The sequence below is a fragment of the Lonchura striata genome, chromosome Z, assembly GCF_050655825.1.
Source record: "Lonchura striata isolate lonStrDom1 chromosome Z, ASM5065582v1, whole genome shotgun sequence".
Lineage (NCBI taxonomy): Eukaryota > Metazoa > Chordata > Aves > Passeriformes > Estrildidae > Lonchura > Lonchura striata.
This window is the reverse complement of record NC_140740.1, coordinates 78,751,732-78,816,124: the sequence shown is the minus strand read 5'-3', so window position 1 is coordinate 78,816,124 and position 64,393 is coordinate 78,751,732. Positions and strand designations below refer to the sequence as shown.

At 37.3% G+C, this 64,393-nt stretch overlaps 1 protein-coding gene across 1 annotated transcript; it reads left to right on the top strand.

Moving 5' to 3' along the window:
• Window positions 1-13,718: 13,718 nt before the first annotated feature.
• Window positions 13,719-42,951, top strand: SLC71A2 (solute carrier family 71 member 2). The gene is made up of 12 exons (XM_021541483.4): window positions 13,719-13,913; window positions 24,916-25,011; window positions 27,978-28,040; window positions 30,245-30,372; window positions 31,223-31,337; window positions 32,296-32,514; window positions 33,594-33,707; window positions 34,253-34,324; window positions 36,786-36,898; window positions 37,791-37,888; window positions 39,677-39,834; window positions 41,373-42,951. Exons 1-12 carry the CDS (start codon window positions 13,734-13,736, stop codon window positions 41,574-41,576), a joined length of 1,560 nt encoding a protein of 519 aa, XP_021397158.3. The 5' UTR covers window positions 13,719-13,733; the 3' UTR covers window positions 41,577-42,951.
• The last annotated feature ends 21,442 nt before the right edge of the window (window positions 42,952-64,393 follow it).

Here is a 64,393-nt window from a genome sequence, read left to right as displayed (position 1 = left end):
CTGTATATTCATTATGCTTTTTTTGATTTCATACAGTAAATGACAGTACTCCTGACAGCTACCAAGCTGGAAATCTCTTTTGCTTGAGAAAAGACAGGGTTCAAATATTGAGAGTCAGTGAGACAAAAGTGAAGTTAAAACCCCACGCTTTGTTATTTCTTCTTTTTTCATCCTATAGTCTTCTAATTTGTCGCACCTGTTGTTTACACTCCTATTGTAATGACTACCTAATTATGGATTCAATATAAAATCAGAAATTCCATTCTCAGAATTTGAACTGAAATAAAACTCATAATATGGCTAAGGAAGGGAGATGTTACATCACTTCCAAAAACAGAGTTTTGGTAAGTTTTAGAAAATGCTCCTTACTGGAATTCTCAACATTTGATATTAGCAATAGGTTACTCTTAATTTCCCTGCATTTCTGGCCTGGCCCATTTCCCCCTTTTTTTTTTTTTTTCTTTCCAGTGGTTTTAAAAGTTAAATTTCACTTGTCATGTTTTGTATCAAAAGTCATAGCTAGAAATGATTTAGTACTAATCTAATTCAATTAAATTCATTAGAACCAGGATGACCCTTGATATTCTTATAATCATTCTGAAAGTGTAAAATGCAAGGCATTCCTATAAATATTAATTAAACTGATATAGGAATTAAAGTGTTCTAAGCATAACAACAAATACATGATGCAAGAATATTATTGTAAGTTTTTAAATAATCACAAACCAGACAACATCAAAAATTAATCTTGTCTTTTACTCTCAATTTGTTTTCACTGGATTTTTGTGCATGCATTTTTTTCTTTTGGTTATTACTATATTTGATGAATACTCATTTGAGAAACTTCTTTTAAAATTGAATACTAACAAGGATTTAAGAACAATTATTAGAATAATTATTACTTATATTCAATGTAATTATTTAGTATTGACTTCAGGAGAATTCAAACCCAGTATACCCAGCATCTCTGTGATAACCAGTTTTCTTTCAAAAAAAAAAAATAAACAAACCTCTATTCCAAACACTTCATAGATTATGGCACAAATGGCATTACTAATGCCAAATTAAGATGATTTCTGCTATTTTTTTTTCTTCTGTTACTGCTTTATGGCAGCATATAAAATGGTAATGAAATAGTGCTAAGGACAGAAAAGAGAAATTCCAGCCACTCAAATCTATGAACAGTGGCAACGCTGTCCCAAACACATAAATAATTTCCTCATATAAAGCTACTATAGTTTGTGCTGAGTGTAGAAATGGTCAAAAAAATCTATCCATGAACTGAAAACAAAAAGACTATATATTCTAAATTCCAAGATTATGTTGCCAATTTGAACAATTAAGAAGCAAAAAAATTGCTCCTCCTCAAATGAGATGAGAAAATAGTCCTCCTCTGAAGCTACAACCCCATCTAGTGGGACTTCTTTTTAATAGATGATAGGATTTGATCTTTTCATTACTCTGAGTATTATGTATTAGCAAAGACTATCAAATGAAAGGGGGAGATTCCCAGGTTTTGTCTACTTGAGATTTCTCTTTAAAGGATTCTGTCTTTGCCACTTTTATGATTACCTCATCAATTACAATGGGCTGGCATGGGAAGGAAGCTATCTACTTTATTATCTGGATATGCTCTAAAAAAACTTAGTGCAATACTGGAAAAACATGGTTTATGAGATATTTGATTATAAGTAGAAAAGTACAATGTAGAAATAGTGCTTGTCAATAGTCCTCAGAGTACCTTGCCTTCATGAATTTCCTTCAAAGTTGTCTTCCCTCATTGAAATTAATAAACCACAAGGGGACCCAAGAGCATAAAAGAACACAGTTGTCCTGCAGTGAATGTTGGGGACTAGGATATGATGAATTCAAGCAAAACAGTAATGAATTCTTGCAGCATTCACACCTAAATTATGGTATGAACACTGGTTTTATTCCTTGTCTTTAGCGACACAAAGAAATTGAGGAGTAAGATGGCTTATTGGTTCTAAACTCTTCTCACTTGGAATGATGACGTACAGAGAAGGGAGAGAGTGGAGAGTGTTTCTGGTCCCTGGTACTTATAGTTTATCACATTGCTGTAACATATAGCTCAGACTCAAGGCAGAAACCACGATAAGTGCCTGTACTGCAGAAAAGCTGGTCCACCTCTTGCACACACTATTGTGCCATTGATAGAAGCCCTCCTGTTGTTTTATTGACAGCTCAGTGAGCAAGGCTGTCTTCATCAGCACCCCGCCAAGACAGAGCACTCTCACAAGCTGCAGGGATTGCTTTCACAAACTCTGTTGACCCAAACAACATCATCTTCTGGATTCAAATGATTCTGTAGTCTATGGTATTCATTTGATCAGTAATTATGGTTATCAGCACTGACATACGATTTATCACCAATTTTCAAAAGAGCACATCCAGTGAAACAAATGGGGCAGTTATACTCATTCAGACCAGCCACTGCATATTTGGAAAGTTAGTCAGACAGTGCAATTGTGGTTTCTGTTTCAAAGGCTCTGAGTATGTAAGATTGTCAAAACTTGAAACTTAAAACTGAAGAGCAGATATGTAGAGCTACACCAAACCTCCTCTATCCTTGTTCAGAGACAGCGAGTACTTATGCAAATAGTGAAAAACACAGTCAAAAGCAGAGTGACTCCTGACAAACTCCCCCTCCTTTTTGCAGCCAACAGCTTGGAAAACTCTGTATTGGTTAATAGCTCTTAATAGAATTTTACTCCATCAACTTGTGTATTATATTTTAAATCACTTGTCATTTTTTGACCAAAATATCCTGTAGAAGTGAAATTAATGATTTAGTTACAATTTGACTGAAAAAAACTCTTGTTTTGTTGGTTTTAAGCTTGTTTCTTGATAATCCCATTTAATGCCTCCTTTTCCTGCCTAAGAGAGTATCAAGCAATGACAGCACTTTCTCCATGCCAGTCAGGATTTTATTACTGCTATTGTATCATTACCTTTCCTCTGTTATCTCTCATATACAAAAGACATTCCCTGACTCTTTGTTAATTACTTCCTTTTTGAGATGGGGATACAACAGCAAAAAGACTTCATGGATTCATGACATTGTTTGAAAAATGTCTATTGTTTGAAAAATGTCTATTTTAATTTTCAAACACTTTTTGAGCATTCAGAATCACAGAATCACAGAAGTGTTAGGGTTGGAAGTGACCTTTGGAAGTCATCTAGTCTCTAGACCCTAAGAAAGGGTCACCTAGAGAAGGTTACAGAGGAATAGACAAGTATTCCTTGGATTTGGAATGTTTCCAGAGAGGGAGACTATGGCCTTATGAGCATCTTGTTCCAAGTGCTCTGCCAGCTTCAATGTAAAGAATTTCTTCCTCACGTTGAAGTAACACTTCTTGGGTTTTTGTCTGAGACCATTGATCTGTGTCCTGTCACTGGACACTACTAAAAGTCTGGCATCATCCTCCTGACTCCTGCCTTTGAGATATTTACATGCATTAATGAGATGTCTTCTCAGTCTTCTGTAGTTTAAACAAGCCCAGTTCCTGCAGTCTCTTCTCATAACAGACATGCTCCAGACCCTAAATCATCTTTGTGGCCTCTGCTGGACCTTCTCCAGTAGCTCCATGTCTTTCTTGTATTGAGGAGCCCAGAACTGGACACAGCATTCCAGACGTGTCCTCACCAGGGCTAAATAAAGGGGAGGATCACCTCCCTTGGTCCGAAGTAAAGAAAGAGTTAAAAACATTTGTGGTAAATGCCTTAAGCAAACACTTGGTTGTAAAACTTGTTGCAGAAGATATGAGTGGTCCCTAGGCACAAACAGCAAAAGAAATAGTTTCTGTTCTGTCTTTGCCTAGGCAGGACAGAAATGGATACTTTTCACTGCAATGTTCTACTGCTATATGCCACATAACTGCCAGAGTAGATCTCAATGACCATTAAATTAAAGATTGAGCATGAGTGATAGCCAAAGCTATCCCTCCTTTCCCTCTCATGCTAATAAGGAACTGACAATTACTCCTACTAAAGAGGAACTGAAAGCCTCTCCTATCGTTGCTTCTTGTGCAAATAAGGTACTATATAAAAATTATTCAGGCAATGAGCCAGGGGGTGGGTACCCAACAACAATAGAAGCTCAGGGCACTGAATCACTAATGGGATGATCCACATTCATGGTGGTAACTATCTCCTACTTGCACCATCCCTCTCCTTCTCTCTCTCTCTCTTTTTGTTATACAAGCAATTTTGCAAAATAAAGCCTGTACTGTTGAACTGATCATGTTGTATATTTGATCTCCTTTGCACCTTTATTTGGTCAGAGGACTTCAACATTCATTGAATCATAACACCTGTTGGCAACACTCTTCCCAATGCACCCCAGGATATCCTTGGCCCTCCTGGCCATAAGGACACTGCCAGGTCATAGTCAACCTGCAATCCTCCAAGATTCCCAAGTCCTTTTCTGCACAGCTGCTCCCAAGTCCTTTTCTTGCTGATTGCCTTTTCTGCAGAGCTGTTCTCTTCTGCAGAGCTGCTGGCACTTGGGGTTATTCCTCCTCACGTATAAGACCCTACACTTGCCCTTGTTGAACTTCATCAGGTGTGTCTCCACCTAACTCTCCAATCTTAAGGTCCTGCTGAATGGCAGCATAACTTTGAGTTGTGCCACTTCCCCAGTTTTGTATAATCATCAAACTTGCTTAGTGTACACTCTATCCCCTTCTCCAGGTTGTTGATAAACATGTTGAGTAAGACTGTGTTGTGGTGCATTTATTACGTTTCTTTCTCTCGGAGTTGATCATAATGTGTAATCTTTTTATCCTCCTCTCAGCATTCTAATGGTTCATTCTTAAAGTTGCTCCCTCCTAGTTTACTGTCAATTCCCCTAAAAATCCCACTTATTGTCTGAAGTTCTGTTATTTTCCTCCCCTTAGCTGTTATACCTACCCATTCTTGTTCATAACTTCCTCATACCTACCCATTCTTCTAGAAAGTTTTGTGTCCATATTATGTTCCTCAGTGCCCCATTGGTTTATGTGAGTTATCCCCTCCCCTGTCATCTTGTGTTTTGTCACATTGTGTTTTGTTTACTCCCTCCTTCCTTAATCTCCTCCCCCTCATTAGTTGATACCCTCCCATCTAACCTCCCCAGTTTATAAGTTGCTACAGAGCTGTGTCTGGGGTCTTCTGTCCCTAGATCCTCTAGATATTAAAGATATTTTCTAGAATTCATACAGAAGGCCTCCTTGCCTCTTTGCTCTTAACTGCACCCAAACATCATAGAGCAGCCACTCTAAAGCTGTCTCTAGGAGGAAATTAACTCCTAGGGATACCCACTCGTCATAGTGAGGATTGAACGAGCTATCCACTCCAGCGCTGCAGCAAGACTGGACTCAGCATTGATCCCAGGAGAAAACCACTGACCACAGGCCTCCAACTGGATGGTACCCCACTGATTGTGATCTTCTGAGTTCTGACATTTAGCCAGATCTTAATCCACCTCACTGTCCATTAATCCAGCCTACATTTTCTGATCTTACCTAGGAGGGTATTATGGGATACACTGTAAGAAGCTTTGCTGAAGTCAAGGCAGACTACATCCACTGCTTTCCCCTCATCAATCCATCTTCCATGTCATCACAGAAGACTATCAGATTTGGCCAAACATAATTTCCCCTCAGTGAATCTATGCAGTTCTTAGGTTCCTAATAACACAGCTGTAAATCTGTGTATTTATGACTATTCTGCAATATAAAAAAAAAATAAGAAAAAAAAAAACAACAAAAAACAAACCGTACCTGGAAAATCTAACCCAAGAGCAAACCACACACAGAGACATGTCAGCTTCCAGCCTGCAAGAGTTCACTGACTGTGCCCTTGCTGACAATAAGCTCATCTTACACAGGACACCCCAAATGGCACTAAGAGCCATGCACAGCCTCCTGGAACAGAAGGGATGGGATGGGATGGGATGGGATGGGATGGGATGGGATGGGATGGGATGGGATGGGATGGGATGGGATGGGATGGGATGGGATGGGATGGCATGGGATGGCATGGCATGGCATGGCATGGCATGGCATGGCATGGCATGGCATGGCATGGCATGGGTTGGGATGGATCAGCAGCTCTGAAGCAGCACAGCTCACCCAGCTGCCATAGCACCATTGCCTCACAAGGAGGCAATCCACTGATGCCTAAATCAGCCAGATAGAAACTTTCCAATATAGTTTTGAGTACTAGAAAGCAACAATTCTTTATTACAGCATGTTGTTCACCTCGAGGATCCTTCTTCCATTCCAGTGTTCAATGAGCAGAGATTTTATCATGCATACTGATTACATATTCATTATCTATCCCCACCTCCTGGAATTTATTTCACATAATCACATTGGAAGTTCTTGTATGAGTCTCTGGGATCTGTCTTCAACATCCAGTGGATCTGTCTTCAACATCCTTTTCAGGTGGCTGTTCCTCTGCTGCCTGCTTTTAAGCACAGTATCTTTGTTTTGCATAACTCCTACTTTGTCAGACTTACAGAACTGAGCTGGCTAGCATTTTTCATGAGTTCTGTTTCCCTAAGTTGCATCCTTTATTTCTCCAAAGCTGAGCAGTTTTGTTTGGGGGTCCTTGATAAAAGTAAAGGTTGTACTGTTCTACTATTCTTATTGAGTGAGTAAAATGCTGTTCTAGTGTCCATAGGAGGAAAGAGGTCAATCTGACCCTGTGCTTGTGCTGCCCTTGTTTTATTCTCTCTGTCCCTGCTAGGACATTTCACAGGTGGAAGGCAGCAACTTTACTTTGATCCCTGTATAACACTGTAAGCTCTCCGAAACCAGAAGACTAAGATATTGCAAGCAGTTTCCTGTATAAATGTAAAAACTGAATTGGAAGGGAGATTTGTCTCTCTTTTCTGTATTAAAATAAGAAGAAAGATATGTGACAACAAGCAAGTGTCCAAATACAGGTATTAAACTTCTGTAAACTGTTCCATGAATATTATGCATGACATAACACCAACAAAATTTTAGAAACATGTCATTAAAAAAAAGTAATATTTCTCTTTACATATAAAGCATTGTACTCTAAATGACAGTTACCAATTTCTACCTCCAAAAAATACTACTTTCAAGTTAAGAATATTTGAGCCAAATCTTCTTTTAACCTCACTAAAACAATTGCAGTGAATCCAATCACAGTGCAACTTTATGTCTGCCTACACAGGGACATAACTCTCAATGAATGCAAAAAGAATTGGACATGCTCAGAGACAGGCCATATGCAGCATCTTCAACTTGGCTATGACCACAATTGCACTGTGTACCTCAAACAAGCATAAAAATCTTTGAGAGAGCAAGGCTTCTTTTACATGGGCTCTAATTTCCACTAATCACAGGTAAATCAACTTTCCTTCTTCAAAGAGTGCAAGGTCTCTAGATTTCTATTTCTTGTCTGCTCACTTGTGTGGCTACATATATGTTAATTTTTTTCTGAAACCAAAACCATTAAATGTCTAAAACTAATGTTCTTCATGATTAATATCTGTAAGAATGGAGGATTTCATTACAAAAACGCCAACCTTTTAAAAACATGCTCCAAATAAGGTAGGTAAACCCCCTCCATAAAGTAAGATGGCAGAAGTCAAGATTCCCAGCAGCCAATTTGCACAGCTGTACACCACTGCAAAAGGTTATGTTCACCTTGATTCTCTGTACTTCTAAAAGTGTTGACAGCATGATTTCTTATTCTAGGTGGCATTATCTCCCATACTGTGCAAATGAAGTTCCAGCAAATATGGAACTTTGGTGGTTTTGATAGATTGGGTGCTGTGGCAACTGTTATCAGACACAGTGTCTGGGATTTAGTACCACTGAACACCTGCATTGGGAGTGGCTGCTGGGGTCAGGTGCCAGGGCTCTGCAATGCCCAGAGACCAGTGTGATGCTCAAGGGCCTTTACCTGGCTTGTGAGGGCACTGAAGGAATGCAGAGCCCTTGGATGCTGTCCTAGAGTGACGTTATGATGCTCATATCCCCAGCTGTGTGTTCTGTTTATGCTGGATATTCTATCCTGTGCCTTCAAGACTGGCTCTGAGAGCAAAGGCGGGGAGAAGAAGCACAGAGTTTGTTTTCAGCCTGCACTCACTTCTCCACACTCTGCTGGACACAGAACTCCACTGTGCTCTCTGGGCACGGACAGGGCAGAACACCGCGCTCCTTTGCTGTTTAGCTCGTTCAGTGAGCTGAGGCAGCCCAAGTTTCCCTGGACTGGTTTTCTTTCCCTTTTCTTGGATCCATTGGACCCTGCTCCATTGGACTGTGCCCGGGGAAACACCGAGAGCTCGCACTCTGTGGCCCACCAGGGCCTTCCGTGGGCAGCAGCCTTCCCCAGGGCTGGCGGGACTGATAACAGGGTGACCACGCACTGCAGAGACTTTCTGAATCTGTCAGCTCTTCAGAGTGACAAATGAGTTTTGTCACCTCGTATTGTTCATTTTTGTGTGCTGGGTGAGTGCTTTGCCTGTTAAATAAACAGTTTTTTTTTCCACTTCTCTCTGAGGAAATTTTTCCAAACTGACTGGGGGGAGAGGCCATGTGGGTTGGCTTTCTGGGGGGGCCCTTTCTGGAGGTTTTCTCCCAAATTTGCTCTAATCCAGGACAGATGCCCACTCTCAGGAGAGCAGTTCCTTCAGAAGACAGCACCTTCCCTGGAAGGTCTGTGGCAGCAGATGCCAAAGACATCAATGGAGATCCCTTTGGAGAACTCCAGTTTCCAGCCTCCCAGAAGATTGCGAAGCCTGCAGATGAAGGCTCTGCAGAGGAGCAGCTGGACCTGGCCCAGGCAGAGGGCTCAGTGGAAAAAAGTTATCCTGCAGTGGCCACAGGACACTCTGGAGAAGGAGCTGCTATAAGAGAAAGGTGAGGACAGATTGCCTTCCTGACATGGCCTTGGCCGCTCAGTGACTGACCCAGGCAGGTGAGTGCCAAGGATAAGATGGGATGGCATTGGAAAGGGGAATGAGCCTTTCACTTCCTGAGGCCAGCTGCAGTGCCACAGGGCTGCAGTCCCATCATCTTGTGTCCTAGCAGCCACCACTGACAGGTCCCCAGCAGACATTTATTGGTGGGAGCTAGGCAAACCATACAAATCACAGAATAACAGAATAGTTGGAAATGACATCTGGAGGCCAACTAGTCCAACTACCCAGCAAAGGCAGGGTCACCTAGAGAAAGTTACAGAGGAATGTATACAAGTGGATTTGGAATGCCTCCTGAGAGAAAGACTCTGTGACCTCTCTGGGCAGCCTGTTCCAAGTGCTCTCCCAACCTCCATGTAAAGAACATCAGGAAGAACTCTTCAAGAATTCTTCCCTCTCTTGATTCTCATCTACTGGATGAATTCTTATTTCTCAACCTTAGACAGCTGGAGCTGACAGGCCTGAGAGGGGACAGAGATCATCCAGAGGATGCAGAACGTGCTGGAGCATGTTGAAACCCATGTCTCTAGTGAGCCAGGGAACTTGGCTGCAGAGGAGGATTGGGAATGCAATATTGACAAAGACTTGCCCTATGAGACATCTGAAGAGAACCAAAAATGTCTGGTGCCCTTGAAGAGGTAGAAATACTACAGCAAAAGCCAGGTGTCCAGAGATGTGTTGGAAGACCACAGTGGCCAAGACCTGTTTCAACATGAAGACAATGAGGGCACAGAAGCATTAGGAGAGACTTGAAGTGCTGCAAGGGCAACCCAAACTCTTGTTAGAAGATCCTTTGGGTGAAATGCCATGAATAATTGGTGTTTGTAAATATACACATGTAGGGTTTATTATAGAATGTGAGAAACGATGCTCACTTTTAAAATAGCAAACATTTATTAAACCTTCACAGCACATGACCAGCAGCCACACACACATACAAAATGGATGCTTTCATTTTATAAACTTGGCCCCTCCCAAAGTCTTGTTAGTCAACTCTTTCTCTGCTGTCCATTGGTGGAGATCACTTTCTTACAGCTTGATTGGAATTGTCTCCCTCCCCTAAATGCCCTGACTAGTGACAACAATACAAGGGGGGGAGGAAAAGAGGACCATGGGGAGAACATATACAAACAACATAAATATTCATCTATAAAACTTCTTTTAACATACACATAATATTAATCTCTTAATTGTGAGAATCAACCATTGCATTACCCATTTATAACATAGAGCAATTTGGTTGCAAAGGAAAACAGGTATGTAGCAGTTTTGGTTAGTATTATCTCTAGTTATATAAAAACAAGGAAGCATTGCAATATTAAAATGCAACATCACCCAAGGACATGCACAAAGGAAAAGAAAGAACAAGAGTGTGAAGAAAAAAACAAAACAAAACAAAAAATGGACAGCACAAGAGTGTGAAGCTCTCACCACCCGTAGGCCCTTCACCAAGACTTGGCTGCTGAGCAATCTCAGTCAAAGTGGTGGTTTCAGAATTGATTTTTTGGGTGCTGAGAGAAGTACCAAAAAACTGGTGGGGAAAAATCCCTAGGAAAATCTGCTGAACACAAAATCTATTTGGTTTATAGTCAGGTTCAGGTGGCTATGCCCTAGGTATCAGGTGCCTAGGTAGCTCCTCCAGGGCAGGGAGCTTCATGTAATTTTGTGGATCACTGGACACTTTGGGTACCTTGACACCTTCAGAGAAAAAACAATTGCCCAAGACAACATGGACATCCAAGACAACACAGTTGCCCTGGCAGGGCAGTTGAGTCAATTACAGCCCATCAGCCATATGACCCTCAGGCCATATATGAAGGTCCCTGGTACTTGGGGAGGTGTGGGTTGGGGTGGTGAGACAGGATGGAGGGGAGGGGAAAGTAAGGGGAGAGGCAGGGGAGATGGGGGTTTGGTGGTTTGTGCAAGGGAGGACAGCTTAGCATGGCAAGAGGCCCTATCCTATCTCCACAGGATTATTTCCTATCTCACTTATAGCCTATCAGTCACTCTCTTTTATCACATCAGATGTTAGCTACTACACAGTCAAAAGCTCAACTCTTCCATCTTCAAGCTGGGCTTCAACAAAGCTCCCTGGTCTCCACAAATGGGGAGAATTTTGAGTCATTATCCAGTGGCCTCAGTCCAGTGCAGTCTCCCACAGAGAGGCAGTAGCAACCCTCAGAGCATATCCCTGCTGTGGGTGGTCACAAGGACACAAAGGATGACACAGCCACATCCAAGCGTTGAGCATTGCCCCAGAAAGTGCACTCCTGGCCCAGCTGTCCCACAGAGCAGCATCCAGCTCAGGCCAGCAGCATCACACACACCAATGCTGGCCATACACCACATCTACCACTCCTTGGGAAGAGTCCTCAGTGCCATCCAGCTCCTTGGCATTAAGACCTGTTCAGGTAATTTAATTCCATGAACTACAAAAAATGGATTAAAATACATAAACCTTGCAGGTATCTAAGCTGAGATAAAGTACAATTTTAAGTTTCAGAGAGTATTTTTTATTATCTCTTAGCAGGTGACTAGCTACTGCTAAACATAAGAATTACCTCAGAAAACTACCTATAAAGTTTCTAGTATTTTTTAAAAGTAGAAATAGCTAACTTAGAAGTCTACAAACCCAATGACTAATTAGAATTATTTTCCCCAGGATGACCTATCTTCACTTACCAACACTTTCAGCTGATATATCAAGTCACTCAAGTTCATTGTATTTTTACAACTCTTTATAATTTTGATTAAACTGAATAGCATTCTCCAATAAACTCTATATATTTGCTATTAATGAGCCCTCCAGATAGCTTAAAAATATTGCTAAGAATACTCTAAAAGGCAAAGAGCACAGAACTGGGAGGAACCATACTAGTAAAGTCTCTTCATAAACTGAGTATTTATTTCTTTGCTTTGTTTTCACTTATTCGGATAACCAGCTCCTAATAAGGACTATATATGCAGCTCAGCATGTGAACAAAACTGTTCTAACTTTAAATTCTGTATGCAACAAGGACATAAATTAGTGGTCTGCTGAGCCCAAATCAACAGCCATTACAGTTGATCACTTGATAGTGGTTTGTATATGAAGTGGATTAAATACTTCACCGATATATGCAAATATTTTAATGGTGAAATTTTCAAAATACAATGATAAATTAAAGTAATGCATTTTACACGAACCTCATTTGGTAGACAGGTTTTGGGCTGATACATCAAACTTATAAATTCATATATTTCTGACTGAGGAATCTGTTTGAATTCAAAAAGTTCACATTCCTTGGAAGCCTGTTAATTAAAAAAAGCAAAACAAACCAACAACAAAACCCAACACTGAAAACTGTACAGTATGAAGTCCCTTGCCTTTCAAGTCATTAGAAAAATGGTTAAGTCTTGAAAAAATATGACTATATTTCATGGTGACTATTTTTGAAAAAATGAAACGTTTTGTAAGAGCTTATAGGCTACTAGAACAAAAAAAAAAGTGGAAAGCAAGCATGAAATTCTACATACAATTGGCTTGGACAGGCAAGAAAGTGTAAAGAATATATATTGATTTACTAATCCCTATCTAATAGGATATAATTAATTTAGGAATTAGAATTCCTATTCTAATAGGAATAAATAATTTTGTGCTTCCATTTAGCTCACAATAGCTTGTTACTGGCTGGATGAGCTGGGGGTGTTCAGCCTGGAAGAAAAGGAGGCTCAGTGGTGACCTGATCACTTTCTACAACCACCTGAAAGGAGGGTGTAGCCAGGTGGGGGTCGGCTTTGTTATAAATGAAAATTTGTCCAGCCAAATTAATATGAAAAAATAAAATATTTATTTGCAATCAAATTCTATCTAGCCAGCCACAAGGAAAGAACAGAGCTGAGCCTGGGGTCAGCCCTGGGTGTGCAACAAGGAGTCAGCCTCAGCAGAGGTTTTCCCTATGCCCACACACCTCCATCCTGGCACAAGTGGTTTTTATAGGGAAAATTCCGCCTGAGGCCAAGATTTCAGCAATCAGTGTTTTCTTCCATTCAGACTCCATATGTTAATAAAATTTTCTTTTTTTGGTGATGAAGAAGAACAATTCAGTGTCAGGAGCTGGTGAATCCCTTGATGAAGTTTACGGGAACACTGCATTCACATGTATCTGCCCGAGGATTTTTATGATATCCATCTCAGGTTGTTCATGCGATGATCAGTGCCTGGGGCCCATGTATCTTTCCAGACATGGCCCATCCCTGGCCGAGCCGCATCCTTTTACGTGTACATCGGGTTCTAACATACACCAGGTTTCGCCTGCGAGGGTGGGAGGGACTCCTAATACAAACGTGTGCACTCCAACAAATATTCAGTATCGCATATATCATATTAGAAATGGCGCAAATTAATATCTACTACACATAACAGCCTCTTTTCCAGGCAGCCGGTGACAGGTTAAGAGGACACAGGGAGAGGTTTAGGTTGGACATTAGGAAGAATTCTTCCCAGAAAGGGCGGGTGGACATTGGGATGGGCTGCCCAGGGAAGGGACGGAGTCACGGGCGCTGGAGGGGTTTAAGGGAGGACTCGACACTGGGTGAGGAGGCGGTGTTCGGCCGTGGGCGGGACTGGGCGCCCTCAGAAGCCCTTCCCACCGCAGGGACGGCGGCTCCCGGGGGGAAGCGAGCCCGCCCCGGGGGCGGGCGGGGCCGGCGGCCGGGCGGGCCCGGCGGAGGCGGCGCTGCAGCCGCCGGCCGGCCCGGCCGCTCCGGGCGGGGCCGTGGTGGCAGCGGCATGAGCCCCGAGCCGGAGCCGGAGCCGGAGCCGCCTCCAGCCCGGCGCGGGCCGGCGAAGGAGCAGGACGCGGAGCCGCCGCCGCCGCAGCCGCCGTGGGAGGGCGGCGGCGGCGCCAGGTGTGGCGGCTGGATCATGCTGGGGAAGAGGGGCGGCCTGGCGGCGGGCGGCCGCGGCGCGGTGAGTGCGCGGACCCTGCCGGCCCCGAGCGCGGCCGGGCGCTGCGGGCCGGGCCCCCGGGGCGGCTCCCCCTCGGCTGCCCGCCTCCTGCGGCACCTCTCCGGCGTGCGGCGGGTTCTTCGCCTCGGCCCTGCCCTGCCTCGCCCTGCCCGTCCCTGGCAGCCCCGATCATTCCTCGCGGGCTGGTCCCGGGCGGAGTAACCTCAGTAATGGCAGCTGTGAGCAGGTGGTTGTAAATAAGTTTTCTTTTAAAATATGTGAATGCGAGGTGCCAGGAAGGTAAAACTTAAGTTTTCCTTTGGAGCTCTTGGAGGTGCTCAGTGTTGAACCTAACCCGCGGGATTACCTATGCAGTTCTTACAAGTGGCTGTGCTTTCTGTTTCGTTTCTTCACACCAAGCACTGAGATCTGCAAGGAAAGGAGCTGGAATGCAGTGAGAGTGATCCATGTAAAAGTTGTGTTTGTAAATGTGGTAGCCGTGCCTAAAATTGCTTTCTGAATAAAAAGGCTTAAGCCTTTCTGTCAGTATGTCAGTGTGCTCACAAGGTGCCTTAAAGCCAGATCAGAGATCACATCCCTTGAGCTTTCTGCAGTACATGGCAGGTGACTTGTTTCTGGCAGGATGGTACTGGTTGGGGCTATATAACTCATCCTGTTTTGCTGGAGTTAACCCAGTGGTCATGATGAAGAACCCAGGGGAAGGTGCAAAGGAATAAAACAGGTGATCCTGGCACTAACAGTTTTTAAAGGGGTTTTAACAGTTTTTGCAGGTGCAAAACAAGGCAGTGCCTCTATCATGCCAAATATTTTTCAGCAAGTTGAAATCACAACTTGCAATTGTGATTTTTTTTGTGTGTCTGAATTGCAAGCTGCTAGTGACTTCTCTTGAGGTATGTTTATGTTGATGTGTACCTGAATAATTTAGTGTTAGTTTACTCACAAATTTGGGTGTGCTGAAAGCTTTGCATATGCCAGAAGTTATAAAACAGTGCTAGGTTTGGGTCAGGGAGCCACCATCTCCTTTTTTTGTTGCCTGTCATCCCACAGATAAGTATCTCTTGCTATCAGAGAGAAGATGGTGGGCTGTTTTATGTGAAGGTGAAGAAGTATTTTTAGCTGTTATATTTAGTACATTAACAGCGTAGCAGTAATGTGATATCATGGCTAGAACTGAAGAATATTAAAAAAAAGTCTTGAAACCATCTGTTTGATGCACATAAATTCTTTCTACCTTACTTGTATTTGATGAACATTTCAAGGTACTTTTAGTAGACGATTAATGCAGATAAAATATAGAAAAATGTTGTTCTGTGGAATTCATTAGTAAAATAATTTATTTTATGTAAGTTAATTCCAAAATGACTGCTTCACTCTTCTTATAGTGTATCACTTCTGTATTTGAGTCTTTCAGTTGTCTTTTAGAAATGGCTATACCCTTCAAAAAGCAGGTTGGACTCTTCAAAAAGTGCAGCTGGTGTCTGCTCTATGGTAGAATTGCTGTTCAGATTTGTGTACAGTATCTCTGTTAAAGCGTCGAGTGTATTTGGAATGCAGTAACCCAATCTGAAGTCAGACTACAAAAATATCTCTGAAAGAGTTTTGAAAAGTTAATGTGTTAGTTAAGAAAGAAAATGTTTCTGTTTTATCAGCTCAGAAGATTGGTGAAAGAAACAGACGATTGATCTCACTATATAGAAGAAAAATAGTTGAATTTTTTGATACATGAACAGAGGCTAGGAAATGAAAGATACAGGTAGGGAAATTTAAAAAGAAATCAAATAACTTATTTCTTTCTCTGATTTTGAAAAGTAAAACTCAAATATAAATTAAATCCATAACTGACAAAAGCATTAGCCCATGTTTTTATTAATGGATGGAATGTCTGATAAAGTTGGATTAAGTGTTAAAAAATGCTTTTCAGTACTTAATATATGCTCTTCTATAAGTTTGAAAATTTAGCTTCAAAATGACATAAATTTTTAATTTTGTAAAATGATCTGAGATTTGTTTTTTTGAGTGTATTTTTTGTCCTTTCCTCTTAGTTGTGCCTTTGGAGGACTTTGTGATCCTCTAAAGCAACTTGTAGAAGACAGACTGCATGGGGCTCTAGCCTTATCTCAGTAGTGCTGTTATATCATGTTCCTGACTGAACAGTCTGTTTTGTAATTGCACTTCCTGCAACTCCCTGTGATTCTCACATGGTTGTCATATTGCTACAAGACTCTCTGCCTAGACTTCATTGAAAGAGCTTATTCACAATAAAATATGAGGGGCTGGATTGTGGTTTAGGTGTAGTTGCAGAGATCTGTTTGATTTCGGTGGGAGTGCATCCCTGGCATTTGGAAGAGGAAGCTTGCTGCTTGGACTGCTGCTGAAGAAATAAATGCAGAAATGAAATTTTTGTGAGCTGCTTCTTTGGTCTCTGAAGAATGTCTTTTCCTTTTTAATTTTTACTCATTCTTCACATCAGTAAGACAGAGTGGAAGAGTATGACCAAGTCTGTCAGGTTGTGCAAGGTTTTCTTCTTTTATCCCTCCAGCTTAGGTGAGAATGCTGAATGCATTGGCTTCACTGAATCAAAGAGCTGAAATACAAATGCTGAACAAATGACTTCATATGAATTGAGTTACTGCCTCAAAATTAATAAGAACAATAATATGTTTAACTAAATTCCAATGGAATGAAATAATTTTTCTTGGCTGTATTGCTGTGATTTCAGTGAGCCTCAGAAATTGAAGTAAATTATGCCATGGGACATTTTGTTAGCTCTTGTGCAATATTGTTACATCTGAATTGGGAATGCTGGTAGTATAAAGCTTAGCATGGCATTCAGAATATTGGCGCTACGCACTTCATTTCTGTGCAACCTATTGTCGGTAAAATGTCACACTAAGGAAACTTTTCAGCAAAAGAGTGTCATACTTCTTAAAATAAAGTGCTTTTGTAGGAGAAGTCCTAAATAGGGTATGAAAAGAAAGTTACACGTATGTACTTCTTTGAGAATTAATCAGATGTTAGTTTCATGTTCTTGGACACTGCAGAATGCCTCAGCTATTATGAAGCCCAAGACCTTTATATATTTTGAAAAGATAATATAAAAATTCTGAACTGTGTATCTCGGAAGCTTGCCAGCCTTTATTATTTAAATTTTATATTGGTTTACACAGTGAAGCACAACTGGTGTGTACCCAAAGAATTACATGTTCTTGCCCTTAATGTTAGCATTTTTCTTTATTATACTCCATAAAAAATACAGCACAGTAAAACTAAGGCAGCATGATTTAATGTTACGAGACTTTACTGAAACAGGTCTGAATTCAGTGAGCTTGTTTCTTAAATTTCTTGCTTATAGAATTTAAATTGTATTGCTGGTGGTTAAAAACATAGTTAATTTGTCAGTTTGGATGTTAAGTCCTTTGTGGAGCACTGTTTTCTCCCACACAGGTTATTTTTACTGTTAAATCTGAATAATTAGAGATGAACATTCTCAAGACTGTTAGTGTCATTCTAAATCTTGCCATCTTGTTAGATTGACATCATGAATTGTTACTAGGAATGTTTAGCTGTTCTATTTAAAAGCAAATCACTCTGTTTTATATTTTTGCTGAGAGGGCACTTCTGCTGTTACAAGTCTACTGTTACTGATGCTTTGGGTTCTATCAGTGTGGATGATGTTGCATTCCAAGAGAAGCACTGTTGGCTAGATCAGTAAAAACTTAAATTATTAAGTCATACTTATGTAATTGGTTATGAAGATCCAAACCTAGCCTGCTGGACAAGGAGTTTGACTAACCATCTGGAGTGTGGAGAAGCATGTGCATTAACTAAGCAGCCAGGGCTTTTTAGAGGAATTTCTCATTGTTGTGCATATTTCTAAGTTTTACAAAGAAAACTTAAGCAGATAAATTGACTTCCAACTTGCTGTAGTGTAATATACTGGTTATATGTTATTTCTGTACGAAGTATTTTATATAAGCAATGAGATACTGTCTAGAATGGAGCTTTCAGAATGTGGCAAGATGTATGGCAATTGTTTACTTGGGTGGTCTTCCTGCATCAGTGGCCTCAGCCATGAAGACTGAACCAGAAATGGTCTTCATGCTTTATGTGCCTTAGAAGATTCTTGCTTCTAAACTTACCCAGTCTAAACTAAAACAGGAGTGTGTTCCCAGCAGGAAATACAGTATGGCAAGACATTTTAGAGCTTAAGAATAGATTGTGTAAAGTTGCAGTTATTTTCTTGTATGTTAGTTATAAGGAGGTAGTGGCAAATTTTTTTAACACCATCTCACTCCCAGTTCAATGAAACCCATTTGTATCATTCTGCAAATATGTTAATTGCAGTTTGGAGGTAGCTGCTTCAGCACTCCTCCATAGCTTTGGTAGTGTTCTTTTTCTTTCTGTGGGTCTCTTGTGCTTCTGTAAAATAGATTATTCAAGAATGAATATTGCTTAAAGCTCCTGAACAAAACAGTCATGAGATAAGAGGAGAATCTTTACATAGAGCTAATAAAAATGGTCAGAACTTCAGAAGAAGAGGATTAGCTAGGCAGGCACATCACATGTTAATGCAATAGTATAGTGATAATCTATTTCCTAACAGGGGAAGTTCTTTTGAATGTGTGTTAGTAAGCCACTGCTGAATGCTAGACTAATTTCTTTAATTGAACTCTTTTTTCCAGGATCACATTCCTATGTTGTAATCATCCTATCTGTGGAATTAAAATTGTTTCTTCTTGTTTGCATTGCTTAAATTAATATGCATTAATTTCAGTCTGCCATTTCATTTGTTATATGTACTCCACAAACTTTTGTTGTTCTTTACCCTTGCCCTATAACTCTTCCAAAGAGAGCTGCATTTTGTTATCAATGAACTTTGTCACTTCACTTTCATCCTTTTTTACAGCTTACTTCTGAATGTGTTGAACAACATAGGTGCTAGGACAGACCATTAGGAGTCATCTGGTAATGCTGCTGTGCTGTATGAACAGATTGCAGTGGGCTTATTTTTTTTCAATTTCTTTTTTTTTGGTATGTTTTGGGATATTTTGTGATTTGGGTTTTTGTTTGTTTGTTTGTTTTCTCTGTGTTTGTGAGAGTTTGTTTGCATGTTTGTTTGCTTTCCTTTTCAATTCCTGTGAAAAGTTTACTTAAGAGCTTTTAATGAGCATCTTTGGGTATGTTTACTGAATTTTCAGAAGGCTTATTGATGTGATTTGCCTTATCTATATATGTGCTTTTGAGAACTCCAGGAGCTTTTTAAGGCACAATTTCTCTTTGCAAAATCTTCACAAGCTTTTCATTTTGAATTAATTGTTGTTCTGATACTCCAGACCTGTGCAATATTATTTTGCCTAGCTTTCTGTTGAGAAAGTGTGTCATGATCTTCCAGTCCAGACACAGATCTGTTGAAGGTGTTTGTTTTGCAACTGAAATACAAGTTTGGAGAATGTATAATCTGAATTAACTATGATTTATTTTGCAGCTCACAAAGCATACCTAAAATGCTGTACTGGATTGGAAAGCACTTTCATTTGTGTTCTATGTATTTTTGCACTGAATTTTTGCCTGCTCCAGCAAACAGAGTATTTGTGGTGAACAGTTGGAATTAAGATGGATCCAAAATGCTTCTATTTGAAAATTAAAGAAAATAGTCACTAGAAAGAGACAAACATACAATATCCCCAGAAAAAATACCTGGGTAATATGTGTGGAAGAAAGAGAATCCATCATGAAGTGAGATGGACTGGGGGCATAATACTTGTGCCAGAATGAGGCAAAATGATTGAATAGTCTTGTAGTGAGACATACCAGGAAAAGTTTGCATTTGAAATGGTTGTACTTTGGGAGAAACTATTGAAATAGTAATGAAGAAAACTGTGTAAAGGGAATGAATTTTAAATTTGTCATGAAATTCAAGCTCTGAATGATTCATACATGAAAGCATGTTTCTTGGAGTGTTTTACTGATTCTGTTATTTCAGTTTTTTTTTTTCCTTGAAAATACCAGAGTTGACATAGGGAACTGCATTGCAGGTTGTAGTATAAAAAATTAATATTTGAATGAGTTAATTTTTGTAGGGGAAATGTAGGGGAAAAGGCACTTACAAAAAAAGTAATTAAACGTATACTAACTCATTTGAATGTTGTTTTACATATTGTAGGACAGTGGGTGCTCTTTGCAAAGGTATGTCTGTACTGCAAGCAGAACAAGCAACTAGCAGACTCTTCTGAGAGACCTTGGTGCCTGGTAGGAAGGAATTTCCCAGAATATGGTGTAGGGGGAAAAAAGCAAGTTCCTGTGGTTTGTCAATTCAGAAGTTCAGTTTGAGTTTGGTTCTTATCTGCCTGAAAGATAATAGGATTCTATGACTGCAAAGGTACTTCAGGGAGATACCTTCCTCTTCAGGACAGGATCAGCTGTGCGGCCTGAGCAGGTTCCCCAAGTCTTTTCCAGGTGGATATTGAAACAAACCCTTCATGTCCAGCTCTGCTGCTTCACCCTTATGGGAGGAAAGAAAGCCTGCTGTATTTATCCAATTGAATATTTCATTTAATTCACCTAGTGGACTGTGTGGCTCTCATCAGAATAGAAAAAAATGAAAATATGCTCAGGAGGACTTAAGGATTTAACAGTAAGAAGTGATTTTATTCTCAAAAAAACATATTTCTTTAGAGAAATAAACAGCTAGACATTCTTGAAATTGATGTTACGGTGCTTTTGCAGGCATTCAAACAATTTTTATTACATTACGGATTTGAATTAACAGATAAATATTATCTAAAAACTGTATGAATAATAAATACTGCCTGTTCTTGGTTTGCTCTGCAGATCTGGACTGGCTATGAGATTGCATTTTGCTGCAGAGTATTTTAGGGTGAATTGTATTAGCTGTTCTTCAGAATGTCTTAGATGAGGTATTGTTACTAATACTAGTAACAATTGTTTCCATCCTCCTTTTCTATGAGAAATTATTACCAGCTGGATTTATCATTTTGAAAAAAAAAAATTGTACTGCCTCCCAGCAGTTATCCCAGTTTCCTTCAAATTAACTTTAGGATTTATTCTGATTCCAAGAAAGGCAGAAGAAAAAAAAAGATTTTTTAGAATTGAGCAGTGAAAGGAGGCATTGAAGGAGCAAAAGTGCAAAACTGGAGAAATAACAGATGTTTTGTTGGAACTTTTAAGACTTCAGATTTTACAATGATGGCCTTAAATTTGTATTGTTAAGTATTTGAGATTAAGTAATGTTTTGCTCATTAGTGATTGTGCAAGTATAAAACCTTGACAAACAGCTGCATTTGAAGGTTGTTAAAATGTTCATACATAGTTTCTCAGCCCACACACAATTCTATGACATTAAGGTAATCCATGTGAGTAGCAAATAAGCCCTTAACAATTTTAAGGCTTTCCTGAGGGCAGTTAAAACACTTCAAATTTTGAGGGCAGTGCATGAGGCAAGCAACTTGTATGTTGACCATATCTGTACTATTTCTGAAATACTTTGAAAAATTTTTTAATCATAAGGAATTCAGCAGGTTATTCCAATATTTCTTATTCCAAATGCCTTAATGTCCTTGTGTTTCAAGGTTTACAACCATTTTTTGCATACTCAAAGTTCTTTGTGTAAATTGCTTGGAGTTTTGTCGCAGAGTATTTTCTCAATGCAGAAATGAACCTTGCCCAATAGTTCTGATACAGCTTTCTGGAAAAGGCACACGTGAAGTATTTTTAGAAAACACTTTGATTTTGAACCAAATAAAGAATTTTAGTTGGTTTTTTTTTTTTTAATCTGTGGACCAGGCTGTGTACATGATCAATCATAAACTGTTTTGGTTTCTTAAAGAAGAAGATGATGCTTGATTAAAAATTGAAAGTTTCTGTGATAGAATTTTTGGGAACTACAGTAAAGATGAACATTCAGAAGTAACTGTCTTCATCAGTTCATTTGATAATGTCAGTAAACTTTCCTGGTTTCATGATCTTAGTTTTCCCAATACAGCCCTTAGCACAAGATTTTTAATTAATCTAGGGATTGGAACACAGTAAAGAAAACTGAAAGAAAATAATCAACTACAGTCAATGTGGATCATAGACTGGTAGTGCTAGTATATTTGATGTAGAATGCTTGTCTTATTTTTAACAGGTACATGTTCCTTTCAAGATCTGAATTTTAGTTTTCCAGGTCATGGCTTGAATCCAAAAGGCTGTGGTGTTTTCTGTTTTTTTAATAGGTCAGTGCAGCTAACTGTAAGCTGCATGATACTGCCAGAAATGATTTGCTGACTGTTTTAATCGTCATTGTCGTCTTTGTGTGTGTACATCATCTTTCTGTTAAACCATATAAATCTCAGATCAAATTTATGTGTATTAAAAATACTATTAAAAAACTCCAAACACTCCAAAACTTCATTTTTCATGGCATTAGAATTGTTTGCTAAATGCAGACCCAGGATATATGAAGCAACAACATACTTAGTGATATAAAGTTGTGAGGGAAGTAAAGTAGAGTCAGAAGAAGGTCTGTCCCTTTCCTACTCTACTGCAAAATTTGCTTTTTTCAGAAGAAACTGCTGTGGAAGGAGTCTTCAGAGTTCAGTGTATTTAGTGTTAAGTGCTAGTGTGACTGTCAGACATCTTGGCAAAAAAGTATTCATAAAATTGTTATCCTATCACCTTATATAGGAATACTTACAGTCATCTTAAATGAGGAGGACTTTTTTTAAACTCCCATAGTCTTTGGAATCTTTGCTATTTAGAAATTAAAAATTGCATGTTAATAATGCTTGAAAGTTATTAGCCTTCCAGAGCTAATCTTTAATCTGTGATATTATATGTTTCCCAGGAGAAAGAGAATTGTTTTCTTCAAATCTTCATGCTTGGAAGCAAGCTGCAATGTAGAAAATAAAATTTTACTAGATAGAATACACTGCTGCTGCAGGTTTTGATAAACTGATCTAAAAATTCATACAGATTTACTGTTCAAACAATAGGAATTTCTTCACAGTTTTTACTATAGATAGGTTAAATGAATCTTGTACTGCAAGCATTTTCAAAACATTGGTGATTTCTACCAATTTGGGCAAAAGTTTTTGAGTTTTTGAGCAGGGGAGAAACACCGAAGGTGTCTGTACTCTACCTTCTTCATAGGTTGTCTTGACTTTTTTTGTGTTCATTAGGAGGTCCTGAGTTTCATGCTCGTTCTGGTGTCCGCTTGCTGAAATGAGTCAGGTTGATATTTATCACTAGATAGTGTCCCTTTGACTGAATTCTGCATTATTAAATTGCACTCATCTGTTGGAGTGAAATGATCTTGGATTGGCTGGAAACACTGAAAAACAGTCTTCTGCAGGACAGTTGCTAGGAGAAAATCAAAGAGTCATTTTGGAACACAAAACCTATGTAAAACAGTTACTATGCCAAGGTGTAGTCAGAAATGAAAACATCACAGAATGCTTTTGCTTGGAAGGAACTTCAAAGATCATCTAATTCAAACCCCTCCACCAGAAGAGAAGATTCTACCCACTAGATAAGTTGCTCAGAGCCCCATCCATCTAGTCTTTAACACTTCCAAGTATGAAATGTCCACAACTTGATGCAGTGCTTTACTATTTGTTGAGTGAAGAATTTCTTCCTAATACCTAATCTAAATTTCTCATTTTTTCATTTAAAACCATCCCCCCTTCTATCATATTCTGCCCAAGTAAAAAGTCACTGTTCCTTTTTTGAGTCACTCTTATTCAAAAGACCCCTTCAAGCAATGAGAGGCCACAGAGGTCTCTCTGGAGCCTCTTCTCTTTCTTTTCTCTTCTCTCTTTCTCTTTCTCTCCTCTCTCTTTCTTTCTCTCCTCTCTCTTTCTCTTTCTCTCCTCTCTCTTTCTCTTTCTCTCCTCTCTCTTTCTCTTTCTCTCTTCTCTCTTTCTCTTTCTCTCTCCTCTCTTTCTCTTTCTCTCCTCTCTTTCTCTTTCTCTCCTCTCTTTCTCTTTCTCTCCTCTCTTTCTCTTTCTCTCCTCTCTTTCTCTTTCTCTCCTCTCTTTCTCTTTCTCTCTTCTCTCTTCTCTTTCTCTTTCTCTTTCTCTCCTCTCTTTCTCTTTCTCTCCTCTCTTTCTCTTTCTCTCCTCTCTTTCTCTTTCTCTCCTCTTTTCTCTTTCTCTTTCCTCTCTTTCTCTTTTCTCTTTCTCTTTCTCTTTCCTCTTTCTCTTTCCTCTTTCTCTCTCTCTCCTCTTTCTCTCTCCTCTCTTTCTCTCCTCTCTTTCTCTTTCTCTCCTCTCTTTCTCTTTCTCTCCTCTCTTTCTCTTTCTCTCCTCTCTTTCTCTTTCTCTCCTCTCTTTCTCTTTCCTCTTTCTCTTTCTCTCCTCTTTCTCTCCTCTCTCTTTCTCTTTCTCTTTCTCTCCTCTTTCTCTTTCTCTCCTCTCTTTGTCTTTCTCTTCTCTTTCTCTCCTCTCTTTCTCTCCCCTCTTTGCCTTTCTCTCCCCTCTTTCTCTTCCTTCCCCCTTCCCCTCCTTGACAAAATCAACTTCTTATTTGCTCATATTATGGCATTTTCATATATAAAAGTTATTCCTCTTCTGATTATGTACATTGTCATGATTTTGTTGAAGCAGTGCTGTGATCTTAATGAAGTGGATGTATCTTGTCACTTATAGAGGAAGCAGGGAGAGGTATACCATTAGTCACCTTGTCATGGAAGGGTTGCAAATAATGCAGGAGTGGGAGGAAGCCTAAAGGCATGTTGGAGCTGAAAGCAGTACAGGAGTACGGCCAATAATTCTTTTCAGTCCACAGGTGTTCAAGGGAACAAACTTGAAGTTCCCGAGGGATTTTTAATTGTTTTGTAATACAGAACAATTTCTCCTCCCTTGTTTGGCTTATTGTTGTTCCCATGGGCTTAGTTAGTAGGTCATGCTGAAAAGTGGTTATGCTCAAAACATGTTTGTAAGAGATATTTGCACATGTAATGAGCTGGATGCGTATAACCACTGCATTTGTTTTTCTTTCTTAGCAACAAGGTATTGGTCGGCCGAGTGTATACCATGCAGTGGTGGTCATATTTTTGGAATTCTTTGCCTGGGGGCTCTTGACAACTCCAATGTTAACGGTAAGTATCACTCATCAGCTGTGTTCTTGGTATTTACAAGTGTTAATTTGCTAATTTCTAAGGATTTGGGATGTAATTTGCTTTACATTAATGCATATCTTGTTTCCTCAATTCAAGAAGTCTAAGCAGCTGAGATCTGGACTGCTGAAAGACTAGAAGATAAAGAACAGGAAATTAATTCTACTGTACTGCTCTTTAACTCTTATATGCCTTTTAACACCAGTTTAGTCTGTTGATTAAATTATCTTTGGAAATTCTGACTTTTTCAAGACTTCATAGTTTAGTTAATCTTCCTGTGGTAACAATTGAGTAAACTATTCAACCCTTCATTAACAGTATACTCCCATGGGCTGACTGTTTTGTCAGCATGTAACTTAAAGTGCAAAGTCATTCATATAGGAAATGGGTTTCGTAAGTATTTAATATGTTCTGGTTATTTTCCAGATGAACAGATAATCTGAGTGTTTGGTAATAGAATATGAAGCATTTCATTTGAAGGCATGGATCTCGTTCATTTTAGTGGGCTCTGCCTGTGAGCAATTGCAGGAGGTCTACAAGTCCAGGTTTTAATTGCCTAATACTTGAAAACACACTTTGAATACATGGCAAGCAAAGTTTTGTGTGATTGAAAGAGTTAATTTTTTTCCTTCTCCAAACTCCAAGTAAGATAATGTACATAACTCTTGGAATGTGTTTGCCTAACTTTTCTAAAGAGAGTTGCTGAACTTCTTAACATAACTTAGTAATAAAAAAGTTTATATAAACAGTTAATGCATTTCCATAAAGCAGCTGTCTCACAAAATGACTGTCCTGTTATCCTGTCTTGCCAGTGTCAAAATACAGGGAAGCTTACTGGGTGGTCTTTCCTATATTTTCTTTATCTTTGCTTTTTTTTCTTAACCAAAGTGTGCAATTTCAACTTGCCCAAGTTTGACACTTCTCATCAAAAGGATAAATGTGCAAATCAATTCTTACAGATCTGTAAACCCCCACCAATTTTAATAAAACTATGTATTAGGTGGATTCTTTAGTAGTTGCCCAGTATACTGCTCCATTTGAAATAGGTCCATAGTTGAGGGTGATCATCTTTATTTGTAATCAGCTCTGTGAACACTGAATGGCTGCTGTGTGGTAAATATAATTTCAAGTAAGTTTGATACTTTGCACCTGTCTTGTGATGTACCTGTGATAGCTTACATTGGCATGCTTATGAGGCAGCAGTACTGATGTCATGTAGAGATATCTTATGAACAGGATTCAGCTTTGAACTGCCAGCTGCCTACTTCTGCTCAATCAGGTTAGTCAGTAAGGAAGGCCAGAAATTGACATGTCTGGCTTGTTTATCAAAGTTCATGGTTACTCATTTTTTGTGGGCTTTTTTCATGATTCTGTAGGTCATTGTCCACTTCAGTCTAATTAAAATGTTGCATACTATGAAAATAAATTGTTTGTATTTTTGATAGCTGAGATTATTTAAATTTTTAATTTTTAAATGGCTTTTTCAGTTCTTATGACATCTGTCAGCAACTTGTAACCAGTGTTAGTAAATTACCATAAGCAATATTAATTACTTAATGTTTTCTCTTATACATATATATATATATATATAATGTATCTATTGTTAGAACCTGAGTAAAGATGTTCCCTCTACCAGTTTGTCAACTTGCATTTCTTTTGTCTATAAAGTTACAAATATAAAAAAACTTGAACTTAATATCAGCATCAGTGGTTGCCTCTCAGGAAAAAATACTAGAAAACAGCTCACAGGTAATTAGATTTGACTCTCTGAGTTTCCTGTTTTATGTTTGTTTTGTTCTTCTTTAACTTAAAAGATATCTACTTTTAGATCTGTAATTTGAATTCTGATCTTCTTTTTCCTCAATTCATAAGATCAGTGTTCTATCAGGTGAAAAATTGTTTTAAATACCTCATCAAAACATGATTCGAGAAGGGAAAAAGTGATGTAAATAAGGAGAATTATCTGACCAGTAATTAGTAAGAGAACCACCACTTTGATTAAACCTATGATTTGAGAATCTCAGTCTTCCTATAAAAAATAATGCTGATACTTTTCAGTGGCACTTTCTCAGTACACATATAAGTAATTTTTGTAATTGGTGGCACTTATCTATAAATATCAGGAGCAAATAAATGTGAGATTTGTTTTAATGTGAATTTTTGTGCATTTGTGCTTTGAACATCGCAGTAAGTTTTTTTAGTCAACATGGTACCACCTGTGAGGCCCCTTAACTCTAGCATATTTATGGTAAATCTGTTTAGCATAGATTAACATTCTTGCCCTTGAATTAGGACTGGTAGTAAAGCACCTTACATGAATTTGTAGCTGTATTTAAACACTCAGAACTCTTGCTGGTATTTGCAAGCATCTACTTACTAATTGGAAGTGTTTCTAACTATTCAGCTATTTAATAGCTGCTGTGTGTTCAGTTGTGAAAACACTGTTTTTTCCTTGTCAATGTAAGTTTGCTGAATCTCATTTTCAGTCTTAAATATTGGCAGTGTTTGAGTCAACCTTTTACGAAATTAACTACATAAAAATTTAGTAATTTGTACTGCATGGTTTTTGCTTACACTGATCTTTTTGAGCAATGTCCCAAACCAACCAGCTCTGCATTACAGTCTTTGCCAACAGGAATTTACGCTGATAACAGATATTAAATCTTGTTTACATTTTCTTGCAATGAGAAAAAAGAAGTAGATGCTACTTTTATTCTGGTTGTTCCAGGGTGGTTTTGTTTTTTTTCCTTTTCTTTGGTTTGATTTGGGTTTTTTTTTCATGTTCTTTTTTTCTTTTTTTTGTTTAGTTTTTATTTTGGGATAGGATCCTTTTTTTTTGTAACAAGTTCTCATAGAGCTATCCTGTTTTACAAATCAAATTTAAACTTGGAATCAACTCTCTCCTGTCTCTCATTATTGAAATAGTGTTTTTTTCTCCTCCTGGTCAGGTCTTACATGAAACATTTCCCCATCATACATTTTTAATGAATGGTCTTATTCAAGGTGTTAAGGTAAGATGTTTTTTGAACCTCTGACCTAAATATTCTGTGTGTTGTCATATTTTGACTTGTCTCAACTACATTTTCCATAAGAACATACAAAAACACTGAGCATGTAGTTAATTCTTAAACCATTTTTTTACTGTAGTGGTTGTTTCTTAGGCTGAATTCAAGTTTTCCTGTGGAAGTGGCAGCATCTTGAGACAAGTGGAATGTTTCTCAGAAATTTAAATTCCTCTCATTTGAATAGGTACCACTTGTAGCTATTTGTAATTTTGATAGGGATCGTTCTGAGAGTACAGCTAGGTTTTTATTGTCTGCTTCCTAATGTTGAATGATTTATATCAGAGGGAAATTAATGCAATCATGATGATACCATTGAGATAGAAAATGAAGCATTTAATCACTGTGATTTTGTCTTAAAATGTGGTATAAGAGCTAATTTTCATCAGGTTTGTTTTATTTCCTGGTCCTGTTTTTTTAATCAGCTCTTGAACATTCTGTGATATTCAAGATATTCAGGGCAATTTATAGCTCACTTAGACCACTGCATTCACACAGTGATTATGTTGGATCTGTGGCCACAAAAAAGCTTCAAAGAGTTTTATATGATAACTAATGTAAAGTCTTTTCTTTGATAACTGTTGTGCTGAGAGGTTGCAAAGCCCTTGCTGAAACTTATGACTAAGATATTTACAGCACTTAGAAATGGTTTTTTATGCTGCGTAACAAATCTAAGGCATTGCTTTCAGCTGTAAGAACATAGGGTCTTTAGGATCAACCTGCTGTCTTGCATGGTGGGCTGGCAGGGCTGGCAGAACACAGTGCACTTGAGATATTGGTTTGTCTCAGACTGAAAGAGGAAGTTATCTTCTCATTGTTCTCACAGAAAAACAAAGTTCATGCTCCTCTTCCTGTTTTAAGTTTTTCTCTCACACTGCAATGTAACTGTGCATTTAAAGTAGTAAATAGAGGGTTCTCCATAGATTTTTTACAGAGCATGTCTGTAGAAAGTGCAGTAATGTAATGATTATTTGGGTTTATCTAACAGGTCTAATAAACTGGGGACCAAAGACTAGAGAGAGCTTGTACTTCCATGTCTTTTTTCTTTAAAATTTTGTTTGTGAAACATTTGAAGTGTTTTTGACAGCAAAATATGTTAGTTCATGTGGTACTGAAATCTGATTCTAAGGAACAGAAACACTTAATTTCAACTGAGTAAGACATCTGACTTTCTGAGGACCTGGTAGTCTGGCTTCGCAGCTTTTGCTCTCAGTCTACTTACTGAAAATGTTGAAAATCAGGATTTGGCAGAACACTTACTTAGTACAGCAGTCTGTATGCATATTAAACTTGTGACTATACTTGAATAAGAGAGCTAAGCTGAAGTTAGCCAGAGTAGGCTTCCCAGGTATTAAGGTGCTTACAGAACCATGCATTTACTAATGTTTGGACTTATGGCACAATTGGATTGATAAATGAAGAATGTAATAATTAGGAGGAACTGTTAACAAACCTGTGAAATACTTATTTTAATTCTCCTGTGTAATAAAATGGATTTATGAAATTCTGGAAAATCTAGTATTTGATCCTTAGCCAGTTTTTACTGTACATGTGACCTTTGCCACAGGAATCTCATTCTAGTGTCCCATCATCTCAAGTTGCTGGGCTTGCTCAAATGATTTTCTTAGTTCTTGCTCTTCCCAGATGTACTGTTCAGGATGAATATGTAGTATAAAGCAGTAAGTGTTTAATTTAATTTAAGCTATTATATTTGTTTCAGAGAGCAGTTATGTTACACAGAGTTCTCTTCTACGACAGTGCAAATTAGAGGGTAACTTGGGTTTGAAATCTAGCACAGAGTCTTTTGATAGAGGCTAAGATAATGTTTTTTGTGGAACTAGACTGTATTTTGGAGATTTTAAAGATTTAGCAGTCTATGTTATTTCTATATTGAATCAAATGGACCTTGAAAAAATGTATGCTGTATCTTTTATTTTTTTTTTTAATTCACTCAGGTTTAATAGATTTGAAACATAAAACATCAGAATCATGGAAAACTACACTATAGAACAAATAGTGTAAATTTTCAGTTATCTACAGATTCTGTATTTAGTTTCAAATCAATTTTCAATTTTATTCTTATATTGTTTTAAAGTGAGCTTTACTTTGGAAATGTTGATGCAGACATACTAATTGTTTTTCTTCTGTCACAGGGTTTTTTGTCATTTCTCAGTGCTCCACTAATAGGTGCTCTCTCAGATGCTTGGGGAAGAAAATATTTTCTTCTTCTTACAGTTTTCTTCACCTGTGTCCCAATTCCACTAATGCGAATAAGCCCATGGTAAGTGGTACAAACTGCAAGCTTGTCAGGAGAGAGGAGATGTTTGGGGAAATGAGAGACAGTAAGACAAGAAGAAAGCAGCTTTCCTTTCAAATCATGATTGTATTATTCAGTAGCTTTTCTGTTCAAGATGTATTCAAATTCTGTATTCTAAAATTGGAAATAATGGAATGTGAACTATATTCATACAAGTAAAGCAGTTATTGTAAGGATTTGATAATCCTGTCTAACTCTGTTTTAAGATCAGCTGATAATTTTTTCCCTTAATGACTGACAGTAATAAACATGCTTTTAAAGCTAAATGAACCTTAGTCTTTATTTGCTAGAGAAAAGTATAATTGTTGCAAGTGATATACTTTACTTCTTTGATTAGGACTTTAAAACCAAGTCAGTACTGCTTAGTTAAGACTTCAATTGCATTTACATTAATTGTGGAACTTGGAAGAATTACAAAAGAATTTTGTATATACTCTGAATACATTCAGAGTTCAGGTTCCATATATTATATATATGATAGTTTATTCCTTAACTGGCTGATGAAATGATTTCTAAGATAGTTTATTTTTCATAACTTGAACTAGAGAGTGTAAATATCTATAGGTACTATGTCCTCAAGGGACCACTTCTTCTTTTAGATTGATGTATAGTAAACAGAAGAATATAAAAGAATTTAAATGCTGTTTTCCAGTATTTAAATGAGATGGTACAGTCATTCATTCATCTCCAGTAGAGTTCTGTGTTAGTTCTCAAGGAGCCCTCGTTCTAGGCTTAAACACAAACTTGCTTATTAGTAGGATAAAAAGCAAGAGATCTTAGTTCAAACTTTCTAATTTTGCTTTTAAATTATTAGGTGGTACTTCGCTATGATTGCAGTATCTGGAATCTTTTCTGTTACCTTTTCTGTAATATTTGCCTATGTAGCTGATGTAACACAAGAACATGAAAGAACTACAGCCTACGGACTGGTAAGATATGCTCAATTTGGGGAAAAAGGTCAGATTTAGACCTTCATATTGAACTTGGGTTTTGTTGTACAGATTGTTTCCAGATTACTGTAGAGAGTTTGATAAAGGAATGTACCATGGCTCAAGACACTGTGTTACAGTTCAGGCATGGAGTACTGTGCATTCATGGGGAACAGAATTAATATTTGACAACTTGCATAGAGGGCATGTGTAAGAAAGAATGTCTTAAGTTTTGCAAACAGAACATTAAATGTTAAAGACAATGCAAGTGATTTAATCTAGCAATAGTTTTCCATCACCTGAAAGTTGCACATCTAGTTCATACAGCTTCTTTTTGGTATAGAAGGGCATTGTCTAATGTCAGAATGGTAAGGAAGGATGAAACCACATGTTTAATTACTTAGATAAGACCTTTCTTAATGATCAAAAGATGAGGAAAATAATTTAGTTAGTACAAGCTAGTCCTTTCAGTGGTAACATAACTCCTGCCTAGTTTGCTTTCCTAATACCTATATTACTTTAAGTTTTAGAGGTCTACTGATAGACATCCGTAGCTTTTAAACTTGTTTTAGGCAGGCATTTAAATTTACTGACAACTTTTGCAGTCAAATCACTTCAAATTCATAATTAGAAAACAAAATCAAGGTTTTAGTCTATTTGAACGTAAGAGCCATTTTCCTTTGAGCTAAACCTGATCTTGGGAGTGCAAATCCTGTTTAGTGTGGTGTGCTGTTGAGAAGGCTGTATAAACTGTATTTAAGACCTATACTTACTGTTGTAAATGGTATGTGGTTTATTTACTTTTTTGTTTGGTTTGGGTTTTTTAGTTGAATTTTTACTGGTGTGTTTTTTAACTCACACTTCTAGGGAGGGGTGGTGGTGGTGAGCAAGTTACTTGCTTTTTCTGTAATGGGAGATTAACCACTTTGCTGACTTTGTAAACTGTTGTTGTGCATAGGTATCTGCCACCTTTGCAGCAAGTTTGGTAATCAGTCCTGCCATTGGAGCATACGTGTCTGCCAACTATGGGGATAGTCTGGTTGTACTGGTGGCCACGTTGGTGGCTGCTGTGGACATCTGCTTCATCCTGCTAGCTGTACCAGAATCTCTGCCAGAAAAAATAAGACCTGCTACATGGGGATCTTCTATATCATGGGCACAGGCAGATCCTTTTGCAGTAAGATGTACTTTAATAAGTAATTTAATAATTTGGTGATTAATAAATAATAATTATTAGTTGCAGTTTGTAAGCTTGAGAAGTCGTCAGCCTTCCTGGTAGCTTGACTATTTGCTATAACATAGTCTCCACTTTCTGCTCTTGCCCGTAAAGATCTAACTACATTTGAAACACAAAATCAAACCAAACTTTGTGGAATAAATAATTCTAAATTTGAAAATAATGTTTGGTGTGATATCCAAAGGGACAATACTTTAATTTTCTAACTTAGGTACTCCATTTTATTGCAAACAGAAATGCTGATTTCTTACGCCTCAGAAGTCATGATTTTAAGGTTTTACATACTTTATGACTGTGCTTTTGGCAGTCTCTCTCCCCACCCTTATATCCACGTTTGGTTATATGTGATTTCTTTCTAATAGAGGATGGATCTATAAAGCCCGGTTTTTTTAATATGCATATATAAGAAGGGCTAAAACATACTGTGCAGCCTGTATAGTAACTTGTTCACTCACTCCCATATACTCAGTTATTTTATGTTTTTGTTACACCTTGGTATCTTAGGAAAGGAAGAAGTGATTTTTCTTCACGGGATCTGTCCTGCTGGGAAGTGGTTGTGAATATTGAGAGATGAATGATATGCTTGAAAGACTGCAGTTACAGAATTTATTTCCAATTTATTTGTTCCTTAAAATAATTAATATAATTGATGAACAAGTGGAAGACTTGTATATTATTTGCTAGTATCTTTCAAAACAAATTATTACTATGGAGGTTCATTAGAAGGTATTAGGTCCATTAGGTATTATACTTATATAATGCTGGTTTTGGGGAGTAGTTTTGACTTGGCACTGAACAGTAGCTTCAAAAATCTTAATGGAAACTTTATTGAAGAATTGGGTTCCCCAAACTGTATATAAAGAGATTGTGACTTAAGGTTCAGCTTAACAGTATTCGTGTGTAATTGTTTTGATGTGTATGCATACACAAGAAAAGGGAATCTATTTTTCTCTTTCCGTATGCTTTCATTAGACTTTGTACAAATGTTTCAGTACCTGCCTTGTTCTTTTGTTTTACAGTCTCTGAAGAAGGTTAGAAAAGATCCTACAGTTCTCCCAATCTGCGTTACAGTGTTGCTCTCCTATCTGCCTGAAGCTGGCCAGTATTCTAGTTTCTTTCTGTACTTGAGGCAGGTAAATGTTGGTGTCTTCACATCTTACTAAGGATGTTTAAATTAGTATTCCCTATGACCCCTTTCTTGTTATATACTTTCCTTAGAGACCTGCTTTTTGACAAAGTAAAGCTTTAAAATTAAAGCCAGGGTGCTTTGCTAAGCCAAGAACTGAGTAACACTTGACTCCTGATGCATAAAGCCTGTAGTGTCTTAAGCATGTGTTTACCTTAAGCATGCCTTTGTTCTCATTCAGTACAGCAGTTTCTGAGTCTGTCTTGAGGTGGGATCTTGCCTTTCAAAGACCTCTTGTGTTTGGAGGAGGGATAGAGAGCTTCAGTTTCCAGGTCCATGAATTCTTCTGTCTCCTTATTTTAAGGCAGTTTTGTTTTCCTGTATACTTTTCTTGGCAAAGAGTCAAGCATTATTCTTGAAAGTAGACACTTCCTCAATGGATCTTGTATAAATCTAGAGGAATGAGTGTTTTCATTGAGAAGATATTCATTGCTACTAATTGCTCTGGATTGTGTTTGGCCTTTGTTTCACACAATTTTTGCTTCTCTACAGATTATAGGCTTTGGATCTGCTAGCATTGCAGCATTTATAGCTGTGGTGGGCATTCTGTCCATAATAGCTCAGGTAAGCTTTGTTTCTTAGTGCTTCATTTAAGCTTATCTAAAAACTTTTTAAAACTTGCATTCACTAAATGTTGTATTCATGATACAGGCCATGTAAATTTCTTGCTTTGTATCAGCTTTCCTTAGAAATACTGGGTCTAGACATCAGAATGATAAAAATTGCTAAACTTGGATCCATAAATTCATTGGAATTCTGAGTTAAAATCATTAAAATTATACAGGAAATTTGTAACTAAATGCAAGACATTCTCAAAGGGAAATGCCTTATTTTAAATAAAAGTCATGCTGCTTGCACCCATTCAGTTGCCTTGTGCTATCAAATTTGCATATAGGCAGTCTTTCCAGGGTGACAGGCTCAGCTTGGAGGCTGAGGAGCTGTGAGGCCTTGGAATCTTCTTAAATGGCAACAGTGAGCTGATTTGTCAACAAATCCTTTATGTCTTTTGTAAATCAGAGTTTTTATGATGTGATTTTTGGTATCTTCATGGATACAGTTTGTCTTCTGTTCTGATAACAAGAGGAGGAATGGCATATAGAGCATGTTGTACCCTTGCTGCCATTCTCAGCAGAATGAAGGTCTTACTGTTTTGATGTAAACAACACATTGATCAATGTTCACCAGTTTTACTGGTGTCAGATGTGGCCTTCATTAGCAATTCAAATAATTTTTAAATCTTTATCCTGTGGTTTATTCTGAGACTATTGTGTGCACTCACATATGCCAGTCATACTTTATGCTGACCAGTATTTTTGCTAAAAATCTCTTAAGTTGGGTTCCCTTCTGGTTTATAATTTTCAGTGTTAAAATGAGGAAAATATTTTGATTTTTGAGCTTTTTGAAGAATACAGCTTACTGAAATAATCTTTGTTTATTGAAATAATCTTTGCTTCATAAATACTGATTTATGATTTTGGATATCTCCAGAAAGAACTGAACACATGAAGGTAGAATTATTGTATTTTTTTCTATGTAGCATTCAAACTAGAAATGAGAAACAAGAAAGCTAGGGTGAGCAGTTGTCATTGGCTAGATGCCAAGTGCCCACCAAACTGCTCCAGCACTCCCCAGCCAGACGGGAGAAAAATTAAGGTAAAAAACAACTCTTAGGTGGAGATAAGGCGGTTTATTAAAGCAAAAGCAAAAGTTTAGGCATGCACAAACAGGGGAAAAAAAAATAGATTTATTTTCTACTTCACATGAGCTAGCAGTGCTGAGCCACTTCCCAGGAAGCAGGAATTCCACATGTGTTGCAGTTGCTCTGGAAGGCAAACGTAAATAACATTCCTCCTCCTTTCCTCAGATTTTAAATCTGAGCTGATACCATATGGGATGTGTTACTCCTTTGGTCAGTTTGGGTCAGCTGGCCAAGTTTTGTCCCCTCCCAGGATCTTAACCCATTCCCAATTTACTCTGGGGGAATGTTCAGAGACAGCGCTGATGCTCTGCCAGTGCTCAGCAGTAGCCAAAGCACTGGTGTGTTAACAACACCTTTCCAACTACCCACAGACCAGTGAGAGCTGCTGTGGGAAAATTAATTCCATCTCAGCCAGACTCAATATAATCCGGAAGAGACAAGGCAAGAGGGGAAGTGTATTCTGCTCTGCAGTTGTGGTTCCTTTTCTCTGTATTTTTACTGAGACATTACTGAGTTTCTCCTGTTAAAGAAAAATGTGTGTTCCATTACATGAGTCAGGTTGTCCATCTGGACTTTGCTTTACTAGGAAGTGTCTGCATCTTGCCCGAGTGTCGTGTTGTATCTGAGTTCAGATCTCCTTCTCCCTCAGCAGTAACACTTCTAACAAATGGAAATACTGATCTTTGGTTAGGATTAGCTTCCATGTGCAAATGAAAAGGTTGTATCAGTGGTGTAAAGAGTCAGTACAAAATGTAATTTATGGTGCCTAGGAATTGGCCAAGTTTCAGTGTATGTGATGAAGGTGAAAAAAGGTCAGGATTTACTTGTAAGTTTAAATGTAAATTGGCAAAATAATTCCTTAGCTGACCTAAGGAGTTTATTTTCTTTTGAGCTAACAGTCTTTTTTTCTCTAGTATTTGTAGATACTGATAAATACAAGTAATGTGCAGCCTGCACTGTTTTTGCTTGGTAACAGCTTTTATTTTGTGGAATGCTCTATTCTGTAATACAGTAGGCTTGTAGAGGTGAAAATGAAAGTCTGCCTGCATTGGAAATAGCCACTGTCATCTAATATACATAGAGAGGGCAATATATATGCTTCTGGATTTCCCAAAGTAGTAACAATTTAAATGTTAAGAATATCTGTACATTAAATGTTGAAATGACTTACTTGTATTTTGGGCTTAATATAGGAGGAGAAAGAGGACAAATGGTGTGAATTCCTCATAATTTGAAAAGTCTTCTGAATTACTTTGCATGGGAGAAATTACTTTAGCAAGTCTGACTTCTAAAAACTTTTTTTGGTTAAACTAATTTCTCTTGCAGACTCTGTTTCTCAGTATCTTGATGAGATCTATAGGGAACAAAAACACGGTTCTCCTTGGTCTTGGCTTTCAGATCTTTCAGTTGGCTTGGTATGGTTTTGGATCTCAGTCTTGGTAAGCATACATTTTGCTATGTACATATTGGTTAAGGAACTGAAAAGTTTTTTTTCCCCCCAAGAAATTCTACTATTAATTCTGTTGTCATGGGTATTTGAGTGCTCTGGGAATTAAATATTCCCATTTTCATTACACTACCAAAATTTGGTCTGCATTTTACATATGTAGGAATGATGGAATTTCCTGTACATACAGCCCTTTTGAAAAGGGAGTCTTTGCAGCATTTTGTTCCACTGCGTATTAAGTCTATGAATGTGGTTAAAACTTTTTCTTAAACTCACAAGCTAATAAGTAGTATGTTCTCTTTAGTAATTCCACTACATCTATTTTACCCATTAGCTATTGGATTTACACTTGTTTTTGTTTTTCTAACATATTCTCTTACTCCAACTATAATCCCTCTTAGAAACTATCTAGAGTTTCTTCTGTTGGAAGAACTGTCTTTTAAGTAGAGACAATTAGAACCATAAGCTACAAAAACTTCTTTACAATGTGTGTCCTACTGAGAGGGATGAGTGCTTTCTTGTTGTTTGTCAGAGTACTTCCTAGTCAGTTGTAGAAGCTAGAGAATTGCATCACTGGGACACCCTGGGAAATTGTTTCTTCATGCAGTGTTTGGAGAGAAAAACCCACTTCACTCCTGTTCCCCTCTTTCTCTGCTAGGATGGAATCAAATTAAATGTGCTTCTGTTGCAACAAGTTCAGAATAATATATGGGAAGGGAACAGGAAGATAACCAGATAATTTCCAGTTCTTTAGGTGTTTTAATAAAAATATTTTGATTGGGAATGAAGCGTTAAATAAGGGTGCCCTTGTGGCTCTTGTGAGAGTGTGGGGAGTAATTATAAGGGCAGTCTCATTTTTAATTCAAATTATGTATTTAACACAGGATGATGTGGGCAGCGGGAACTGTAGCAGCCATGTCAAGCATTACATTCCCAGCAATTAGTGCTCTGGTCTCACGAAATGCAGAGGCAGATCAACAAGGTGAGTGTTGGATAAATTGCTGTTTATGCATTAGACTGCTTTTTTGTGTAGAAAGCAGACGAGTTATCTAGATGTACTTTTCAACTTTGTATGTTTTCACTTGGCAGTAGTTGTGGAAGTCTGCTAGTTTATGAAGAGAGGAAGGAAGTGCACAAATTTATCATATTTGCATTGTAAAATACATAATTGCTGATGAGCTACTTCTTGTCTTTCTTTCTGTAAAAGCACTGCAAAGGCAACAAAAACATTCTCTTTTTTTCTCTTCCTTTTATTATATGTGGTATTCTCTAAGTAGTCAGTGAGGATTAATGTAGCAATACTACCTTTTTAATTACACATTTTACCATACTGAAATAAATGTAGGAAAGAAGTTTCATTTTTTTTGTAGAAAAGTTGTGTCTATATGATAAAACACTTCAGATTTTCAAGGAATAGGAAAGGATGCCAAAGTAATCAGTTAATCTGAGAAAACACAGAATTTACTGGTTTTGATGTGAAAAGCAATGTACAGTAAGAAATTACTCCTCCTTTAAAGCAAAATGAGAAGTCATTACAAATTAAAACACTGGTAAAAAGACTTAGTATTGTTCTTGAATTGAACTTGAATTTAGCATTCTCTAAAAAGTGTGTACGTATAGATTTTAAGTATCATTTATTCTTTACCATTGTATAATACGAAATAAGGTAAATGCAGTTAATCTGAGAAGTACAAGGGAGTTGCTGTTCCAGGAGGTAGATTTCTGTTGAAAGATGCAAAAGAGTATTTTACAAGGGTTTTTTTAATTATTCCCCTCTCCTCCATTTTTTTTTTTTTTTGAGACATTTTAAAGATTTTTAAAGACCAGTTTTCTGTTTACATCAGGAAATGACAGTTTAGTTAAGCTGACAAAAGCCATTGAGCTTTGATTTTATGTGGAGGAAATCTGTGTTAATAGCTAAGGCTTTAAAGACTGAGGTTTTGCCACCTAGTGGCATGAAGATTTTAAACTTCCATTATCATCAACCTATGAAGTAAAAACTCGGACAGCTATCTTTTTTGCATGTTTTCTTTTCCTCCCATTTTATAAGTTATTGTCTTAAGAATGAAACAGATTATTAATATTGGAAAATAGCATTTTTAGACTCTTACTATGTGAAGTTATCATCAAAACACTTTTTGCACAATTATTGTCACAATTTCTTAAGTTGAAACAGAAATACACCTATAGCACTTTGGATTCTTTTTAAAGCTTGATTAATCAATGTAGTAGAGTCAATCAAGTATTGAATTTACTGCTGTATACTTAATTTACTGCACTTGGTAAGTTAGTTGGTATTTAAATAAATACTCTCCACAATTTGTGCATATTTTCCCAATCACAGCTCTTAACACTTAGATACATTACTCTAAATTTCGCTTGAAAATAAATTGAATGGGAACGACATTTAAACTGTGCTATCTTCACTGTCTTTATTGTAGGCTTTGGGTGATAGTGGAAGAACTCTAATATTAAAAATGAAACTTTATTCATCATAAGTTATTAGGATAAATTTCTTTATAATCATAATGAAATATTATCCAATAACAGAAATAATAATTCTTCCAGTAATCTGTAAGTATAGTGACTGAACTATGGTGTGCAGAGGATTATTTTAGTCCAACAAAATTTTTTTCAATATACTTCTTACATCTTAGATTGCAGAAATAATTATTATATGCTCTAGTTTGGCACAATCAGAGCTCTTGGCTCTGAGCATTTCTTCTTCACTTAAAAAAAAAAATCCTACTTTTTTTTTTTTCCTCATTAGGTGTTGTTCAAGGAATAATAACTGGAGTAAGAGGACTGTGCAGTGGCCTGGGACCAGCACTGTATGGCTTTATTTTCTTTCTCTTCCATGTGGAACTCAATGAATTGCTCCCTGATAACACTTCTGAAATAAAAATAAACCAGAATCCCAGTGATAAGGTTAGTTCAAAATTTGGTGTGGAGTTTGCTGTGTAGAACTCATAGGGCCAGAAATCTGTCTTCTTGGTTGACTTAGAATCATCAAACATTAACCTTAAACTACTTAATTCTCACTTTTCAGTTTTATTAAATAATTAAGATAGCTCATAATTTAAATGTAATAGTAAATACTTAAATTTACAGTAGTAGCAGCATTGGTTTCAGTATTATAACAGTACCAGGTAACTTCTTTTGATGTAAATTTACTGGAACTATAGTTTGAGTGAGGTTGCATCATTTTGATTATCCACAGGAAGCCCTTGTAGCAAACAGTGGAGTTGTAGGCTGTGTTGGAGAGTAATAATAACAATTGGCAATGCAATGACAAAGGGCAGCCTTTGAAAGATTTTTACTCCTCTCAGTGAAACCACAATTATATAGTACTCAAAAGCTGCTCAGATGAATGAGCTGTTATACTGCAAATGAGGGTGTATTAATTTATGGAAATTAATTTCTTCTTTTGAGTATTTGTGTGTGTATTACCTGTTGAAGATTTAATATAATAAAAATATATTTTTGATATGTTTACATTCTTTGCACAGATCATCAGCTGAAAAATTAGGCCTCTGGTTGTAACAGGAATTGAGGCAAGGGAAGTACCCGGTTGCTGTATAATTATGTTCAGCTATTTTCCCATTTCATTTGAGAATAGCTTCTTACATTTCTTTTGGTAGAATAAAAGTTCCCTGGATTGACAAGCTTCACCTTCTGTTTGATCTAGTTTTAGTTTACACAGATACAGTTAAAGAAAAGTTGTTAAAGATTAAAAAATAGCTGGATTGTTGACATTTTTCTTTTGTGGAGGTTTGTCATCAAACCTGGCTGATTTAAATTTTATCTTAAAACCTTTTGGGTGTTTGTTTTTAGTTGGGGCTTTGAAATGTGGGTAAGATTTATTTCTGAATTTTAAAACAAACTGCTTAGAATCAAGAGAGACTAACTCCAAATACTGAGTTATCATACATAAATAACATGTCTCTGCAATGGGGATGATCTCACTGTTATTTTGCTCACCCATATTTTGATTTTTTTGGAGATGCTTATTTATTTGGCTAATATTTGGCTGGATTCTAGATATCTGATTTATGGAAAAGTGAAGCTAAGGTTTATTGAGTGTTTGTACTTCTGGTTGTTTGTGTTCAGAGGAGTCTCGTTGATTTAACAGGCATGTTGCCTAAAACAAAAAAAAAATTACAAAAAAAGCATGCAGTCAATATCTGTTTCATTAGCTAGGCAATCATACTTTCAATTGAAAATTTTATGTCTTTTTGGTTTTTAGATGAATGTGGATATCAGGTGAGGAATCTGTGGGGATTTTAGATGTAGAAAATTTAATTTACAGTGCACATATGAACCTGTTTGCAAAAGTTTTATAGTCCCCATAAATATGTCTCTCATGATCTCCCTCCTTTGTGGTGTAGTTCATAATGTAGATTTCACAATTCTGCACATTTCAGTGTCTGAAACATGAATTGGTTTTTATGCTTGTTTTCCTGTAGAGAGCAATCATTCCTGGTCCCCCCTTCCTGGTTGGAGCGTGCATTGTTCTCCTGGCTTTTCTAGTCGCCTTATGTATTCCTGAGAACAACAAAGCCAGCAGTACCAAAAAACACAGCAACAGCATCAGCAGCAGTCTGAGTAACAACCTAGACCAAAGCAATGAAGAGGACATCGAGCCATTGCTGCAGGATAGCAGTGTATGAAGGCTGAATTCTGAGGGGCCAATGGAACAAATTCATGTGCTGAATTGTGGCTCTGGAAGCTTGGTGGGAGGCACAGAGTGTCTTGCCTTTGGGGAGAAGGCAGCTGTGACAGGAGGTCACCTGCTGTATACTACTTGAGGTTGATGTCATGCTTGCAGGGGTGTTTTTTTAAAACAGCAGGTCACAAGCTGGTGTGATTTTACCTGGTATTGGACTGCAAATGCTGCATAAAATTCTGATATTGGGTAGAAAACTGTATAGAGAGATAGAATTTTTTTAAAGTTTGAATGTTTAGTTCCCAAAATTGCAAGATAATGTGAAATGAACAGGTTTGAGTCAGAACAATTTCAGCCATCACTATAATAGGTTATTTATGCCTTTTTGTCTTCATCTATGCCACATGTAGTCTTCATAGTATGGAAGGCACTGATCCCTATATAGTTTTGGTACCTGAAATAGTGGTTATCAATTAAATTCTCAAATGTTACTTACTAGCAAGAAGTTAGTAGTTACCAGAAAGCAGTGATGAAACTGAGATGGCAGAATTGTGAATGTGTGTGATCACACATTATAGTACTTATCCATAAATGAAAGTCATACAGAAACCCTAAACCCACACTCTGGAATAATCAGTTGTGTGCAGTTAAAGCAAATCCAGATGACACCCAAGATTCAGGTCCCATTAACATTCTGCATATAAAAAATACAATTTTAATATTAAAATGAGCAGTGTCATAAATACAGACACTTTTAAGTGCGTGCCAGAGTACTTTACATAAAAATATATATGTCTGCACTGCATTATGTCACTTTATCTGTCATATAAATGAATTTTTTCCTATTAATTCTTTCACCGCTGCCTTAACTGCTTCTTAGTGTTCAGTTATTAATCATATTCAGCCTTCATATCACTGTCTTACCTGCTGAATATCATGGATATATTAATATATTTTTTTAAAGCTGCTTCAAAGGAGTTATGAGTAATAACAAATGTGCTAATTTTTAGAGACTTTTATGAAGAAGACAGAAATTTGTATGTATTTTGCTGCAGTGTAAATGGACTATTAAACCAAACTTTGATGAAATACTCCTATGAATGTTTTATATGTATGCAATATATGTAGATATTTGTAAGGAGTTTTAATTTTTCCAGATGGGGTGCTGTGTAAATCATGTATTTATAAATGTAATGAGGGTACAGACAGTTATACAGTTTTTTAAAAGGATTGTGTATTGACTGAACAAATTTTAAAAATATATATTTTGAAACTTGTTCTACATAGAGCACAGATAAGAAACCTTTTGTACTATGCAGGTTGTTTTTTAAGTTAATAAGCTTCCTAATGCGTAATAAATATAAATATTAAGCCTCCTAGGTTTCATGAGTAAGTGTGTGTTTTTCCAAGTTCACTGTTGTGCTTTTGCTGCTTCAGAGCAGAGGTGGGTTTATGCTAGTGTTGGATGACAGTACCTGAATTCCTGTTCTGTTGTGTTGTGTCTGTGTTATCACATGGTGAAAAACATGCTTTGCTTAGAAATTTCTTTGGTATCTGACATGGTATCCACTGGGGTAGAGAAGTGGAGAATGAAAGTACAAAAAAACTCCCAAGAATAATTTCTGATCTGAACAGTGCTGCAGAATTAATATGTTTTTTCTGAGGAGGCTTGGGTTGCTGTTCTTTGAATTTCTTGTAATTCAACCCCAATGGGTTTTTATGCTCGTTAATCTTTTTTTGCTGCAGGCTAGACTGCAGTTGGGTAGGTTTTGTGTGATCCCAGCTTAGAATGTACTTAAACTTGATACATGGAATAAAATACAGTATGTTAGTATTAAAAGTAGCAGTTGTCAAATTTTTTACTGCTGATAGTATCCCAGCAACAGATCAGATTTTTTGAAGTAAAATCTCAGAATCAAAGAATGGTTGGAAGGGACCTTTAAAGGTCATGGGACAGGGACATCTTTCACTAGAGCAGGTTGCTCAGAGCCACCCTGCCCAACCCGACCTTGAACTTTCCAGGATTTCCAGGAATGGGTAATCCACAGCTTCTCTGGGCAGCCTGTGACAGTGCCTCACCACCCTTATTGTAGACATTTTCATCCGTATGTTCAATCTAAACTTAACCCTTTTCATTTTAAAGCTCTTACTCTTTGTCCTGTTCCTACATGCCTTGTTGAAATGCTGCCTCCTTTCCTAAAGGTCTTTTTTATATATTGAAGGGCTCACCCCAGAGCCTTCTTTCTTGCTGGCCAAACAACCCCAGCTCTCTCAGCAAGTCTTCACAGGAGAGCTGCTCCAGTCCCTCAATCATCTTTGTGCCCTCCTCACTCCAACAGATTTATGGTTTCCTGTGCTGGGGAATCCAGTGTGAATGCAAAAAATAATTTTAAGCATGCACTCTTACTGTATATAAATTATTATATGTACTACTCTGCTGATTAAGTACACAATAAAAAAGTAGAAAGGTAAGCTATAGATTAGATAAACAGTTTTTAAATATTTTTATGAGTAGTGTAAAGGATTTTTCTGTTCCCAGTAAAGATTAGTAAATGATACTCAGAAATACCTGATGCCTCATTAGTTTTAGAAATTTTTGTTCAATACAGTGGTACAGAGATTCGAAGTTTGGTTCTAATTTCAATTTACCTTGATTTTAATCTTCAATATGTATTTAATATGTTTTTAGTATCTGTCATTACTGAAAAAGATACCTCACAAAGATATTGATCCAAATGGAAAGGGTGTTGAAGGCTGTGCTTACAAAGTCATGATCTTTTTCAGTCCTGCTCACTATGTATGCAGAGGTGTATTAATATTCAGTTTAATACTCAACCAGTAAGTTTCCATTTTCCCTGATGTCAGTCAGTTGGATTTGCAAACTAATTGAAAGGTCTTCAGTTTTTGTATTGTTAACAAATGGATTGAAAAACATCCCTCTGGAAGATTTTTAAAATGGGTTATAAAGTTACTTCCCCTGTAGAAGTGTACAGGTACTAGAGGTTTTTCTGGGTGAGACTTCTACACTTCTTTTTGCAACAAAATTGCATGATGACGGAAACTTTTTAAACTTTTGTTTTCAAAGTGTTCCCGCCATAAAATAACTTTGTTTTAAAAAGGAAATTTTTCTTGCTTATTGTTAGAACATATTTATCTTGAAGAGACACATTGAATATTTTTATTTTTCAAAAACATTGCATAGTACCAGCAGGCCCTTTTCATCACAGAAAGGGTCAGGAGATGTGGAACAATGCTTTCTCTTCTGTGAAAGAAAAATGTAAGTTTGACATGGGATAACCAGTGAACCCTGGTAGTATAGAAGACTTTCATGGTAACTCCCCATCTGATTCCAAAGTATTGTAAAGATTCTAATATTGAAAGGTCTTGTTTTTATACAATTACCACTTTGATGACAATGTAGTACTTTGTGTACTTTTGCCTCCAGTTTATTTGCCGTACTAGCTTGCCCAGTGATCCAGTGAATAAACTTCACTCTTGCTGTAACTTATCCTTAGATCCCTTTTTTGTAAGGGATTCTATTCAAAGCAGCCACTGTATCAGTGGTTACACTTGTACAGTTTTTTCACAAAAGAGAACTTTAAATAAAGGAACGGCTTACTTTTGAGCATCTGCCTTTTCTATTACGTCTTTTTATTAGGGATTGACTAAAAAGTTGCTCTTTATGAACTTAATAATGAAAAAAAATCTAGCAAGTACCTTAAACTGAGACAGGTTAGGAATACTTGTAGTTTCAAATCTCCCACAACCCATAACTTGTTCTAATATTTTTTCATTCAAACCTTCAGTGTTTTTCTTCAAACTTCAAAGTATTTTCTGTGAAATTTGTGAAATACTGGATTGAATCACAGGACTTCAAACATTGCTGAAAAACTTGTAGAGGCTGTTCTTCATGTCCTGTATGGGTAGTCTGTAAATGCCCTGTAAATACTTGTGGCTCTTATACTATTGATAGCTAATGCCTAAAGGTACAATATACACTCAAAAAGTGGTTCGTTATAAGCAATAACACTTGTAAATTTGTATTTCAAGTTCTTACTTTGATGATTTCAAATTTTTTGGGCAACTTTTTCTCAAATTCGACTACATTATCAGTGATATTACCACACAAAGTGGTTGATTAATGTCTTGCACTAGGGGCAGAAGTATCATTTGTGTTACCTTTGATCTGCATGGATTCTTTTCCAGACTATTTTGAGAGACCAGATCATTTTGTGAGGGTTAGTTTAGTTGCAAATAGGTAATACAGTCCACAGATGCACTTAACTGGGCACATGTAAATGTCAGTACACTGAAAATGAAAGAAGGAGTGCGGGTATCACTGTCAACTCCCTTCTGCATTGTGAAGCACCCAGTTCCTCAAGGGTGCCTTGTGTTCTGTCTGCCTTAAGTGTGACTGTCTGGCACACACACCAGATGAGAGTGCAGTGTCAAGATATGTTATGTATTAGTAAAGTTGTACTTATTTCTTAATACTTTCAGGTGGTAAATAAAATACTTTTATTTTAGAAAAAAAAACAACAGTAACTAATGCTTTCCTTCTTGTACCCCTAAGGTGTGCTTAGCCTCCAGGCAGGAGACCATTGCTCCAGAGCATGTTTTATTGCAGTGTAAGAATGTGCAGTAAGAGTAAGACAGTGCTTCACTTCCTCCATGTGGTAATGGGCATGCTTCTTTGGGGCAGTTGATTGTCTCTGTTTGTGTGGAGCTGTGCTGCTGATCCAGAGGAACAAAGTTCTAGTTGTTCTAATAAAATTTATCTTTCTTATTTTTTTTTTTTTTTAATTTTTGTTTTCAGAAGACATCAAACACAGTTTCCCCTCCAAAAAAGCAGGGAAAGACATTATGAATTAACAGTACAAAGATCTGCAAAACTATACTTGGGAAACTTCTTTTCCTCTATCCTCAGAAATTTTGCTCTGTTGTGTACATGCATTTATAGTGAAAATATGATGCTATTGTACTTTGATTATAATATACTAGAAGATCATAATAAAACCTATGATAAATAAACTTAAGACTTTTGATTGTTTTAACAGGCATGTTAAGCAATATGTTATGTATATACTAGCATCATTATGTCTCCTAGCAAGAAGAGGATTTAATTTTAAAAGTTGTTTAAAAATTTTGGTTATACTTTTCTGTTGTGGTCCAAAAGCTTTCACTCGCAGGATCTTCCAAGCTCAGTTGGCTAAGCTGAGATGCTTCTGGGCAACCTGAAAAAGCTGATAAACCTGGATGAGTTGATCAGCTGAATAGCCTATTTTTTATGTTTTTGAGGAAACTGAGCATGACTTCTAGTCCTCTGTTAAGTGGCATGCTGTCTCATGGGTTCCATTTCATGATCTTAGTGGTGAGATTGATCTAAGAGTAAAATCTTGAATCTGGCATGTGTAAATAATTAAATCAGACTTTTATTTCCTAGACAATTTCTCCTGAACAAGTCTTACAGAAAAGAAGTTCATCTTCTCCCATTGCCTTAAAAGAATAGTCTTGCTCTGTTTTCTAAAAGAACACTGTAGTAAGAGAATGGAAGGTGGGTGTTGGGCATGGTTCAGAGTACAGTCCCAGGCCTAGCATTGCTACTCTGCTGCCCTTGCAGTCTATTTTCTGTTGCTCTAAAAGTGCCTTTATATATTGCATTTTCAGCACTCGCACCTTAAAGCAAATGTGTTAAAATCCTTCCTTAATTTGAAAGTAAATGCTGCATCACCAGCTGAATCTCTGAGAAGTACAGAGCTGCGTGATTTAAGTGCAATTGACTGCATTACATGCTAGCAGTTTGGAAGTCAATATTTTTTATAGTCCTTTTTTCTGTTGACATGAAAAAATGGCCACTTCTGATTGCAAGTGAGAACTTAGGCTTATGGATTTCAGAAAATTGCTTGTATCTGAAGTGTCCTTTAACTGATGCCTGATGTATGCCTTAATGCTTGTGTTTTGTAAGAAACAGGTTGTAAAGAAGATTGGGCTGCTTGCTCTGCTCATCTTAATGTAGGCAAAAATCTGCTCAGCAGGACCTTACTTGATGATGATGCAAGAAAAACTATTGGTGAATAACAGGCAGACAACATAATTCATGACAGATTACTTTTATACACGTGGAAAGAGTTGATCTTGAAAACTTTGCAGTGGTTATATTGTTTTGTCCAGAAAATCTATTATAAAGGAGATTTTGTAGGCAATTATTTTTTTTCCCCTTCTCCCAGTTCTGTTGAAGAGTATTTTTAAGGGTATTTTATATTTTGAAGCAAGTCAAAGTCTAGTCTTTTTCTACAGTCTTTTCTGAAAGTCCTGATGAATTCTCTTTAAGTAAGAGGAACTTAATCATATATGGGAGTGTCTGCTTTATCATATGTAGGTACCATTTTTGATAACTTAATGCTGTTTCTTAGTAAAGTGGTTCAAACATCTTCTGAAAAGCAGTGAAGGGTAAAAAAACCAAAATAAGACAAAATTGTTTTAGTAACAGACTGAAGTGTTAAGCACTGAAGAAAAAAAGTTAAACATGAAGGTCTAAGCATCATTCCATGTTGCTTAATGCCCAAAAGCAGCTTTTTCTTGCTTACTTCTTTATGTTTGCATTATAAAAAAAATGTGTATTTTTTCATCATTGGCATCACCTCTAACTGGCTTATAAATAGTTGAAACATCAAACTTGCCCGGCTACCTAGTCCTAGTATGCTTTGTGCTCATGCTTGACTGTATTGGGAGTGTTAATTCACTGCAGCTAGTGGTAACAGAAAGTTCAAAACATATATTTAAGTAAAATAGTAGCATATTTTAAGTACAATGTTTAAATATACATTCAAAAGGTGTACATATGTTTTAACACTGAAAGAAAAATAAAACTTAAAAGGAAGATTGAGAAATGTAAATATTCACTAGACTATGCTACCCAAAGTAAATTGCATTCTGCATATCCTTGTCAGGCACACATTTTGACCTCAGAGAGATGTTGCAGGCCTCTGTGCAGCCCTTAGAGGAAAAAGCTGTTTGCAGAGCTGATAATTTGTGACTTTAACTGAGTGGTTAAGGATTTAATCTTCTTGGACAATAGATTTTCATTTTTCCTCAAGAAGTAAGCTCTCCCTACCAATGAGTTTGCTTTCATTTTTCAGACATGAAAGCATGTTTGGAAAAGCACCTTGGGAAATACAGAGCACTAGAAACTCTTAATGATCCTGGTATAACGTAATCAAAAATAAATTCAGGTTTTTTTACTTTTATTACAAATCACAAAAAAAACCCCAGAAGATGTTGCAAGATCAACAGAAGAGCTTAATTTTTAGTGTTTCAGAATAATTCTGAAAGTATTTGTCTATGTATGAAATACATCAACCACAGCTGCCTTTCCTGAAGGTGACAGGAAAGAAAAATGTGATAAAGGTCAGACTGTCAGGCAGCCTATTATGAGCAAAACACTTTCATAGGATAGAGCCTCCCCAGGAGTGGGTTGGTTCCACCTTGACATTACAGCATCTGTCAAAAGGAAAAACAACTCATGACTCCAGGTAATAACTGAAGGTAGTAAAAACAACTCATTTGCCCTATTTCTTCCATCTCTAGGGGGAAAAATACATCAAGCTACCATGTCGCAATCATATTAAAAAGTTCTGCACAGTTGCCTCAAGCAGTTGGTTGAGGTCTTTTACTTTATTACAAAATACACAAAAGTAAAACCTGATCTCTAATTTTGTGGACGGAGCCCATGGTAAATATATTTGAATTTATTTTTTTTTTTATTCAGTGTTGGATGTAGTCATATTTGGAGAAAGAGCAATAAAAATGGAGCATTACAGGTTTGTACCTTTAGAGGTAATTTTTTAAAATTCTCTTTTAAATTTTTTTCCCTAATTGCAAAGGCTCCAGAAACCAACTAAGAGTTTCAGCTGATGTATTTCTGTATTATTACTGTATTTCTACATAATTACCAGAAATCCCAACCTACCTAGAGCAGAATGCAGATAGAGTAATTAAATGTATTGAAAGTGCATTTGAGAAAGTGTGGTATAACTGAAGAAAGAGGAGGAAAGAAGACAGCATAATTTCTAATCAACTGTATTTTCAAACCTGATTAAAAATCCTCATGAGGTGAGCAAGATTTATCTGTATAAAGCTACATGAAAGATTAGCACTGGTTGCAGAAAGTTTTGTTAATATAATTTTGATAGAAGGTGTTTTCCTTTAAGACCTAGCTTTGAATTGAAATATTTTTGATGTGACATTGATCAATGATTTTGGGAAAGGTTATACCTTAAATGTACCTAGATTTTTGAATTTAAACCTATGAATCAATAGCTAATAAGAAAATCTGCTCCGCGAACTTGATCTCTGAGAAATGGCCTTCAAAGAAGAGAATTTGAATTCAACCCCATCTCACATATCCATTTTCCTCTCATACCCTGTGTGCCATGAACTTACAGGAAACAGAGGAAAACCTACACCTTCAGATAACTTGTTCTTTAAAGGCTCCAACTGCCACAAGTCTCAGGTGTTCATTTTGCAATTGATTCCAGTAGGATACAATTTCTTAACAATAGTGCTGCAAAAATGTCCTTTATTTATTTGTTCATGTTGCAATATTATTTTTGCCCTTAGATGACAATTCTTTTCTGCCCATGCAACTTTTGAGAAGGTTTGTAGCAGTTGGTACATGACAGCATTTAGCAGCAAATGGCCATGCTTTAATTGGAGTGTTCAGCTTTTTGTCAAAGGAATGTTTGCTACTCTCTTGTGTAGCTTTTGTCCTGCATAAAAAAAAAAGACCTAAAATTCTAAGGAAAGGCTGACACAGCAGTCCTATTTAGAGCAATGTGCTGATCACTTAAGACTTGACTGCATTGTTTCTTTACTGCCTAAGGTTGTGGTGATAATCCCATTGGCAGGAGGGACTGATAGTGCCTGTCACTGCTAGTTGCAGATGTCTAGAAAGCCTACTGTTAGCAAAAAAAAAAAAAAAAACAACCCAGAAAATCTTGTCTTTTGTTTTCAGACTTTCTACTTTCATGTCATGATCTCAAGAGCACTGTAAGGTGCAGGTGTCATTGTAAAAAGATAGTACCACTTTATTCCTAAGAGAAATTAGTCATAGAAGAAAATCTTAGCTGAGGAAGTAGTACATCCATCCACAAACCCCAGAGTGGTATTTGAGTTAGAAAGTGCCTTAAGGCACTGAGCTTCAAATACTTGGGTGAAACATCATACACTCTTTTTTGATGTTAGTCTGAGACCTTGTCAGTTCTTTTAGACAATACAACACCAGTGTTATATCAAAAAGGTACTGAACTATCTGATAAAATTATATCTGGCATCACCCTAAAACTCGAAGGACCACAAAAAGCTTTACCAACTGGAAGAAAACTATGGTTCTAATGCTAAATAAGACAATCCCCAGCACAGACATACTGAGGAAGTGAAAAGTCCTCCTTGGCTCTTTGAAAGTGTCAGTTGTGAAATCGGAGATAATTTGTATTAATGTATCCTGTGGATAGACTAAAAATCCTCACCTATTCATGCACAATCTTGTCTAGTCTTTGTTGTTCAAGTCTTACAAAAATTTTAGTAAGCTTGAGCAGTTGTCTTCAATTTGTCTACAGACAAATGGGTTAGCCTGGGTTTCGTTAACCTGAAAAAAAATTTAATTAAATAATTTCCAAAAATACTCACCCTCTGTGCAATAGAAATATGTTTCCTGAAACAGCTGATGGCAAGTAGAACACACTCCTGTTTTATAATTAAATGTGGCAAATATCAGAATACCTTTGGCAAGAGTCAACTGTTGTGTTAAATAAACTTGCAATTGAAAGTAATCAGATGTAGGAGGGAGGAGTCATGCCTCTGTGAGGTTAGATGGCTAAATTATTGAAAAACAAATGGAAAAAAAGATAATTGACTTAGAGAATGTATAGATATTTATACCAAAAATATTAAGACTGGTGCAACTGCAATGTTAAGAGAGGAATGTATTAAAGCCTTAGAGACAGCCAAGCAAGGGTATGGTATGTGTTAATTGCTACAGAATGCTGTATATAGTTTTTCATTCATATGCCTTGATAGTGTCATACTTTGACATTTGCTGGATGCCAGGCACCCACAAAAAATGTTTGCTGGACAGGAGAGAGAAATGTAACAAAGGATTGACATAAGGACTGACAGAAATCACTCATCAAATATCATCAGGGCAAAACAGGCTCAAATTAGGGACATACAGTGAATTTATTGCTAACACAATCAGAGCAGGATAATGAGAAGTAAAAAAAAGCTCTTGAAAACACCTTCCCCACAATGCTTCCTCCTTCCCAAGCTCTACCTCCTTACCCCAGTGGTGCAAGAGGACAGGGAATGGGGGTTATGGTAAATTCATCAGCCGTGGTTTATCCTGCTGCTCGGGGGGAAGAGTCATTCTCCAGCTGCACTGTGGGGTCCCTCCCACAGGAGAGTGTTCTCCATGAACTTCTCTGATGTGAGTCCCTCTCAAGAGAGAAGCTTTCTGTGACCTGCTGCAATGTGAGTCCCTCCCATGGACACACAGTCTTGCCAAGGCTGCTGCAGCAGCGGAGCAGAACCCCTCTCTTCACAGTTCTCAGGGCTTCTTAGTTCTCTTCACAGCTTCCTATAGCATCCGCCTGCTCCAGCCTGGGTCTCCTCCATGGGCTGTGGGTGGATCTCAGCATCCCCATGGACCTCCCTGGGCTGCAGGGGCACAGCTGCTTCACCATGGGCTGCACCAGGGGCTGCAGGGGAATCCCAGCTCTGTGCCTGAAGCCCTCCTGCCTTTCCTGCTGCACTGACCTTGGTGTCTGCAGGGCTGTTCCTCTCACATACTCTCACTCTGCTCCTTTTTGTCTGGAATTTAAAATGTGCCACCAATTTTGTTTTGATTTCTTCTTAAATATGTTATCACAGAGACCTAACTACCATTTATAATTGGCTCAGCCTTGGCCAACAGCATGCCCATCTTTGGAGCCAACCAGGGACTGGCTCTGTTGGACATTCCAGCAGCTTCCCAAAGAAGCCACACCTATGGCCCCCGCCCTACCGAAAAAAGAAGCTGTACAAACCCAACACAGGTAGCAAGAAGGGAGAACTTGCAATTATTAATGCTGTCAAATTGAGAGATCTGGAGCCACGAAATGTTCATAGAGGAAATGAAAAGAACCACAAATCTTGGGCATTTGCTCCTGCACTGTCCACATTAAAGGATTATGTTTAGCACATGCCCAGTCAGTGTGCAGGAATCAATCCAAAAGAAATCAAGATATATGAGACTTGCATAGACAGCAGGGTTTGTCCTCCATGGTGAGCCCAAGTGGCTCTGGCCAGGCTGCTTAGGTGTCCTAGAAGTGTAGAATCATTGAATGGCTTTAGTGGGACATTAAAGATCATCTAGTTCCAACCTGCCTACCATGACACAGACACTTTCACTGGGTCAGGTTGCTCAGAACTTCATTCAACCTGGCCTTGAACACTTTCAAGGATGGGACATCCATATCTTCTGTGGGCAACCTGTTACAGTGCTCACCACTCCCCTAGAATTTTTTCCTAGTGTCTAATTTAACCTGCTGTCTTTCAGTTTGAACCCATTCCCCCTTGTCCTGTCTCTACATGCCCTTGCAAATAGTCCCTTTCCATCTTCCTCATAAGGCTCCCTTCAGGTACTGAAAGGCTGCAACTGGGCTACCTGAGGCCTTCTCCTCCCCAGGCTGAGCAATCCAAATTCTCTCAGACTTTCTTCACAGGAGATGTGCTCCATTCCTCTGATCATCCTGGTGGCCTCCTCTGGACTTAAATCCAAGAGGTCCATGTCCTTCCTGTGAGACCCATCTTGTCCTGTGGGACCCCAGAGCTGGTGCAGCACTGCAGGTGGGCTCTCACCAGAGCAGAGCAGAGCAGAGGGGCAGAATCCCCTCCCTCCCCTGCTGCCCACCCTGCTCTGGATGCAGCCCAGGACACGTTTGGCTTTCTGGGCTGGGAGTGCCCATGGCTGGGTCATGTCCAGCCTCTCACCACCAGAACCCCCAAATCCTTCTCACAGGGCTGCTATCCTTCTGTTCATCCCCCAGCCTGTAAAAGAAAAAGAGAAGCAATATCTTGGTACTTCACAGAATGCAACTGCATGCACAGTGTATTTGAGATAATTTTGTTTAATGAAATCACATCCTTCTTCTGTAACATCTTGCATTGAGTTTTGCTACATTAACTTCCCGCAAATATGGGAGTGATTTAAAAGCCTTGCCATGACTGTTGGCATTTCAGTAGAGTGGATGATGACTGAAGAGCACTTTGCTTTGCCTCTGTGTTGTCAAAGCAAGTGGTGCTACCAAGAAGGAAGTCTGTCAGAGGAAAATTTCTTACATTGCTGGCAATGCTATTTCAGAAACAGTTTGGTTTTAGTGTCTTTCCTTTATCTCAGGCAGATGATCTAGCTGTGCAACTGCATTACAAAAAATTTAGGAATGCTGCTTTCTGTGCAAAAGTGAAGCATACATCAACAAAAATTCTAAGTATATAAAAAAAATTAATAAAGCATATGTATGTGTATTGATGGTAGTAATTGCTGGAAGGATGAGAATGAGTACCTGATCAGGTAATGGTTTATGTGGGACAGAGAGGGAAAAATGGAAGTCAAGATCAATGAGCCTTTGGCTGGTGAAAGTTTTTGTATTGTAGAGATTTGAGGGCTGTGGAGTGGATTATAGAAAACATTGTAAAAACTGGCATAGAATAGAATGATCCAAGAGGTGATAATTGTGCTTCTGCAGTCATGGACAGCATTGGAACTGAAAAACTGTCAGTTTGAAGCCCTCTAACACAAGCTGCTTGTAGCTGCACAAGTTAGTAACATCAAGCTAGTTGAAAAAGTGCTGCCAATACCTTTTTTAGCAAGAAAACAAAAATAAACTTCCTCACACTGGAAATGGGAGAAGAAAACATGACATATAGAGCTCGATCATAGCAAGACCAAAGCTGCCAAATCTGACTCATGGGAAGCTGGAGCTGCAGAGCATCCTTTGGCTGGAGGACGATATGTGTCAGCCACTGAATACAAGAGCCTGAAAATGTAATGTGGAAATAGGCATTTCCCTGCAGTTTGGTACTTTTGCAAGTATTGAAGGAGAATCTAAGAACTTGAATGAGATGAGCTCTGCAGTGCACTGTGGTGGCTAGGAAAGTCTAAGTAATCCCTCTATCCTTGTGGAGATGACTACAGCCCATCTAGAGTTATTAACTTCAATGCTTGGACAGGAAGTTTGCTTGTGCAGTCAGAAACTAGGGATGTGCAATACCTGGCACTCCTGAGGCTGATTAAATTATTTGTTAACAAATTACTTAATTTTTTAAATTAAATTTAATCTTTGTGTTTGAAGACCTACATTTTCTTAATTGTGACTAACAATATAAGAAGAGCTTGGCTTTGTTTACCCAATAACTATTTTTATATCTTCATTAGGAGATCACATGGTACATCAGAAAGGGATTGGTATTCCGAAGCTTGTTCTGGACTTCTGATTCTGTTTACAACTATTGTATGGGGAATTTACTCTGAGTTAAATCTAACTTGATCCCCTATGCCAAAAGTCTCCACCATAAAAGTGATTTGGAGATATCTAAAGATGAAATGTTTAAAGCCTGACTAGACTTTTTTTGTGAGAGACTAATTACAATGCCCAAAGCATTTGTCCAGTGTACAGGAAAACCATCCTGTGTAAGCAAACTGTTCAGTAGGGTCAGTTAAGGAAAGGGCTTCAAAACTGCTCTGAAAGAGCTAGTGTGGATTCAATCTTAAGGGAAAAAAAAAATCTTCCTTTTTTAATTCCTATTTCAGATTAAAATGTGAAATTTGCCTTCACTCCTCTTTTTAAAGACTTCTTTTAAATTAGGTCTTCCATTATAAGTAGCAGATAATTTTAAAGAATTCTGAGTAAGGCCTCTTTGGTAGATCTCTGCCTTTGCTGACAGATCTGTTCCTCTAGGGATGGTCCTCACATGAATTAATGGCAGTGCAATTTTCCATACAACTAAGGTCTTGGCCCTCAGACTCAGTATCTCAGGTCACACCTTGGAATTATCCTGACTCTGAGAGTCATTTGCAAAGCTGCCTGCTATGCTTGTACTTATCCATGAGTAGTCCTGCTGAAGTCAGAATAAAATTGAATAGGCATGTAAGTCTTTGCAGAATGATGTCCTGAGGCTGGAAGGACCTTCAATAGATTGATTTTAGGATATGTTTGCCCAGTCCTTTACAGGCAAAACCAGATTGGTCCTACTGGTGCACACTGCCAGTATAAGCATGGTGTGTTCTCATTCTGAACTGTCTGGGCCCCATAACTAGCCAGCTCTGAAAAGAAAACTGCACAATAGATCTGTCTGCAGGGCAGGAGGAATTAGCACAAATTTGTAGCAAGGGGATGATTGCTCCCAATTCTCATACAAGTCTGAAAAATACAGTTTTAAAACTGGTTGCAAATGATGGCATAGTAAAACCTTTAACATATTAAGACCAGAAATTACTTAACAAGAACTCTTTGGTAACTGTTTACACCATCATAGGCTTGCCTTTAATTTCTTTTATAATTCCCTAAAATTTCCATTTTTTATTATGTTAGTCTGGAGGAAATTTCGGCTTCCAGTATGTATATTCTGCTCTATGAGCTTTACATACTGACAAACAAATGCCAACTGACTTAATTTTTGCAAATGTACTATAGCTACTGAAGCTACCTATAGAAACATTTAAAGGTATATGTTTTTGCAGGATATAACATTTATGTTGGGATCCATTTTTTCGTTCCTCCTTTTCTCTCTTTGTCCATATTATGCATTACTTGGTGTTCATGTTCCTTTATATCTTCATAAAAACACCTTGTTTGAATCTAAACCTTAGATTACAGAGAGAATTCAGAAAGATGCATAATTAATATTTTGAGTGTAATTATTATAAATGCGCACCTTGTTATAAATGCAGGTTCCTGAATTTTCTTAGTTTCTATTGTATCCATTACATGTTTGTTTAGCTGATGTCTGTGCCTTTGTAAGAGTTTACTTCTAATGAATAGACAGTCTTTAGCAGCAACAATTGTAAAAAACCCTAAACCATATTATTGTCCAGGTGTTAGAAGATACAGCTCTGAGATGACATAGTAAAGTCAAACAACATTAATGAAAATATGATATAGTTTCCTGCAGCATTGGAATCAGTGATGTTATGAACTTAAAATTTTCATGTAATTTTCACCTGGAAAACTAAACATAAATGAAAGACTAGCATATTCATGAGCTAAATGTTACCTTCATACAGAATTTTATGTTCTCATAGCTAAGGTATTGAAATATGTTTGCAATTTATTTGTCATCTCCTTAAACTACAACTATAAAAGGTTTTATTACATTTCAAAAATATTTAAACTGTGCTAGAATTGAGTTATTGTGCTCTGAAGTCAAGTGACCACTAGCTGGCAATGTTATACAGCTCTTCCTGTTACAGATTCATTGCATAATACATCATGGTTTGACTCAAGACCTTTAATTTTAAAAATAGAAAAAGAAATTGGATTTCAGTGGGGCTGGGCACTTCTGAATATTTCACTGCTCAGGCTCCAGTGAAGATTAGCAAGAAAATAGGAAGGGCAGTGGACAGAAATAGTCTCTAAAGTAGTAACCTTTGCTTATAGGATTTCTTTTGTTTCTCCTATTCAGTGTTTTTAGTTTTAATTTTGATTTTAAATGTCTTTCACTTAGCTCAGACCATCCAGGGTGTTTAAAATGAAGCGTATATAATGATCTGCAAATAGCCTGGACAGTGCTGTCAGGTCTTTGAAACTCCAGTGTAGATGTCCTTCATTGCACTTATTTCAAGTGGCTTTCCCTCACATTCAAATATCTTAAAACTGTATCATTTCCTGCCTAGTCACTATTCCTTGCTTCCTAAGACATAGTTTCATGTCTCCTTTGACTATTAATCAGGGGAGACAAACAATTAAAACTACTCAAAACTTTAGGGTACTGAGGATGGCTACCAATGGCAGGACAAGCTGACTACATTTCTGTTCTCATGCTCCACATACACCCACTGCCATTATTCACTGTACTCTTTTATTGCTGCCAGATCACGCTCTTGCAAGTAGGTGGGGTCTCACACATGTATGAAACATAGTGGTCAGAATCTATTTCCCAATGTAAGTGAATGAAGCACTTAGGCAAATGAATTAAAAATTAAAAAACAAACAAACAAACAAAAAACAACAAACAAACAAAAAATGGTCTTAGTATTTTGCACTGTAGTTGTATATTTTATCCTGGAAAAGGCCAGACTGGGGAACAGAAAGGTGACATAAATTCCTGCTTTCAATTCTGAGAGGGTTATGGAAGAGAAATCATGCTCGCACCAGAAATGATTTCATGTACATTTATTGCATGAAGAGTTTTGAGATTCTTGTATCTGTAAGATTTTTGGAAACATATTGTTTGCCATTTGTTCAGTTAGCAAATAATCTTGTGTACATTCAGGCCTTGTGTTCACTTTTCTTACTCTAGTTAAATCTGTCACTTGGTAGCTTCAGAAATAAGTAAAGAATAAGGCCCTGGTGAAGACAAAACAGTTAAAAAGGAAAAAAAATATAGAATCATTTAAACAGAAGCATTTAGAAGGCAGAGGTGCAGAAAGAGGATGTCGTGAAGTCAGCTTCAGTATGGAATAAGCTCAGCATAAAGAGCCAATCTTTTCACAGAAGTGCGATTCTTTGCTAGTCCAAAGTGATGGCCCAGCACCCTCTAAATACAGGGGGAAATCTGGGCCACAGGGACTGAGGTCAGCTACTAAAGGACTCCTCTACACATGAATATTCCCCTGCTTTGAGAAAATTGCTACCTTCAGAGGGAATAGATATGTGAAAAGTACAACTGGGCATTAAACATAGCAAGCTTTTGTCTGAAAATAAAAAGTGACTTCAAACCAGTGATTTGCCTGGTGGAGTATGGCTACAATTGGGATGCTATCAAGAAGGCTGAGGTTTTGGTATTTAATTACTTCTATGTTTCTTGGGTTTTCATGCTATTGATACATGCCAACCAGTCTTCAATATGAAAACTCTTTCTTTGATTATATCTCTCTGTCCTTTTCTCTTTTATCTGAAACATGCCTTCTCTCTTAGGATAAACTGTTCCCTTTAGAAAGGTTAATGAAATGTTTGTCTTAGGAAACTATCAAGTAGTAGATGTCTTCCTGTGCTGGATAAATTTTCAGGTAGTGCTCACTGAGAAACAAAGGTGCAAGCTGGAGCTGAAATAGTGAAAAGTATGCTTTTCTTTCTGCATAAGCATTCATTAACAAGAGAAGATTTTTAGTGAAGTGATAGAAAAGCTTTCTTACTAATATCATATAACTCTAATTTCTAATATTTAAAATGGACTTAATTTATAGTAAGCACAGAGATTTTTCTGATACCAGGATACCTGAAGTAAAAATTTTCTCCATTTCTAGATGCTGAGATTTGTTTATATTTTTTCTGAGTATGTCCAAAAATGCTAATGATCTCAAACTGTAGTAGCACTTAAAACTGGGACACAAACTCCAGGTTTTTTGAAGTTAAAACAATCTGCTCTCATGGAACAGACCACAAAAGAGATCAAGCCTAAACAACGTTTTGCTAGATTACACTCTTAAAGTAGCGTGCTGGGCAAAAATTGCTATTACAGGCTAGAGGAGTATTATATCATCATAAAATGGCAAATCTAGTCATCCTTTGATAACCAATACCTTCTAGTTTACTTCTCTTCAGATCATTGCAGCTGCAAAAAAAGATTACTAATGCTAAATTAGTATTTTGAATTTCTGTTTTCTCTCCTCTGCTGGTCCCTAAAGCAGCACCTTCTCTGAAATGGTGACATAGCAGCTAATCAGGGAGGTCATGAAAAGATTTTGTTTTGAGAGGTTGCTGAAAGAATGAATAGTTTGCCAGAAGTATCTTAACAAAAACAACATGCTCAATTTTGGAAAAGAGCTGGGCCAACAGGCACAACAAAATGGGTGGAATTATGGTGATTAAATGTTGAATGCTGTTGCATTTATTAACAACAAATGCCAGTGTTATGACATCAGTTGTAGTTCTCCACTATTTTGTGGGTATTCATCTGGATTTCTTGGCGAAAAAAAAAAAAAAAGAGTGGAAGTGTGGCAATAAGGGATCTCTTAATTTAAGAATTTATCAAAAATGCAGAAAGAGTGTGTCGTCTGTACATGCTGTTCTCAGAGAAGCCCACATTGCAGTATAGTCCTATTTCTATAACATTCCTGGATTTTGTCAGGGATTTTTTAACTGTTATGATGATGGTGATGATTATTAATGATGATGTTTATTGTAGACATTGTCTTGGAAAGGCCAGTAAATGGAATAAAAACAAGAAAGGCTGTTTATTTCTGAACCTCTTACCCTTTTTATCTTATTTACTGCAACAAGAATTTAGACAGATGCAAAAATGATGTTGCATGGTAGCTGTCTGGATTTTTGTGTGTTGTGCAGCTATTTAACTTGATGGGAGACTCTTTTCTAACAGGAACCATGCCATTTGCACATTTGCTTTATTGAAATGCAGACCTCAACAGCAGACATAAGTTATGTAAGCAAACTGGTTCCAATGCACAAAATTATGTTAGTGGTTGTCATTTCTGTGAAGTGTAATTGGTTCAGATGGTCTTACCATTTCCACACTGTGCTTGACTGCATTCAATCAGCTTCTGAGTAGATTTTAGCTATATCAAATCTTATTTTAAAAGTTTCCTTTGCAATTATACTGTTTGCTGTAACTGGTAAAGAAATAAGATCTTTCTTCTTGTTCTTTCTGTTTTGAACATGAAAATATGAGAATTAGAAAATGTAATTTTCTTGGCTTGAGTCAGAAAACTTACCAGCTAAAAAATGATTGGAAATTTTTAATGATGTCTTCAGATATGACTATCCAGTTTCCATTTTACTTGTTTTATAATCTGTTCAACATCTCAGATTACTTAATACTTCCTCTGGGTTTTTGCATTTCTAAGGATTGTTTTGTTTCTCACTTGCAGCTGAGCACACAGGAATGCAATACAACAGGTTTTTCTTCATTACTATTACAGTGAATCAGACTATCTTAAAAAGGTTGTGAGTGATATCATGTTAATAATAGAGAACTTTTGAGAATAGTTGATTCATTCTTTCCTTAGGGAGAATAATTCCACAAAACTCCAAAAAACTTCAAACATACCCACCCCCCACCAGAAGAAAAACAAACCAGGAGTCCAAAGTACTGGGATTATTTTAATTTTTTTTCTTGGCCCATTATTTTTTCACTGTTATCTGTGATACTTGAAAGTGAACAAGTTATTGGCTAGAGTGTAAATCAACATTTTAATACTGCCCATGAAGTACACTTTATCCTGACTCTGCATCTTAATTAGTACTGACAGCTTTGTATTTCCCTAATTATTTGAACTAAACTGCAGCTGTATATCAGAGATATGTAAAAAGAAAACCAAAAGATAGGTTGCTTTTATATTTAGCTCTAGAGCAACTTTTTTCAGAATGTTGGATCTTTTTTGTGTGTGCAAAATTCAAAATAGAAGTTACTAAGTCTGAGAAAATTCAGTGAAAGTCAAGAAAAGAACAAGTTTGCTGTAAATTGAGAGATTCCACAAAATAATTGTCTGGTAAAAGAGAAAGAGAAGAAATTGTGACTTACAGGTATCTGAGAAGGGACTGATGTCTTAGAAGATATCTAAGAAATATATGAGAAGAAGAGATTGAAGTTATAAAAGAAGACTCAAGTTTTGGGAGTTGAGATTAGATGCATTCAGATTTAAAATGAAGACTGTCACCAATGGCAATAAAGTTGTGGAACAATTTAGTAGCTGGTACAGTGTATTTTCTGTTCAATTTGTTTGAGATTTAGGGGTTTTTAAACATTCTTTGATTAAAATGAGCCCTTAGGTTCGTGGTCTGTGCTATGGTATGGAACTGAGGAGCATAGCAGTAACTTTCAGTAGTTCCTTCTGCCTTTCTACTCTAAAATTTCTCATGAATAAAACCACTACTCTACTGTTCTAAGATTTAATATGCCATTATCTTCTGATTTTTTTTTTTTATAGCACTCCCTATTAGAGCTAAATTTTAAAGGACTGGTATTGATTGTACTTTCAAAAATACATTTCCACATAGTGTTAACATGTGGGATTAAGAAGAGAGTCTATCATCTGGGCTCTGTGTGGACAGGTTGTATTTTACTGAGCTGAGCAATCTTTTTAGCACAGCTTAATTAAAAAGTCTGTGTCAGCAGGCTGAGAGTGTGGATTGCACACCTCATCAGCCCAAGTGAAGCTGTTTCATTATTAAAGGGAAGGGCCAGGATTTTCAGCACCTTTGCTGTTGTCACATCTGAGTTATGATGAAGGAATGAGCACAAGCCTGCAGTGTGCAGGAACAGATTCTCTTCAAGTTGTGTCCACCTAGTATGTGGGGAACAGGGGAAGCACCAGGAACATATTCTCTCTTAGAATTTGTAATGTTTTGGCTTGACTATTCCGGCCTATGTAAAAGATGATAACAGCTTCTAAGAAGAGGAGTTTTTCTTCTGTGGCCTCCCTCAGGGGTAGAAAATTGCTGAATTCACAAGATCCTTTACATTGATTGAAGTCTGGTTCCTGGGTTGGATTCTGTGGCAAAGACATCCTATTTTAGGGGTTGATAGCCTTGCAAAAAACAACACCAAAGTTAATAAAACATTAGTCTATTCATAGCTTTTCCATTGTGACAAGCCATATCTGAGGAGCTGGGCTTCCTGGCCGTCCTGAGGTAAAATTCTGAAAGAACAAATGTTGGTATAAGGTCTCAACTTTTTTTCACATATGTAGGGTAAAGATACAACTATACATTGATATGGATGGAAACCCCCCTTTATCTCCTCTGGAAATGCTGACTTTGTCAGCAAAATTTTCTGAGGGCCTGGAAAGGCTTTGCTTATTTCATATTTATTAGTTGTTTGCACCTGTATTACTGCTTAAAATTTATTTGCTGAATGTATTGAAATGATCAAAAGTAAATTAATTTACGACTGAAAATGGTTTCTTGGTTTTATTTATTTATTTTTGGTGTTTTGTTTTTGTATTTGTTTTTTATTCCTTGCACTATTGCTCTGTCAAGGATTTCCTGTAATTAGTTAAGGGTTATTGTGGAAATTGAATTTTCAGAAGCACTTGTTTTAAATTAATATTTGCTTTGTGGAAGTCAGTGGTGCTGATGGAACTGATTTATCTGGGAGCAACTGAGTAGATATTCTGTACTTTTCATAATTGCAATTTAGTTTGTAGTTGTGAAACCCTGGAAGATGTGAAATTGGTGGTTACAAAATGCTTGGTACACTTCATGGCTGGTTTTTGAGGGTTGGCTCTTTACTGTGCCTAGAAAAATTCAGGCATGCATTCACATTTGGAATCTAATACCAGAGGTCACACCTATTTCCCTAATTATTTACTTAAGTATAAATATAATGCAAACAATATTTTATTGAACTCTTAAACTCTCAGAGTAATTAACTTGAGTGAAAGTGTGAATATTTTAGGAATCCTGCCTGTCGTTGTACATCTTTATCTGTTCCAGATGAAAATTTTATATTGCTCCTTCTAATGCATGTGATGTAGAAAAATGACAGCAATGTGGAATTCATCTTGAAATAAATTCTCATATATTTGTAAAAATTGATGCATTTTGGATTTTATTATAGCTATGATTAACTCTTTTGCAATGCAAAAGTAGTAATTGTTTTGCTCTTGATCTTGTCTTAATTTTTTTTTTTTTTTTTGTTAGAAGGAAGATTCATTTTTTTAATATATTTATATTGGAAGGTAGCTTTTATAACTGTCACATTCACCACATTCATACCTCTTGAGAGCTTAGTGAAATCACGAATGAATTTGATCACAGTGATGTGAATTTTAAGACAAAATATAGAGAATAACCTGTCCCTTTGTCCCTTGCAGTTTTCTCATTTAGATAGGAAAAATATTCCTTTCTTTCCCCTAATGGAAAAAGATTTTTGTGGTGAATTTAGAAACTGTGTTCAATAATATACAGGGCAGTTTTTCTGGTAGTGTTTTTAAGACATATGAGATATTTTTGTTAATCTCTAGGATGAGAGGAGCTGCAAAATACCTGCTTTGTTCATCCTGAGTATCATGAAAGATTAGGAGACTTAATTATTCTTTGTGCTTTTCTGCTCAACCTGGGATCTTTAAAATAATGTGAGACAAGTTAACTGAAAAGATAACAAAATGAAAGGAAATTTTCTCTCACTGCTAATAGTAGAGCTAATAGTAAGACCTACATTGGTCATAGTTATTATTTTAGAGGAGTATGTTTTCATAAAATCATGAAACAGTCAGACACTGATATAAACTATTAATACAAAGCATATAAATATTTTTCCATCTGTTTTCCAAGGTAGACTTTTTTCTACAAGGTGCTCTTTGTATGGTATTAACTTGACTACACAATTAAACAAAACAGAGAAAAGTACTCTTGCTGGCTGCATATAGAGTGGTAATTTGACTGACTATAAGAATGACATGGAGATCTTTCTAGGCTCAAATATACTGTCTTCCAAAGTGACCTGTGCATTACACATAGTCATTTGCAAGCTTTTCAAACTGTGCTTCTTTACTGCCTGTTTTACTCTTGAACAAGAAATAATGCACCTGTGAATAAATGTCCCACCAAACCATCAACCTACATTATTTTCCAGACTGCTGCAGTTTCTTGTATTGATTATTTTGTG

What these genes read in the sequence shown, in the direction of transcription:
- SLC71A2 (XM_021541483.4), top strand. Translation starts at nt 13,734, where the DNA reads ATGAGCCCCGAGCCGGAGCCGGAGCCGGAGCCGCCTCCAGCCCGGCGC. An exon ending in CGGCGGGCGGCCGCGGCGCG is followed by an intron (nt 13,914 to 24,915) that starts GTGAGTGCGCGG and finishes TTTCTTTCTTAG; the next exon opens with CAACAAGGTATTGGTCGGCC. An exon ending in CTAATGCGAATAAGCCCATG is followed by an intron (nt 30,373 to 31,222) that starts GTAAGTGGTACA and finishes TTAAATTATTAG; the next exon opens with GTGGTACTTCGCTATGATTG.